Here is a 72,089-nt window from a genome sequence, read left to right on the forward strand (position 1 = left end):
TTTCCAACCTTGTGATTCTGTGATCCTATGTCACAGTTGTTCCCTTTGCATCCAATAAGGACTGAATATTCTCCCTTGTCCTCCTTTTATTGTTAATGTATTTATAGAAAGATTTTTTATTATTTTTCACCAGCAAAGTCGATCTGGACAAAGCTTTCTAGCACAGTCCCATCTGGTTTTCTCACAAATGGAGTTCGTTGCCCACTGCAGTCAGCTAATCTCACACACTGAGACGAGTGTTATGGTCTGAACTGAAGCAGAATCAGTTTCTAATTTTTCAGCTAAGCCTTGTCTGAGTAACTTCAGTTTCTAAGAGTGAACTGCATGTTTTCAGACAGCATTTCTCTCTAGAACTGATAACATGGGGTGCTGGTGGAGCCATAAGGGAAAAGGGGCAGAAAAAGGTGGCACCTGCAAGGAGGGTCAGACAGGAGAGATGACCCCAACCCAACCAACAGAGGATTCCATCCCATAGACGTCATAATCCGGATAAAACTGAGGGATCACGAGGGTGTCACTCTCTTCTGTGATGGCTGATGCTCAGTGAGGACCTCGTCTGTCTGTTTGCCCCCGATCCGTGTGTTCCCGAATCCAGTTCCTGAGCCCAGCTCCCTCCTGCCACTGAGTCCAGCCCAGGACCTTTCCCAGTGCCTGCTCTGCAGAGTCGGTGGTGATGTAGCCAATCAAATACCTTTTATTGTTTTATTATTAATAGTATTTCCTTCATTATTATCATTATTGTTTCATTAAAGTTGTTTTCATTTTAGTTTCCAACCCACAAGTCTCTTTCTCTCATTTTCCTTTCCCTGGTTGCGGGGGGGAAGGGAATTGGGGTTCACAACTGCTTGGGTTTGGCTGCTGATCAAATTCGGCTAGGGCTAAACCATGACTATGAAATATTGTTTATTGCACAGTGATGAGTGCTAGGTGGTAAATCCACAAAGCAGCACCCATCTCCGCACAGAAATGCAATAAACAATATCTTGTTTCAGTGTGCGAGACTGACTCATTGCACACCAAGTAATAAACTCTACTTGGGAGAAAACAATACTGTTGAGATATATGTTTACAGCTTGTAACGTGACCTTATTTTTATGCTATAAACAGTGTTTCTTTATACACTAAAGTTAATTAACATTTGGTATGTTTGAGTTCTCATGAGCATCAACAGACATGTCCATTATTGTGTTTGCCCTTAAAGAAGGCAGTAATCTAGAGTTTTCACTAAAATGTCTCCAAGTGCCGCAGGCAGTACTTCCACTAAATCTAAATTTTTGGAGGACAAGTGTAATATCCTTATGTGTCCTCAGTTTGTAGTATATTGCTTGATTACTATATTCTCTTTTTATTGCCATTGGGAACTAAGAATTTGGTTACTCTGTTGGTTTTTCTACTAGCCTTTTTTTGCAGAGGTTAACTAAGTGAAGGTGAAGTATTTTTATTCCTAACTTTTGCAGTTGCTAGCAGAGGGTTAACATTACCTTTGAGAGGTGCAGAAGTCTACCTATATCTTTAAGACAAAAGATTTAACTCACTTTTTGGAAATGTGTAGGCTGTGTAGATGAATGTAGTCAGCAATCTAAAATTGTTTTATTTTTCTTGAAAGAGTAAAAGCTAGTCTAAGCTTATTTCATAAATGCTTTTTGATCATCTGTTTTGAGGCCCTGCTGTATGCATGTTGTTGCCATTTAATATTCAGTATTGGCCTTCATATGCAGTTTAAGCAGGGATAAAGGTCTTGTTATGAAAGCTTCTCCTAAAGATATAAAATACAGTTTTAAAAATGTCTGTTGCTCATACTTCAGTGTTTTTTGTTCTGTTTAACAAATGTGGTATGAAAGTACAAACTAATAACAATAACATTAGCATTAAAATGATGCAAGATCAACATTACTGAAAAAGTGGAGTTCTTTTGGAGTCTGTAAAGATCAGCTATGCTAATTACCAGAATTCTTTAGTAGACCCAAACTTGGTCTTGCTTATTCTACCCATCTAGCTGTGGGGTTTTTTTCTATCCTGTAAGTGCTCAGAGGCAGGTAATAAAGCTTTTTGTTGGCCACTGAATTCAATTTTGTCATAACCTGGACACACAACTTGGTGTCTGAAAAGTATATTACTTATCAGTATTACTATGTTTATTTGGTTTGTGTGGCCAGGTTTTGGTAGCAGGGAGGCTACAGCGTTGGCTTCTGTGAGAAGCTGCCAAAAGCTTCCCCCATGTCTGATAGAGCCAATGCCAGCTGGCTCTAAAATGGACCCACTGCTGGCCAAGGCCAAGCCCATCACTGACAGTGGTAGCACCTCTGGGATAATGTGTTTAAGAGAGGGAAAAACTGCACAAGAGAATCATAGAATCATAGAATCACCAGGTTGGAAAGGACCCACTGGATCATCAAGTCCAACCATTCCTAAGACTCCCTTAAACCATGTCCCTAAGCACTTCATCAACCCATTCCTTAAACACCTCCAGGGAAGGTGACTCAACCACCTCCCTGGGCAGCCTGTTCCAGTGCCTGATGACTCATTCTGTGAAGAATTTTTTTCTGATATCCAGCCTGAACCTCCCCTGGTGGAGCTTGAGGCCATTCCCCCTTATCCTGCCCTCAGTTACTTGGGAGAAGAGACCAGCTCCCTCCTCTCCACAACCTCCTTTCAGGTAGCTGTAGAGAGCAATAAGGTCTCCCCTCAGCCTCCTCTTCTCCAGGCTAAACAACCCCAGCTCTCTCAGCCGCTCCTCATAAGACTTGTTCTTCAGCCCCTTCACCAGCTTCGTTGCTCTTCTCTGGACACGCTCCAGAGCCTCAACATCCTTCTTGTGGTGAGGGCTCCAGAACTGAACACAGTACTCAAGGTGCGGTCTCACCAGTGCCAAGTGCAGAGGGAGAATAACCTCCCTGGACCTGCTGGTCACACCGTTTCTGATACAAGCCAAGATTCCATTGGCCTTCTTGGCCACCTGGGCACACTGCTGGCTCATGTTCAGTCAGCTGTCAACCATTACCCCCAGGTCCTTCTCCTCCGTGCAGCTCTCCAGCCACTCTTCCCCCAGTCTGTAGCACTGCATAGGGTTGTTGTGCCCCAAGTGCAGGACCCGGCATTTGGCCTTGTTGAACCTCATGCCATTGGCCTCAGCCCAGTGGTCCAGCCTGTTAAGATCCCTTTGCAGAGCCTCCCTACCCTCCAGCAGATCCACACTTCCACCCAGCTTAGTGTCATCCACAAACTTGCTGAGGGTGCACTCAATGCCTTCATCCAGGTCATTGATAAAGACATTGAACAGGGCTGGACCCAGTACCGAGCTCTGAGGAACCCCACTTGTGACTGGCCTCCAGCTGGAGTTAACTCCATTGACCACCACTCTCTGGGCCCGGCCATCCAACCAGCTTTCAACCCAGGAGAGTGTGCACCTGTCCAGGCCAGAGGCAGACAGTTTCTGAAGTAGAATGCAGTGAGAAACTGTGTCAAAGGCTTTACTGAAGTCCAAGAAGACTTCATCCACAGCCTTTCCCCCATCCAGTAGTCGAATCATTTTGTCATAGAAGGTGATCAGGTTAGTTTGGCAAGATCTGCCTTTTGTAAACCCGTGTTGACTGGGCCTGATTACCCGATTCTCTTGCATGTGCTTCATGATAGCACTCAAGATCACCTGTTCCATGACTTTCCCTGGCACTGAGGTCAGACTGACAGGCCTGTAGTTCCCTGGATGCTCCCTGCAACCCTTCTTGTAGATGGGCACAACATTAGCCAGCCTCCAGTCTAGTGGAACTTCCCCAGTCAGCCAGGACTGCTGGAAGATGATGGAAAGGGGTTTGGAAAGGACATCTGCCAGCTCCTTCAATACTCTTGGGTGGATCCCATCTGGCCCCATAGACTTGTGGGTATCTAGCTGGGCAAGCAAGTCTCTAACTGCTTCCTCTTGTATCATGGGAGCCTCATTCTGCTCCTCTAACTCCTGGGTTTGTACACAGAGAGAACAACTTTCCTTGCTATTAAAGACTGAGGCAAAGAAGGCAGTAAATACCTCAGCCTTGTCCTTATCCCCTCTAAACTGCAGCTGGAGAGAGGAGTGTGAATATGTGAGAGGAACAACTCTACAGACACCAACTTCAGGGGAGGAGGTGCTCCAGGCACCTGAGCAGAGATTCCCCTGCAGCCTGTGGTGCAGCCTGTGGTGAGGCAGGCCGTGCCCCTGAAGCCCATGGAGGTCCACAGTGGAGCAAGTATCCCCCTGCAGTCTGTGGAGGTCCACAGTTGAATCCCCCTGCAGCCCGTGGAAGACCCCACACTGCAGCAAGTGGATGTGCCCAAAGGAAGCTGAGAGCCGACACTGGAGCAGGGTTTCTGGCAGGACCTGTGACCACATGCAGGACAACCCATGCTGGGGGCCATTCAGGGTGTAAAGGACTCATGCTGGAGCAGTTTGTGAAGAACTGCAGCCCATGGGAATGACCCATGTTTGAGCAGTTCATGGAGGACCGCCTCCCGTGGCAGGGACCCTACACTGGAGAAGGGGAAGAGTGTGAGGAGTTCTCCTCCTGAAGGGGAAGGAGCAGCAGAGACAATGTGTGATGAACTGACTGCAACCCCCATTCTGCATCCCCCTGCGCCACTGTGGGGAGGAGGTAGAGAAGTTGGGAGTGAAGTTGAGCCTGGGAAGAAGGGAGGAGTGGGGGGAGGGTGTTTTAAGATTTGTTTTTATTTCTTATTACCCTACTCTGATTTGATTGGCAATAAATTAAATTAATTTCCCCAGTCGAGTCTGGTTTGCCTGTGACGGTAACTTCCTCTCCCTAATGCAGTTTCTTGGTTTTATTTACAGTGTTGAAATGGCTCAGGAAACAAACCAGACCCCAGGGCCCATGCTGTGTGGTACAGGATGTGGATTTTATGGAAACCCTAGGACAAATGGGATGTGCTCCATTTGCTACAAAGAGCATCTTCAGCGACAGCAGAATAGTGGTGGAATCAGCCCAATAGGAAGAGGTTTGAGTCTTTCTATTTTTTTTGTCTTGAAAATATAATGTATAGGTGATGAGAAGAAGCGCAGAATTTATTTCGGGAGATCTTCCAATAGCTGCATACTAAAGCTATGAATATCAGAGGGAGTAATACTTTAATTCACAGTAAAATTAAAAATGCAATTTTGTGTAATATATTCTGGCCAATTTGGTGTTGAGCCTTAATTTGCATTTCTACTTACCCTCCAGTAAAAGTGTATTCTTTTACAATCCCTGTATTTTACACATTAACAATATAACGTGTCTTTAAGAAGATGCAGTAGAGTGAGGAATGATTTGAAACAGCTCGTAACTGTGTGCAAAACTACTTGATTAACTTATATTCTATACTTTGATTGTAATTAACTTCTCAAATTTCTGTTATATAGGAACAGTTAGTGGTTCAAACAGTCCTACCTCAGACTCTGCATCTGTACAGAGAACAGACACTAGCTTAAACAACTGTGAAGGTACTGCTAGTAGCACATCTAAAAAATCAAGGTAAGAAACAGAAGGAATAGAATTCTAGAATTGTTTAGGTTGAAAAGGACCCTTAAGATCATCAAGTCCACCTGTAAACCTCACACTGCCAAGCCCACCACTAAACCAAGCCCCAAAGCACCACATCTAGACCTCTTTTAAATCCCTCTGGGGGTGAGGACTCAACCACCTCCCTGTACAGCCTCTGCCAAGGCTTGACAACCCTTTCAGTGATGAAATTGTTCCTAATATCCAATCTAAACCTCCCCTGGCACAACTTGAGGCCATTCACTCTCATCCTATCACTTGTTCTTTGGGAGCAGAGCCCAACCCCTACCTTGCTCCAACCTCCTTTCCAGGACCTGCAGAGAGTGATGAGGTCTCCCCTCAGCCTCCTCTCCTCCAGGCTAAACAATCCCACTTCCCTCAGCTGCTCCTCATAACCCTTGTGCTCCAGTCCCTTCAACAGATGAAGGTGGTATTCTGAGGTCTGAATGAACTGGAAGTGTATAGCAAGTTACATTGCCCTATTACAATGAGTTTCTGCAGAGGAAAGAGGGACAGTGCACCTGATAGTGCTTATGAATCTTTGTAAATGAGAGCTAATTTGTGTTTGGTGTTGGACTACTGCATTTACAAGGACAATTCTGGCTTATCTGGGTAAATATTTGCTACAGATTATCTAGTTTCTTCTAGGGAAGAGAGAGAGAAGTACGGGTCAGGAACATGTATCAATAATAACTGATCAGGTAGTCTATTGATGGATTTTGACAATTTAAGCTCTTATCATGAACTCAAAACTAATGTAATTACCTATTTCACTGTGCATAAACAGAAATGTACCTGTTGCCACTTTGCCTGTAATGCAGCAAATGACAGAAATGAGTATTTTGAGAGAGGAAAAAGCATCACGGAAAACAGAGACCAAGCCAGGTATGTTTGCAGAGTAACACTGGGTGCAACTGACTTAACAAAAGCTAACAGTTTATTTTTGTTCTCTTCAGTAGGCATATCCCTTTGTGGTGAATATCTTGAGGAACTGTTAATTATGGATGTTTCTTGAGTAGCATTACCCTCAGAATCAAGAAAAATGAGTAGTACTGAAATATAGTTTTCAGACACATTCAGTTTTAGTAGATATTTTGACACTTGAGGAGTGTTGGTTATCTTGAGGAGTATTTTGGCTATCAATCCTTCATTTTAAAAAGTAAGACACTTAAACTGTTTCTTGACACAATATGTTCAATTTTGAAGTCAGTGTTGATTTCTCTATAAAATTTAGCAGTACAGTTTCTTCTGACTTGTGGCAAAATTCTATTCTATTCGTTTCGTTTCATTTCGTTTCGTTTGTTGCATTTGAAGAACAGAGTTTTTAAATTCAATTCTACAGAAGAAGGAGAGTGAGGGAGAAAGGAATACTTGATTTAAAATACTAACAAAGACTGCTAAATGTTCTTTGACTAATTGAGAAATCAGTAGATATAATGAAAACATTGTTCTGTGGATATAGAATACTTATGGCATTAATTGCTTAGTGAGAATGTTCAGTTTAAGTTTTACTCCTGTTCAGGCTATAGTATTTAAACTTTGAAGTGCAAAGTATTTCTTGATGGGAGGTGGGGAAGGACTGCTTCCTACCTACTAGTGAGTGACTGAATTCATGTTTTGTTATATAGCAGTTTATTCAAATGTATATCTTAATGTACTTGTTTGATATCTATAGATATTGACACTTGTTAATTTTAACAGTTCTGAAACAATCTTAAAATGTTAAAAACTGATGTTTGTAGTGAACAGATTTTAATTTCAACTGAAGATAAAATGATTGTTTTCTGTTTTGAAAGTCTGAGTTGAAAATTCCAGAAGGTACCACTCAGCACTATATAGATGCATCTTTGTCAGTAACACTGCTGTTACAGCTGATAGTTGATTACTCAGTGTATGTACACAGGATTTTACTATTTTAATTGTCATGTTAAGTTAAAATTGTGACATGAACTACATTACAATTGCTTTTACTGTATTTTTTGGTTGTGTACAGACTGAGGACATTTTTACATGTTTCAGCTTCTTGTAACTTATGTTATCTGAAGAGGCTTATTGTATGTAACAGAGAAATTTATGCTTTTTTACGGTATTTATAAACCTATATTGTCTTGTTATGAATTGCTACCTGAAAAAGTGACAGGCTGGAAAGAAATACATAAAATGGCTGCAGTGGTCAAGTAATAACTGAGTTTTGTCTTATGAAAACTGCCAGTAGGGATTTGTCATTTTACCAAGTGTAAAAGGTAATCTTCTGTTTCTGTTGACTCAATATCCATTTTCTCATAACAAGGCAACTAAATGACAGTATCACACAGCACCCTATTGATTAGAATAGGGGGGAGGAAAATATCCCTAAAAGCAACTCAAGATAATAACCTTGCAGGTTGAAAACAGTCAAAGTCTGTGTAGAGATCATAGGGAGTACTACCATAGAATTTAAATGTTTGGAAAAAAACTCATAACAAAACTGTCTTCCTCATTACATATCCATAAATTCTTGAAACAGTCTTCAGCTGCCCTAAAAGTAGAAGATCATCAAGTTGGGGGCAGACTTTAGGGAGTACAGAATAGCGTCCTCATACATGTCCTTATATATATTATTCTTAGGTTACAAAGAGTTTATTGGACACTTAAGATGTACTGAGTGCTGTATTAACTAGTACATCTATCCTGTAAGTGCCTTGCAGTCAAGAAAAGTTGGCCTCAGTTTTTTATAAATCCCTATTGTGTTTGGGCTAGTTCCATATTTTTATTTTTTCCAGCAGCATCCAATACATGTTGGTAGTCTTGAGAAGTTGTTGAAACAATAGTACAGTAGATTATTCGTGTCACATCATAACAAAAATGCTACTACTTTCTGAGATGTAATTCTCCAAGATAACACCTGTCATAATGTTGCTAATGAAAAAACTGTTTAATTTTATGTGTAGTCTCACCCTGGCAGTCAAATTTCATAACTATCTTTTTTTTTTTTCCTTGTCTTCAGCACTATGAAGGGTGATTCTCTTCTGCAAGCCAGGAAGTTCTAAATAGTTAGGTCTGGACAATTGTCTTTAAGTCTGTGGACTAAAAGTATACTTTCTTGCTGTTGGGATTTAAGCATCTGATTCTAGAAGGTTCTGAAGTTGATAAAAGTTAAGCTTAACAGACTTGGTTTTTCTTTTCTTTTTCCCAGGTTGAAGTTATAAACTGGATTCTCATTCAGAACAAATCATGTCTGAAGGCTATTAATCATATCTTAGTATTTGAAGGAAGAAAGGCATGATAGACTTAATTGACCTAGTTGATTGTAATTTAGATGTCTAACATGCTATATTTTGTTGTAACTTGTAATTTATTAGTTCAACTTGCTTGTTGTAGTTTTGTAATTGAATTGTGACAAGTGTTCAATCCAGTTGCTTACCTGATGAACTGTTCATAAGTCAGTGAAATATCGACCTTTATATCAAAACTCCAATTCATAATTGGGCATTTGGTAATACCATTACCAAGTTGGTGAGCCAGAGTAGAGGCTTTTAAGAAATCTGTTTTGCTTTAGCAGGTTTTTAAGTGGCAATAAAACATCCATGCAAGAGAGCTGACTTACATATTGAGCACTAAAACCGAACTGCTCTGAAAACAAATATGTTTAAATAATCATATTGTATCAAGTCATAGCATTATTTTAGCTTTTTTTGCCTTTGAGAGTCACTACCTTTCTGAAGCAGTCTTCCGTCAGGTCTGTCAGTGTTTCCAGACTTAATTAGTATCACTATGCATATCAAAACCCTTACTTTTCTTAACCCAGTAACAATAGACAGCTGAATAGACAGCTATCTTGAGAGATATTGAAGGTTCAAGATGACTAAAAATATTCAGTGTGCCTGTTAGTTGGGCATGTGGGAGATTAGTTAAGTGCTGCAGAACAGTTTTATCCCGGTTCAAATTAAATTGGCATCAAATTAAAAATGCAGTTTATTCTTTAGCCTTTTATCATGGGCACCTGGGTCAGTATAGCACTTGCAGTTTCTGAAGAATAAAATATTCATTCTCAAGCTTGAGAAAGCATAATAAATACTGTCCATCTTATTTTCAATAACTCAAACTTTATATACAAGCCAGTTGTGTTAATGTCTGATAAATTGTCCAAGTAGCCAGGGACCAGGTCAGGAAAGCCAAAGCCCAGATAGAATGAAATCTGGCCAGGGACATCAAGGACAACAAGAAAAGACTTCTATAGGTAAACAAGAAAAGACTTCTATAGGTACGGCAGTGACAAAAGGAAGACTAGGGAGAATGTGGGCTCTCTCCAGAAGGAAACAGGAGACCTGGTTGCCCAGGATACGGAGAAGGGTGAGGTACTTAGTGACTTTTGTGCCTCAGTCTTCACTGCCAAGGGCTCAAACCACACCACCCAAGGCACAGAAGGCAAAGGCAGGGACTGGGAGATGGAAGAACTGCCCACTGTAGGAGAGGATCAGGTGCGAGACCATCTAAGGAAGCTGAAGGTACACAAGTCCATGGGACCTGATGAGATGAATCTACGGGTCCTGAGGGAACTGGCAGATGAAGTTGCTCAGCCACTATCCATCATATTTGAGAAGTCATGGCAGTCCAGTGAAGTCCCTGCTGATTGGAAAAGGGGAAACATAACCCCCATTTTTGAAAAAGGAAAAGAGGAAGACCTGGAGAACTCCGGGCCGGTCAGTCTCACCACTGTGCTGGCAAGATCATGGAGCAGATCCTCCGGGAAACTCTGCTGAGGCACATGGAAAATAAGGTGATTGCTGACAGCCAACATGGTTTCACTGAGGGCAAATCCTGCCTGACAAATTGTGCCACAAAGAGTTGTGGTCAACAGTTCAATGTTCAAGTGGAGACAGGTGATGAGTGGTGTTCCTCAGGGGTCAGTATTGGCACCAGTGTTGTTTAACATCTTTGTCGCAGATATGGACAGTGGAATTGAGGGCACCCTCAGCAAATTTGCCAATGACACCAAGCTGTGTGGTGCGATCAACAGGCTGGAGGGAAGGGATGCCATCCAGAGGGACCTGGACAGGCTGGAGAGGTGGGGCATCCTGAAGTTCAACAAGGCCAAGTGCAAGGTCCTGCACCTAGGTCAGTGCAATCTCAAGCATAATTACAGGCTGGGTGGAGAACGGATTGAGAGCAACTCGATCCAGTGGGAGGTGTCCCTGCCCATGGCAGGGGGTTGGAACTGGATGATCTTTAAAGTCCCTTCCAACCCAAACTGTTCCATGATTCTATGATTCTAATGTGCAATGTAAGGATTGTGTAATCCATAGTATAGTTTTCAGTTTTGGTACCGCTGAAGTGCATTATATCTTTCTGATAACTTTTGGGTGCTCTTTGTCTATTAATTTTATTCCTTTTTTGGTTTTAATTTTCACAGCCCTTCCTTAGTGGGAGTTGGGCATTAGCTTCATGTAAAAGTACTTAGAATGCTTAAAACCATTTTTTAATACTCTCAAACATTTCACTCTTCAATGGTATGCTTACTGCTTCCTAGTACTGTGAAAGTCAATGCAATTTGTTTAACTGCTAGGATCCTGATTTGGATGATTTGTTAGGGTATAGAGGAAGTGTCTAAAAACCTTCTTGGTATTACTTCAGTAGCCCTTTCTGGTTGCTTTGAATATGGGGTTGACCTTGGCAGACTGTCAGATGCCCACACAGCTGTGTTCTCACCCCTCAGCAGGACAGGGAAAGAAAATAAGATGGAGGCGCTCATGGGTTGAGGTAAGGACAGGGAGATTGCTTACTATTTACAGTCACAGGTAAAACAGACTCAACCAGGGCAAAACTAATTTATGGCCAATTTAAAAACTGGAGTGAGATGATAAGAACAAAGACAAAACTGAAAATGCCTTCCCAGCACCCCCTTCTTCCCAGGTTCAACTTAACTCCTTTATTCCACAATCTTCTACCTCCATTCTGAATGATGCAGGGGGAATGGAGTGTTGCAGTCAGTTCATAAGTTCCTCTCTGCTGTTCCTTCCTCCTTGCACTTTTTGCCTGTTCCAGCATGGGTCCCTCCCACAGGATACTGTTGGGGGGGGAACCCCGGAGTCAATGAACGAGTCCTCATAGAGGTATGAAGCATTGCTCATTTATTGTAACATCTGAGGGTCTATTTATACAGATAATCAGAGTGCACGTTTCCATGGAATCAGAATATTTACAACATATTCTAATCGTAAAGTCACACTGTTGAACTACGCACCCGGTTCCCATGCCTGGTTCTGACTTTATCAAGCCAGCCTCTTCATTCTCATGAGATAGCAAAGCTCTCAGAAAACATCACAACCTTGAAGCCTTATACTTAGGCTTTGTATCTAAGAACTGACTATAGGCCTTTGTGTCTAAACATTGATACTTTAGCACATTCCTTTCTACTGATTGTCATAGGCAGGGTTGTGCAAGCAGGCTTCTAGGATTACAGCATGTCCAGTTTGTTCCAATATATTTCCTACACTAATCCCCTTCTTCATCTCACCTAGAACTGAAAACCCTATCATCTCATGATCACTTTGTCCCAGGCGTCCTCCGACGTTCACATCCCCCACAAGGACTTCTCTGTTCACAAACAGCAGGTTCAGTTTGTTCCAATATATTTTCTACAATTCCCCCTTGCACAACCCAAGCCCGACTGACTAGACGAGTTGCTATTCTTCTTAAACATGCGAACAAACAACAACCAAAGAACAACATTAAAATCAACAGTAAAAGCGACATCATTAACGACTTCATTCAGCTCTCGGAGTTTTCTATGAATGCTCTCAGAGTGATTGCTAAGATTAAAACAACACATTCCTTCAAACTCTTCACAGCCATGTCCTCGTGCTAATACTAAAAATCTATTGCAGCTCTATTTTGTAATGTAACATGCCTAACACTATTAACATCAGCTAACAAGCCACTCGAAGCCACTGAAGTAGCATTATTCTGCTTACTCAACCAACATCCCAAATTTGTCAGCTTTGTCAAGGCTGCTGCAGTTGCTACCCCAGGAGCTAATGCTGAGGCAGCTACAATTTCTCCAGGTTCCCAGAAAGGTGACTGTACTCTCACCGTCAGCCCCAAATTGATGGACAGATCGTTTATTTTGTTTACTTCATTTCTTGTTATAAATCATAGTGAGATTGGGAATTAGTAATGTAAGCCATCCAAGGCTACATAGCCTGCCATTAAATTTTGACAATATTCCTCCTCACACTTTACCTCCACTAATCAAAGAAAAAAATTTCTGCAGGCAAATCAACTGGAAAAGAAAAAGAACGTGATACTTTAGGAGAGATATAACTATACAAGGCTGTAGTGTTTCTATACACAGGTAAAGTAGCATTTACATTCAGACCTTTTTGAGTGATGTTATAGGTATAATTATACATTACACAAGCATCCATTATTACTGACCTATTTCGCTGGAACATATCTTGGACCGCTGTCTGTAATGACACAAACGTAACCTCTTCCTGTCATTTTTAGCTCAACAGGTCCTTTCCATTTGCCTGAGTCCCAGTCTTTGTATAGTACTTTGATACCTTGCTGGTCCTGGTTATTCAGTCCTGACTCTAGCGATCGGTGATGGATTACAATAGGAGGACTAGTTCTATTTCCAGTTAAACGTAAAAAGTTCAACACATAAGACGCTTTTGCAATTCTTTCACTAGGATGTAACATTTCTCCCCCCTTTTGTTTTTGCAAAAGTGACTTTAAGGTTGCATGAGAGTGTTCTACAATTGCTTGACCTGTTGGTGAATGTGGAATGCCAATAAGGTGTTGCACTCCCATCTATAAAAACTGTCAGCCCATTTACCAGTGTGGTACTACACTTAGATTTTTCCTCTAGACATTCTTGTTGCAAAAAGGTTATCAACCGATGGCCTGGATGATGAATTTTAATTTGTCCACTAAAGTTTGCCAAGGCCACTTGTAATTCTAAACTGTTCTGCATACTCCATTGTAAATATCGTTCTGTCATCGGAATGACTATTGTTTCAGGCTCTTTCCCATTCAATTCATGTATCCCATCTTGACCTTACAGCTATGTTGGGATATAAACTCTTCAGGCGGGACAGGAAGGGTAGGAAAGGAGGCGGGGTAGCCCTCTATGTCAAAGAGTGCTTTGAAACTCTCGAATTGGATTACGGTGAGGACGGGATCGAGTGCCTATGGGTTAAAATCAGAGGAGCCCACAAGAAAGGGGACTTTGTGATAGGAGTCTGTTACAGACCACCCAGCCAAGAAGAAGCTGCTGATGTACTCTTCTATAAACAGCTGGGGACAGTCTCTAAATCTCTGCCTCTTGTCCTTGTGGGAGACTTTAACTTTCCGGATGTCTGCTGGGAGTACAATACAGCAGAAAGGAAACAGTCTAGGAGGTTCCTGGAGTGCATCGAAGACAACTTCCTTGCACAACTGGTTAGCGAACCAACAAGGGAGGGTGCCTTCCTAGACCTGCTGTTTGTGAATAGAGAAGGTCTTGTTGGGGATTTGACGGTTGGAGGACGCCTGGGATTAAGTGATCATGAGATAATAGGGTTTTCAGTTCTAGGTAGGATTAAGAAGGGGGTTAGCAAAGCAGTCACATTAAACTTCCAGAGGGCAGACTTTGGCCTGTTCAGAAGGTTGATTAGCAAAGTCCCGTGGGAAACAGTCCTTCAGGGCAAGGGAGCCCATGAGGGTTGGGCGCTCTTGAAAAATGAAATCCTATCAGCTCAAGAGCAGGCCATCCCTGTGTTCCGGAAAAGGAGCCGGCGGGGGGAAAAGCCAGCTTGGTGGAGCAGGGAGATCTCAAGATGCGTCAATAAGAAGAAGAAGCTCTATGTGCTCTGGAGGAAAGGACAGGCATCTTGGGTGGACTACAGGGACGAAGTGAGATCGTGCAGGGAAAAAATCAGGAGGGCCAAGGCCCAACTAGAATTAAAACTCGCTAAGTCTGTGAAAGACAACAAAAAGTCTTTCTACAAGTACATTAACAGGAAAAGGAGGACGAGGGAGAATATCCAGTCTCTAGTGGATGCAGAAGGAATAACATTGACAGGGGATAAGGACAAGGCTGAGGTACTTAATGCCTTCTTCGCCTCAGTCTTTAATAGCAAAGGAAGTTGTTCCTTCTGTTTACAAATCCAAGAGTTAGAGGGGCAGATTGAGGCTCCCGTGATCCAAGAGGAGGCGGTTAGAGACTAGCTTGCCCAGCTAGACGTCCACAAGTCTATGGGGCCGGATGGGATCCACCCAAGAGTATTGAAGGAACTGGCGGATGTCCTTTCCAAACCCCTATCCATCATCTTCCAGAGGTCCTGGCTGACTGGGGAAGTCCCACTAGACTGGAGGCTGGCTGATGTTGTGCCCATCTACAAGAAGGGTTGCAGAGAGGATCCGGGGAACTCCAGGCCTGTCAGTCTGACCTCAGTGCCAGGGAAAGTCATGGAACAGGTAATCTTGAGTGCTATCATGAAGCACACGCAAGAGAACCGGGTGATCAGGCCCAGTCAACATGGGTTTACAAAAGGCAGATCTTGCCAAACTAACCTGATCACCTTCTATGACAAAATCACTCAACTACTGGATGGGGGAAAGGCTGTGGATGTAGTCTTCTTGGACTTCAGTAAGGCCTTTGACACAGTTTCTCACAGCATTCTGCTTCAGAAACTGTCAGCCTCTGGCCTGGACAGGCGCACACTCTCCTGGGTTGAAAACTGGTTGGATGGCCGGGCCCAGAGAGTGGTGGTCAATGGAGTTAACTCCAGCTGGAGGCCAGTCACAAGTGGAGTTCCTCAGGGCTCAGTACTGGGTCCAGCTCTGTTCAATGTCTTTATCAATGACCTGGATGAAGGCATCGAGTGCACCCTTAGCAAGTTTGCAGATGACACTAAGCTGGGAGGAAGTGTGGATCTGCTGGAGGGTAGGGAGGCTCTGCAAAGGGATCTGAACAGGCTGGACTGCTGGGCCGAGACCAATGGGATGAGGTTTAACAAGGCCAAATGCCGGGTCCTGCACTTGGGGCACAACAACCCTATGCAGCGCTACAGACTGGGGGAAGAATGGCTGGAGAGCTGCACAGAAGAGAAGGACCTGGGGGTGCTGGTTGACAGCCGACTGAACATGAGCCAGCAGTGTGCCCAGGTGGCCAAGAAGGCCAACGGCATCTTGGCTTGTATCAGAAATGGGGTCACCAGCAGGTCCAGGGAGGTTATTCTCCCTCTGTACTCAGCACTGGTGAGACCGCATCTCGAATACTGTGTTCAGTTCTGGGCCCCTCACCACAAGAAGGATGTTGAGGCTCTGGAGCGTGTCCAGAGAAGAGCAACAAAGCTGGTGAGGGGGCTGGAGAACAAGTCTTATGAGGAGCGGCTGAGAGAGCTGGGGTTGTTTAGCCTTGAGAAGAGGAGGCTGAGGGGAGACCTTATTACTCTCTACAACTACCTGAAAGGAGGTTGTGGAGAGGAGGGAGCTGGCCTCTTCTCCCAAGTGACAGGGGACAGGACTAGAGGGAATGGCCTGAAGCTCCGTCAGGGGAGGTTCAGGTTGGATATCAGAAAAAAATTCTTCACAGTAAGAGTCATTGGGTACTGGAACAGGCTGCCCAGGGAGGTGGTCGAGTCGCCTTCCCTGGAGGTGTTTAAGGAACGGGTGGATGAAGTACTTAGGGACATGGTTTAGGGAGTGTTAGGAATGGTTGGACTCGATGATCCAATGGGTCCTTTCCAACCTTGTGATTCTGTGATTCTGTGTGTGACCTTTCATGATTAACTGTGCAAACATTTCTACTCTTGTTACAATCGTCTTTGATGGCTGATTAGATAAGAACTGCCATTATATAATATTTTAATTTGTCCAATTTGGTTTCAACCCATTGCATTATTAACCCAACAGGCTGATAAGCGTTATCGATCATCAAAAAATTGACAGGCCACCTATATGCTACGCGATGTGCTTGTCTGTTGTTTACTGGATTTTCTCTTTTTTTTTTTTCTTCACAATTTGTTCTGCTTCCTTTGTTAGTTTCCTTGGTGCTAATATATCTGTATCTCCTTTTAACAACTCAAACAAAGGTAACAACTTTTGATTATCTACCCCTATCAAATTCCTGATCCAATAGATATTACCCAGCAAGATCTGCCCATTGTTAAGTGTTTGGATGTTAATTCAAAATTATACCCTTTGTGGTTTGATGGTTTTATCCAAAAATTTTCACCCCAAATACATCCATGGTGCAACACTCTGCACCTTTTCTGGTGCGATTTGCAACTGATGTTTTTGCATCATGTCACATAATTCCTGTTTATACCTTTCCAAATTATCTTTCCCTGCCACTAGTATATTAGATCTGAAGCCTCCACTTGCCCTTTCTTTGTTTTCAATTTGGGGATCTTCACTTTTAAAAGCTACTAAAACAAACATACATATTGGATGATCATCAAGTCGTCTATGGGCTTTTCTCTGAGTAATGGCTTTTTCAATTTGCCCAAAGTTTGTTGTGCATCACTCGTAAGAGTATGAGGTGCTGTTAAAGCCATGTCCCCCCTTAAGAAAATCAAATAATGGACTTAGTTCTGCATTAGTAATACCCAAATAAGGTTTAACTCGATTGATTGTTCCTAGGAGCTTTTGTAAATCGTTTTAACTACTATTTGCAATTTGACTTGCTGAGGTTCAATTGTGGCATTCAAAATTTTCCACTCAAGATATTTCCAGGTTTGAATTTTTTCAGGTGCGACTTGAAGGCCTATTTTCTCTAATACAGTCTTTGAAATGGTATTAATTGAGCAACACAACTGCTTTGGGTGATATACACAGGTGGGAAAGGAATATAAACCATAGCTTGTATTTGTCCAGTAAAATCAGAATTAATAACACAGAGTTACAAAAAAAGACTTTGCAAAGTGACACTCGAATGACCTACTAACCAAGCACTTAAACCATTACCAATAGGACCAAAAGCTTGGAGCAATACCTTGTGAACATTTCAATCCCTTATTATTGAGGAGGCTGTGGAGAAGATCACGGCGTTGATTTGTAAAGTGACAACCTCTTTGACATTTATGGTAATGGTCCAAGTGTTGTCGAATTCCTGGCTTCTTTTGTCTGCTTTTACCTGTATGGGAATTTTCAAGGCTGCAAATGCATTAACTTTTCTATTCCTTTGCAGTTTTTTAATCTCAGAGGATACTCCTTTTGGACTCTTAAATCATGCTCTCATTAGTGTTTGGCTAAAATCCCCTTTACGGTTGTCTGCACTAGGACCCAGCAGTTGCTGATCTGATGAGGGACACTGGAATGCAGAGTCTTCTTCATAAATTGTTACTCCCCTAGAGAGAGATAAGGACTCCCAAGCTGAAACAAAACAAAAAACCTTCACGTTCAAATAAAATCAGGAGTAAGAGGGGGGGGGGGGAACTCACACACAGCCACAGGGCTGGGTTTTTTTCCATTTTCATTTTCTATTTTCTATGTTCTTGTTTGTATTTTTCTAGTTTTTTCTTTTTTCCATTTTCTTTTGTTTTTCTTTCTGTATTTCCTATTTTCTTTCTTTTTTCTATTTTTTTCTTTTTTTTTTTCTCCCTCTCTCCCTTCTTTCTTTCTTTCTAGACATTTTAAAATATTGTCCTCTGCAGCCTTTCACTTCAAAGGACCCAGGTAAATCTACCTGTTTGCCAGCTTAGTGGACGTTTGAGATTGAAAGGTCTCAGAGTTGCATTTTTAAGATTAGTCAAAACAAACAGAGGTTCAAACTCCTATAACCAAAACCCAATTTGCAAATCTTACAAACATTTAAAGCACCTTAAACACACACACACAGAACCACTCTTTTGAGAGCTGGCTTAATATACCCATACAATATTGTTTACGACCAGTCAATAGGAATAGCACGATGGTATGAATATTTAAACTATACACGGTAACGAACACATACAACACTTAAAATATGCACATACAGTATAAAATAAGGTTTGTATCAATTGTTTAACAGGTAATAGTCTTTGGTTGTTACAGCATTTTCGTGGCAAAGGACTATCCTATGGCGGCTGTGAATTTTTCATGCATACGATGGAGCGCCCGTGTCTGCTTCAGGCACTGGGGCGGTGGGCAGCTTGGCGGCAAAACAGTCAGTACTTTCCCTTTTTACAGCTTTTCGAATTTCTTTTATCGCTTCATAACTAACTGATTCCCAGCGAAGATCTGCATCATGGGAAAAATCATGGGAAAAATTTGCAACAGTTCAACCTGTCCCTCAGCTGCACTTCCCTCCTTTATCACCTTTTTTATTTGCTGTAGAATTTTCCAGTCATGCTGCTCGAAATTAGGTTGTGGGTTATTTGCATTAAATACGATCGGCAAAGCAAGGGAGCCTGCTGGCTGCCAATCCCCATCTAAGAAAGCATCTCGAATAATTCCAGACCACCTGTTACCGGTCCTTGGCCGACATAAAGGCTCAGCATATGGTGGGGGATAAACTAAAGGTGCCGAGGGTGTCATTGGCACACAAGGCTTATCAATCATCTCTCTAATTGAGGAGGCAGGGACAGCGGACACTGGACCTTCTGGGTTTTTTATACGATCTTCTAACGAGCGAAGGGACTTTTCCATTCTTTCCTGAAGAGTTTGCATCGTTGATTCTACCTGTTGTTATAACTCTCTAAGTTCAGTGGAGTTACCTGCTGTTTCCTCTGCTACGCCATCTTCTTCCTCCTCTGACTCCATGCTACTGTTTTCTGGTAACACAACAGTCTCCGGAGGGGGAGGAAGAGGCGGGTATAATTTAGCCCAACAGCTTGGTCCACCCCGCACTTTATCAGTGCAGGCTACTGTGGACACTTCCGGTTCCTGTGTCATTGCACTTCCGCCCTCTGATGGGTGAACATCGGGCACCTCCGGCGCAGTGGGGTCGTCTATGTCCTCAGATGCATTCCACTTTTTTACAGCCGGATTTAAGAGCTCGCGGACGCTGGTACAAACTTTCCCAGTCATTCCTTTCATTGGGTAATTCTGCCTCACCCCAAAGAAAGCACTCATACGACTCGTCGTGGTAGGATGAGTTTCAGCCAGGGGATTGGGGGGGCTATGGCGCACACAGCGGCAGGAGCAGCCTTTGACTCCACCTTCGGCGCTTGTAAAGCATTAACGACAGTTTGCCAAGTTTCCCCGCAGCCCCCAAAAGGCTCTTTGCCCTTTTTCGTGATCGTGCAGTCCCATAATTCATCCCCACACAGCCCAGTCCAAAAGATGAAAAGGATTTGCAAGAAATCCTTTCTCCCTAGCCCATTGAACGAGCTTCACTAATGCCTTTTCGGCAACTGCTTCACCTTGCTTAGCGAGAATACCTAATAGCAGTTTTTGTGCTGCAGCATATGCAGATTCCATGTCTGCAAGCAAGAAAAGCAGAGGGAAGGTAGCGACCCTTCCTACCTCAGTCCGCAGTCGCTGACTCGTGGCCAAGATCTCTGCCGGCTCCCCACAGCCTTCGCTCCGAAGCCTGAAGCTAACAGCTCAGCTTTTCACTATCGGTTCTGCTTTTCGCTAGGGTTCCGCGTCGAAGATTCACCCTTGGGCAAGATTCACCCTTGGGTGATCAGGCCCAGTCAACATGGGTTTACAAAGGGCAGATCTTGCCAAACTAACCTGATCACCTTCTATGACAAAATTACTCGACTACTGGATGGGGGAAAGGCTGTGGATGTAGTCTTCTTGGACTTCAGTAAAGCCTTTGACACAGTTTCTCACAGCATTCTGCTTCAGAAACTGTCAGCCTCTGGCCTGGACAGGCGCACACTCTCCTGGGTTGAAAACTGGTTGGATGGCCGGGCCCAGAGAGTGGTAGTAAATGGAGTTAACTCCATCTGGAGGCCAGTTTCAAGTGGGGTTCCCCAGGGCTCAGTACTGGGTCCAGCTCTGTTCAATGTCTTTATCAATGACCTGGATGAGGGCATTGAGTGCACCCTCAGCAAGTTTGCAGATGACACTTAACTGGGAGGAAGTGTGGATCTGCTGGAGGGTAGGGAGGCTCTGCAGAGGGATCTGGACCGCTGGGCCGAGACCAATGGCATGAGGTTTAATAAGGCCAAATGCCAGGTCCTGCACTTGGGGCACAGCAACCCTATGCAGTGCCACAGACTGGGGGAAGAGTGGCTGGAGAGCTGCACGGAAGAGAAGGACCTGGGGGTGCTGGTTGACAGCTGTCTGAACATGAGCCAGCAGTGTGCCCAGGTGGCCAAGAAGGCCAATGGAATCTTGGCTTGTATCAGAAATGGGGTCACCAGCAGGTCCAGGGAGGTTATCCTCCCTCTGCACTTGGCACTGGTGAGTCCGCACCTCGAATACTGTGTTCAGTTCTGGAGCCCTCACCACAAGAAGGATGTTGAGGCTCTGGAGCGTGTCCAGAGAAGAGCAACGAAGCTGGTGAGGGGGCTGGAGAACAAGTCTTATGAGGAGCGGCTGAGAGAGCTGGGGTTGTTTAGCCTGGAGAAGAGGAGGCTGAGGGGAGACCTTATTGCTCTCTACAACTACCTAAAAGGAGGTTGTGGAGAGGAGGGAGCTGGCCTCTTCTCCCAAGTGACAGGGGACAGGACAAGAGGGAATGGCCTGAAGCTCCGCCAGGGGAGGTTCAGGTTGGATATCAGAAAAAAATTCTTCACAGAAAGAGTCATCGGGCACTGGAACAGGCTGCCCAGGGAGGTGGTCGAGTCGCCTTCCCTGGAGGTGTTTAAGGAATGGGTGGATGAAGTGCTTAGGGACATGGTTTAGGGAGTGTTAGGAATGGTTGGACTCGATGATCCAATAGGTCCTTTCCAACCTGGTGATTCTGTGATTCTTTCTGCTTTTCGCTAGGGTCTGGCACACTTTCCGCTTTTTGCGAAGATTCACCCTGTCCGCTTTTCGCTAGGGTCCCTGTTTTTCACGCTTTCCGCTTTTCGCTAGGGTCCGGCGTCGAAGATTCACCCTTTTCGCTAGGGTCCCTGTTCGGGCGCCACTTGTTGGGAGGGGAACCCCGGAGTCAATGAACGAGATTCATAGAGGTATGAATCGTTGCTCGTTTATTGTAACAGGATACAGTCCTTCATGAACTGCTGCAGCTGTATTGGTTTATGTAAGAAAAACCACTGCAACACTTGTATTTGTGCTTTTTTATGTTCCAGGCACTTCTTGTACTAGGATTATGTTGATCCTTATCCGAGCAGAATTATGATCATGGAATGGTTTGGGTTGGAAGGGGCCTCAAAGCCCATCCAGTTCCAACTCCCTGCCACAGGCAGGGACGCCTCCCACTGGATCAGGTTGCTCAAGGCCCCATTCAACCTGGTCTTGAACACCTCCAGGGATGGGGCAGCCACCACTTCTCTGGGCAACTCATGCCAAGGCCTCCCCGCCCTCACAGCAAAACATTTCTTCCTAATATTTAATATAAATCTCCTCTCTTTCAGCTTAAAACCATTCCCCCTTGTCCTATCCCTGCACTCCCTGATCAAGAACCCCTCCCCAGCTTTCCTGCAGCCCTTTTCAGTACTGGAAGCTGCTCTAAGGTCTCTCTGGAGCTTTCTCTTCTCCAGGCTGAACAACCCCAACTCTCTCAGCCTGGCCTCAGATGGGAGGTGTTCCAGCCCTCAGATCATCTTTGTGGCCTCCTCTGGACTCGCTCCAACATCTCCATGTCCTTCTTGTGCTGAGGACTCTGGGTGAGGTCTCTCAAGAGCAGAGCAGAGGGGCAGAAACCCCTCCCTCACCCTGCTGGTCACACTTCTTCTGATGCAGCCCAGAACATGGTTGGCTTTCTGGGCTGTGAGCATGCATTGCTGGCTCACGTTTTGCTTCTCATCCCTCAGCACTCTAAGCCCTTCTCTTCAGGACTGCTCTCAATCCATTCTCTGCCCAGCCTGTATTGTTACCAGGACTTGCCCCAAACTAGGTACAGAACCTTGCTCTTGGCCTTGTTGAACCACATGAGTTTCACATGGACCCACTTCTCAACCTGGTCAAGGTCAGTCTGGATGGCTTCCCCTGTGCCTGTTTTGTTGTTCCTGATGGTACTACATTTTGCAATGCCTGTGGTTAACTTACTTTTGCCTTACTTTATTATTAAAAAGAAAAAGTGATGCCCAGTTCTGAAAACTACTTTTGCTCCAGAGTTCTTAAACCTTGCCCATGGCGGGGGGTGGAACTGGATGGGTTTTAAGGTCCCTTCTGACCCAAATCATTCCATTGAGCCAGCAGTGTGCCCAGGTGGCCAAGAAGGCCAATGGCATCTTGGCTTGTATCAGAAACGGTGTGACCAGCAGGTCCAGGGAGGTGATTCTCCCTCTGTACTCAGCACTGGTGAGACTGCACCTTGAGTACTGTGTTCAGTTCTGGGCCCCTCACCGCAAGAAGGGTGTTGAGGCTCTGGAGTGTGTCCAGAGAAGAGCAACGAAGCTGGTGAGGGGGCTAGAGAACAAGTCTTACGAGGAGCGGCTGAGAGAGCTGGGGTTGTTTAAATGTGACTTAAATAGAAGATGTGTACCTATATACCATTAAAAAAAAATCTGTCTTTTCCTTCCCTGTCCAACTGAACTTATAAACTCAAAAATAGTGCAGTGCCTGCTCCAGCACAGATGTCCAGATTTGCAGTAGCTGTTACCACAGTATGGGTCTCTCACCAGCCTTAATAGACTCTGCAATGGACCTACAGTTTGAAGTTAATGAAATTTCTGTACTGTAAGTGTACTGTAAATAGTAGAGTCACTGCTGACACACAGATGACAATAAGAATCATTTGTCAATCCTTTTATTTAATGGTTCATATGTATGCTATTTTGCCATTGCTTAATGTTGTTATATAAATCATTCACTACTTCCCATTGATGGGCAGATGTTTAGTTATTTTCAGAAAAGCAGGGCTTTATTATGTGCAGCATTTACTTGGAAGATAGATGCCATAGCTCTGACTGCCCTCCACTTTCTACTTCATTCACTCAGCTTTTACTGCTGAGTATGACATCATACAGTATAGAATATTCCTCTGGTCAGTTAGGGCCCCAGCTGTGTCCCTGCTGTGAGTTGACCCTGGCTGGCCACCAGGTGCCCACCAAACCACACTATCACTCCCCCTTCTCAACTGGACAGGGGGAGAAAATATTAATATCTTGGTGGGTCGAGATAAGGGCAGGGAGAGGAGAGATCACTCACCAGTTACAAACATGGGCAAACCAGACTTGACTGGGGAAATGAATTTAATTTATTGCCAATCAAATCAGAGTAGGGTAATGAGAAATAAAACCAAATCTTAAAACACCTTCATAGAATCATTAGGTTGGAAAAGACCTTTGAGATCATCAAGTCAAACCGTCCCTGTCCACTATGGAATCATTTCCACAAGCACATCATCTACCTGCCTTTTAAACACCTCCAGGGATGGTGACTCAACCACCTCCCTGGGCAGCTGTTCCAGTGCTCGATAACACTTCTGTGAAGAAATTTTTCCTAATGTCCAACCAAAACTTCCCCTGGCGCAGCTTGATGCCATTCCCTCTTGTCGTATAACCTGTCACTTGGGAGAAGAGAACAACACTCACCTCTCTGCAACCTCCTTTCAGGCAGTTGTAGACAGTGATGAGGTCCCCACTCAGCCTCCTCTTCTCCAGGCTAAACAATCCCAGTTCCCTCAGCCGCTCCTCATAAGACTTGTTCTCCAACCCCTTCACCAGCTATGTTGCTCTTCTCTGGACACGCTCCAGCCCCTCAATGTCCTTCTTGTAGTGAGGGGCCCAAAACTGAACCCGGGACTTGAGGTGAAGCCTCACCAATGCCGAGTCCAGGGGCACAATCACTTCCCTGCTCCTGATGGCCACACCATTTCTGATACAGGCCAGGATGCTGTTTGCCTTCTCGGCCACCACCTGGGCCACTGCTGGCTCATGTTCAGCCGCTGTCAACCCAAGTCCTTCTCTGCCCAGCAGCTTTTCAGCCACTCTTCCCCAAGCCTGGTGTGCTCCATGGGGTTGTTGAATCCCAAGTGCAGGACTCTGCACTTGGCCTTATTGAAACTCACCCCGTTGCCCTCAGCCCATGGATCCAGCCTGTTCGGATACCTCTGCAGAGCCTCCCTACCCTCAAGCAGATCGACACTTTCTCCTAGTTTAGTGTCGTCCGCAAACTTGCTAAGGCTGCACTCAGTCCCTTCATCCAGGTCGTTGATAAAGATATTGAACAGAGGGTGCGCCTGTCCAGGCCAGTGGCTGCCAGTTTCTCAAGCAGAAAACTGTGAGAAACAGTGTCAAGGGCTTTACTGAAGTCCAGGTCTACTACATCCACAGCCTTTCCCTCATCCATCAAGCAGGTCACCTTGTCATAGAAGGTGATCAGGTTAGTCTGGCAGGACCTGCCTTTCATGAACCCACGCTGAGTGGGCCTGATCACCCGGTTGTCCTGTATGTGCTGTGTGATGGCACTCAAGATGACCTGGTCTATGACCTTCCCTGGCACTGAGGTCAGGCTGACAGGTCTGTAGTTTCCTGGATCCTCTCTCTGGCCCTTCCTGTAAATGGGAGTAACATCTGCCAGCCTCCAGTCCAATGGAACCTCCCCAGTCAGCTAGGACTGCTGGTAGATGATGCAGAGGGGTTTGGTGAGCACCTCCACCAGCTCCCTTAATACCCTCGGGTGGATCCCATCTGGCCCCATAGACTTGTGAATGTCTAATGGCCGAGCAGGTCTCTAACCATGTCCTCTTGGATCATGGGAGCTTTGTGCTGCTCTCCCTTCCTGTCTTCCGGTTCAGGGGGCTGAGTACCCAGAGAATATGTCACCTTACTATTAAAGACTGTGGCAAAGAAGGCATGAAGCACCTCAGCCTTATCCTCATCCTTTGTCACTATTGTTCCTCCTGCATACAGCAGAGGATGGAGATTCTCCTTGACCCTCCTTTTGTTGTTAATATCTTTGTAGAAACATTTTTTATTATCTTTGACAGAATTGGCCGATTTCATTTCTAGTTGGGCTTTAGCCCTTCTGATTTCTCCTCTGCATGACCTCACTTCATCCTTGTAGTGCTCCCGAGCCGCCTGCCCTTTCTTCCAAAGCTCATAGACTTGCCCCTTTTTGCTGAGATCCATCCAGATCTCTCTGCTCAGCCAGGCCAGTTTTCTTCCCCGCTGGCTCATTTTCCGGCACACAGGGATGGCTTGCTCTTGCGCCACCAGGATTTCCTTCTCGAAGAGCGTCTAGCCCTCTTGGGCTCCTTTGCTCTTAAGGACTGTCTCCCAAGGAACTTTATCAACAAGCCTTCTGAACAGACCAAAGCCTGCCCTCCGGAAGTCCCAGGTGGCCATTCTGCTGACCCTCCTCCTTACTTCTCCTAGAATTGAGAATTCTATCATCTCGTGGGTGCTGTGCCCCAGGCGTCCTCCAATCATCACATCTGGGAATGAACTCTATTCCCTTTATGAGGGCTGAAGGTTCGCCAGCCCAGCTGAAGTGCATTTACACTAATACACGCAGCATGGGCAATAAGAAGGAGGAGTTGGAAGCTGTTGCAGGGCAAGGTGACTACGATGTCGTTGTCATCACGGAAACATGGTGGGATGACTCGTGTAACTGGAGTGCAGCCATCGGGGGGTATAAACTCTTCAGGCGGGACAGGAAGGGCAGGAGACGAGTTGGGGTAGCCCTCTATGTTAGAGAGTGCTTTGATACCCTTGAGCTCAATTATGGTGAGGAAGGGACTGAGTGCCTATGGGTAAAAATCAGAGGAGCCCACAAGAAGGCAGATATTGTGATGGGAGTCTGTTACAGACCACACAGCCAAGAAGAAGCAGCTGATGAGCTCTTCTATAAACAGCTGGGGATGGTCTCTAGATCTCTACCTCTTGTCCTCGTGGGAGAATTCAATCTTCTGGATATCTGCTGGAAGTACAATACAGCAGAAAGGAAGCAGTCTAGGAGGTTCCTGGAGTGTGTGGAAGACAACTTCCTCACACAACTGGTGAGTGAGCCGACAAGGGAGGGTGCCCTCATCGACCTGCCGTTAGTGAAAAGAGAAGGCCTTGTGGGTGATGTGATGGCTGGAGGACACCTGGGGCAAAGCGATCATAAGATGATAGGGTTTTCAGTTCCAGGTGAGATGAAGAAGGGGATTAGCAAAACAGTCACATTAAACTTCCAGAGGGCAGACTTTGCGACGCTGTTGAGACACGACATGGTGATGTGGAAGAAAGTTTCTTTATTGAAGTTACATGGCTGGCCGGCACGCGCTTGATCTTACACGTGCCTCTTATACCCTTTATTAACACACGCGTCTCCGCATGATTGGATTAGCTTATACATAAACAATCTGTGAATGGATGGTACTACTTTTGTGCACGGTCCTATATTGTCTGCCCACCTCCCGTCCCATGATCGCCTTCCGGGTGCATTAAGCAGGGGTCCCCAGCCCGCTGTGGACCCCCACAATTCCCCCTTTTTGTATTTGTGCTAAAGAAAATTTCCCGTTAAAGATTGCCTGTGTCGTCTGCTGTGGGGCCCTTCGCAGCAGACACACAATGCAGGGCAGCATCGACAGCACAACTACAAACATCTTGAAACAGGCAAGTAAAGCAGCATCAACATTTGACCACGCTGAGTAGTATCATAGGTGCATCTGAGAAGTATACAAGCATTGACTTATACTCCATTTCTACTGATCCTAACAGCTCTAACTCGTAGTTCTAGTACATGACTTATACTCTATTTCTACTGATCCTAAAAACTCTAACTTGTGGTTCCGGTATATGATTTATACTCCAGTTGTTATGGCAGTTCTTTGATGTTAGCAAGAGCTATCCATCACACTCATCTCCGGCTGTTTGATTCTCCACACGTGGCCTCCGTGGCTTATCCACAGCAGGGCGAACACAACGAGCAGGGTACCACCGAGGTCCTTCATCTGTGGAAACACAAGCATACCCTCGACCCCAAGTTAATAGCTTGCACGGGCCTGGCCACTGACCACTGACCACTTTGAAGGTCCTTCACTTGAACCTTCACTCCATCAGAGATAGCTGTGGTAGACTTCAAGGATTCAAAATGTCGAATCATTGGGGGATTCTGATGTTCCTCATTAATAGTTAAGAAATTTAATACATACATCACCTTGTTCAGCCTTGCTTCAGGTGATTCCCCAGACATTCCCGCCTTTTGTTTTTGTAAAAGGCACTTAAGTGTACCATGGGCATGTTCTATGAGTGCCTGACTAGTGGGGGAGTGAGGAATACCTGTAGCATGGCTGACACCTCAAGACTGTAAAAATGCTTTCACTCGCCCAGAAACATAAGCGGGACCATTGTCAGTTTTAATGTGTCGAGGAACACCACAGGTGGCGAAGGCTTTTTGCCAATGCCTAATAGCATCTTTTGCTGTTTCTCCAGTATGTGCAGTAGCAATAATGACAGAAGAAAAGGTATCAATTGATACATGTACATACTTTTGTCGACCAAATTCCGTAATATGAGTTATATCAGTTTGCCAAATTTGTAGGGCCTGTAAGCCTCTAGGATTTACTCCATAAACTGTTGGAAAATGTTGGCCTTGACAATCGGGACATGAGGCAACGATAGATCAAGCTTCAGTAGTAGAAAGTTGAAACTGTCTCTTGAGTGCTCTGTGACCCTGGTGAAAAAATTGATGAGAAGCAATTGCTTGTTGCATAATGTTTGGTACTGGTCCTAATGCTACCGCAGATACTAATTGGTCAGCTCGGGCATTTCCTTCTGCTATAAAACCAGGTAAGTCAGTATGGCTTTTTATGTGTAGAATATAATAGGGTAGGCTGCGTTTTTGTACGGTTTCCCACAGGAGCTTCATAACTCCAAACAACAGGTGGTTTGTCACTTGTCCGAGAACTGTTTTATCCAATCTCTGCACTAGGCTTGCAACATAAGCAGAGTCGTGTCGGAGTGGGAGGCGGACCCGGAGTAACGATGGACTCTCAATATGAGTATGATCGTTCTCCTTTATTCATACACCTTACACTTCTTATATACTTATCCCAATAGTGCACGCGCTAACAAACAAATCCTAATTGGTTATGTCCCGCTGTTCACGCGCCTTATGCTGTCACGCAACTGGCCAGACGCCCTTGAGCACGCGAAAGGGGCAGATACAAGGTTCTCATCACAACTCTTCGGGACTTTCCCGCGCTGGATTCCACATTCTTGTATTCTACTCCCTTTTATCTTATCTCAAGGTCAGGCCTAGCTACAGAGGGCAAACCCTGGATTGTTCACTGCTATTAAATCATGAGCCATCCTTCCGCAATTCCCCCTTTTTGTTTTGAACAAGCCAGGGTTCATTTGTTGTTCGCGATAGCATTTTTCTTAGACATAACCTTACACAACTGAAAAGAACTATTTCTACAAGTATAACTATCAACAACATTAATCCCACTTTTAATACGCTCCTAAGCCAACCAGTCAATCCTAACCAGTTGGATAATCCATCCAAATCAAAGAAAAGAGAAAAAAAAGGAGAGACCTAGTTCAAAATCACCACAGCCATGACCATGCACCAATAATAAACAAAAAAAGAAGAAAAATTTTGTTGCTGCTGCCAGTTCAGACAAAATTCGACTTGTCATGTTGGCTTGCTTCACTACCGAACAAAATAATTCTTCTAAGTTTTTATGCGCTTTTATGGCTGCGACTCTTGATAGCAAAAGAAATGCAAAAAATCTTTCCCAAAAATTCCATAATTCAGGTCTCTTTTCCACCTTGTGGGATGAGTTTGATTTGAATGATGATATGGAACGCCCAAACTGGGCTGACCAATGGTACATGGTCCACCCTTTGGGTTAGAGGGCATGCCTGCCCACGCTCGATTACCACAGATCGAAAGGTATCCTGGTGGTAATCGTCTTGGTAATACAGTGCCAGGAGCGGAGTGAGTTTTATTTCGCATTGTAATGTTGCACCATTTCCGCTCCCAATCACTGCTGTTCCCCATGGGATTAATTATTGTTGGTGCTGCTTGGTCCGCTAGTCTTGTTTCCTTGTATACCTCAGACCACGATGCTAAACCTATAAAAACAAAAAAAACCACAAAAAACAATACGTAGTATTCAGTGAATCCACAAGTTCAAGTTTTTGTGGTTCGGATCCAATTGGAAGTTTGTTATCCCAATTATATTTATCGAATGCTTTGCTCTGGTTTTCCCATCGAAAGGGTGTTACTAGTGATGTTAAACTGTAACTTCAACTCTTGCATTGTTTGATTAAAGTTAAAAAAAAAAATTTTTTTTTTTCTTTTTTTATGGGGAGTCCTATAAGACAAGTCACAAATGGTCGCCAAACTGGCACAAAACTAGTAATGTTCAAGACTTGTGCAAGAGTAATCCATACATTTTTCGATACTGTTTCCATTTACAAGAATGCCTACAGTTTTCTTTTACTTTCTTCCAATTTTGATCTTTAATAGTCCATATTACAGGGTCACTGATTATTATCACAGTCACCACAGTTATGGAACACCCAGGGATCACAATTCCCACAATTACAGCTTTCTTCATTCATTCCTGTGCAGGATCTTCTTGTGTAGGCCATTGATCACATTCTGATGACGTCTGTAGATAGGGTCGAATGCTTTTTGCTGGTATCCACCTACGACCACCTTTTGTGGAAACACACATATATCCTCGACCATTAAATATTACAGCAACAGGTCCTTTCCATATTCCTGTTACTGGATCTCTATATAATACTCGAAAGCTGGGAATAATAGTCTTTTCATTCAACCTTATGCTTTGATGATGTATTATCACCAGTGGCTCTTCTCTATCACTCCTTATTCAATCTCATTTGCACGTCCATTTCAGTGTCTTTTTGTCTTTGTAAATAATCTTTCAACACGATGAGTTCGCTCCACCAAAGCCTGCCCAGTGGGAGAGTGTGGGATTCCTGTGATATGTTGTACTCCCCACTTGGACAAAAAGACCCTCGTCTTTTGACTAGTATAGGCAGGCCCATTATCTGTTTTTATGGTCTCAGGCACCCCCATTACAGCAAAGCAGGACAACAGGTGTTTACACACATGTTGTGCTTTCTCACCAGGTAATGCGGTTGCCCATACAAATTTTGAAAAGGTATCGATTGTCACGTGAACATATTTTAGTCTTCCAAATTCCCCAATGTGAGTGACATCCATTTGCCAAAGCTCTAAGGACTTTAGTCCTTTAGGGTTAACTCCGATCCCTATTCCTGGACCGTGATTTCCACATCTTGGACAGGCTTGTACAATACTACGGGCTTCATTCCCTGTTAAGCCATACTGTCGTTTTAATCCTTTGGCATTCTGGTGAAATTGGTCGTGACTCTGTCTTGCTACACAAAATTTATCCATAGGGGGCATATGCTGAGCTGGACTAACGAAGCTATCTGCTATCTGATTACCCCTTCCTAGTCCTACATCAAGTTGATGACTTCGCACATGAATAACACAACAAGGCTCTGTGCGTTGTTGAAGCGTGGAGCGTAATTGCACAAACAATGCTCCTAATCTTGGGTTAGTTGTCTGTCTTAGAAGAGCATCCTCTAATCTTGGGACTACTCCTGCTACATATAGTGAGTCCGTTACAACATTAAGAGGGGTGGTTAGCCAATTCAACAGGGCCCAACCAACAGCAGTTAACTCTAAGGTCTGTAAAGAATCTTGGGGCTGTCCCTCCAAAATATGCTTGAGCCATTCAGCACGTTCGTGCCATACACAAACAGCACGATGCAGTCGTTTTCCGGCATCAGTACATACAGTAAGGCCATCCACCAGTGGTTGCCTACTGACTTTCGTTCTTTCCAGCCACTGATTTCGTGTCAATATCTGCCACTTTTTCCCTTGCGGCTGCTGCGAATGTATTTGTCCTTCAAATCCTAATAGGGCTTCCTGAAGTGCTATTACATTTCGTAACCACCACTCTAGGTCTACAGCATTAACTGGAATGCTAATGTCTGCAGGTTCTTGACCGCTGATCTCAATAATTCGAGATCTGCCTTTTCATACTAGCTCTGCCACAGCTTTGGGTCTGGTTTGAATGCTTGTTTTTGGCTGCACACCCAGAAACACCCATTCCAATACCCAGAATGATTCAGCTTTATCAGTTCTCTTACTACTGGCAATGGCAGGGTCATTCAGGTCTCCATCCTTCCCAGATTCCCCTCTTTTGTTTTGCCATTGACAGATGACTGCATATGGGGATTCGCTATTCTTACAAACCAAAAGCGATATCGGTAAATTCAGTATCTTCCAAGATGACCAAGATATTTTGTAAGCGACAACTGATTTTTTGTAAAAGAGTCCTTTGATCTGCAGTAAGCTCAATTTTGGAGGCTGTGTCAGCATTGTGCAACAACACAGTCAAGGGAGCAATATCAAAGTTGGAAATGTCCACACAACGGTGGACTCATTGAATATTCCCTAACAATGTTTGAACATCTTTAACAGTTCGTAAACTGGTTGTCAGTTCGATTTTCTGCGGTCGGATTTGGGCACCAGAAATGCACCAGCCCAAATACTTCCACAGAGCTGACCTTTGTACTTTCTCAGGTGCAAGGACAAGTCCTTTATCTCTCAGCACATCCCTCAATGTCTGCAATGCTAGCTCATCAAACGGGTTTTCCTGACAACACAAAATATCATCCATATAATGGTATATGATGGTATGAGTCCATAGCTGGCGAAGTGGCTGCAGGACCCATGCTACATAAAGTTGACACAAAGTAGGGGAATTTTTCATTCCTTGTGGCAACACTGTCCATTCATAGCGTTCTGCAGGTGCCGCTTTGTTCACCGAAGGCACTGTAAAAGCGAATCTCTGAGTATCCTGTGGGTGCAGTGCGATCGTAAAAAAGCAGTCCTTCAGATCAACTATTAGTATGTGCCAGCCCACAGGCAGCATAGTGGGCGAGGGTAAACCTGGTTGTAACGCTCCCATGGGCAACATCTGATCATTAACTTTTCGAAGGTCATGTAACAAACGCCATTTATTCTTGTTCCTTTTTTGGATTACGAAAATAGGCGTATTCCATGGACTAGTTGAAGGCTTAATATGTCCGGCTGCTAATTGCTCAGCCACTAGCTGTCTTGCTTTCTGCAGCCGCTCCTCAGTCATAGGCCACTGGTCAACCCACACAGGCTCATCTGTTTTCCATGTTAATGGTGGGTTGGGCGGCTGCTCCCCAGCGGCCAGCTCTAAAAAGGGTGTGTTGTTAAGACTGCCCCGATTTGATTCAGAGCATCTCTTCCTACAAGTGCCTCTAGGCCCCCAGGTAATGCCATCACATATACTTTTAATACAGCCTTTTGTCCTTCAGGGAACTCTAGTTGAATCGGTTCCCGACTGATCTGTGGGAGAGAGTGTCCTCCTACTCCAGCTATAGCTGATAAAGGTTGCTCCACTGGCCAATGTCGAGGCCATGTTTCACAGCTGATTATCGTGATATCTGCACCAGTGTCTAACATGGCTCGAATCTGTCGATTCTCATTGTCACGGAGCAGTCCAATTGTTAATACAGGCCGTTGATGCAGTTTAGCGGTAAAGCAAACAGCAGGGCCTGTAGATCCAAAACCTCGGTCGCCCCTATAGAATTCCACTCGGGACTCTGAAGGTAAGATACTTTCAATGGCCACAATCTGTGCTATTTTACTACCTGCTGGTATAAAGATAGGTGGATAAAGTGTATACACCATAACTTGTATCGTCCCTGTATAATCTGCGTCGATCAATCCAGGTATTATAATTAATCCTTTTACACCAGCAGATGATCGACCTATTAAAAGGCCCCTGATTTTGCTGTTCTCATGGTAAAGTGGACCACGAGCTGTGGTAGGAACCTTTTGTACTGTAGAATCTATGAGGGTAACATCTACTGCGGCTTCCACATCGATTCCCAAGCTCCTTCGGGTTGCTGGCTGGTGTTGTTGCATAAAACCTGGCCTTTGGGTCGAAAGGTTTGTGGAGGATTCATTTGTGTCTGCGCGCGGCCTCTGCCCGCGCTCAGTTTCCCGTTTCCCATACATGCTTTTGTAGAGTGAGTTGGCTTCTGGCAGTTATCGCACCAAACTATCGCTCGGCAGTGGTATCTTGAATGCCCTTCATTCCCACATCGATAACACTTCCCGTGGAAGGGTTGGTTGGTTGATGACCTTCCTCCCTTTAGCACACAGCCCCTTCCTTTCTGGGCTGTGGTAGCAAGTGATTGCACAAGTTCACGTACAGCTCCCTGCACTGCGGCAGCAATAGAGCTACTTTGTTTATAAGAGTCAGCTCTTTCTACTCTTAAGAGCATCTCCTCCACTCTGGCTCCCTTTGGGAGCCCGGCTAGAATCTGTTTGGTAGCCTTGTTGGCATTATCGAAGGCCAATACTCGAATCATTTGCTCTTTACTTTCAGGAGAGAGATCAGGGTGGTTCATGACGTTATCCCAAAGTCGATCAACAAAGTGGGTATATTTCCCTGTTGCACCCTGCACCAGGTTACCAAACGATGGGGCACTAGGTCCTGGTAGGCTCAAAAAGGCTTCTAAAGCTAATTGGGCGGATAAGCGCAGCATATCCTCAGGAAAGGTGGTTTGCACTCTGGTATCAGCATATTGACCTTGACCGGTGAGCATATCTGGTGTTACCCCCCTAAGGGGATCCTGTGGATCCTGGCGACGTGCTGCTGCTGTAACTGCACGCTGCTGCCATGAGGATTGCCATAGCAAAAGTTGAGTCGGGGTCAAAAGTAGTCTCATTAAATTTTGACAATCATACGGACACATCAAATCTGCTGAGAAAATCCAGGTCACTATCTGTCGCGCAGCTTCGGAGTTTGGCCCATATGTGGTCATGGTGGCATGTGCCTGTTGTAAAATCTTCCAATCGTGAGGTTCCCACTTCCCCTGTCCATTTTCTTGGACGACAGGAAAGGCTAAGGGCATTAGCCCCTCACTATTGTTAGGTGACATCCACTGGCCTTGCACTATGGCATCTTTGATAATTCCCTTCCATCGCACTCCCCGTAATAAAGCCGGTCGAGTAGTGGATAAGCAGGGCGGTAAGGCTTGTTCGGCGACAATGAAGGATACAGAGGCGGAGGGGAAGGCGGCACCAGAGGAGTTAATTCCTCGATTGGGGGGGGCAGAAGCCTGTACCGAAGAAGGAGCACAGGAACGTGGGCGGCAACTAAAGCCACCCTTGGGTACTTCCTGCTTTTTCTCAGTGGGTTCCATGTCTCCCAACGCATCAACTTCCTCCTTCCCGAACCAGCGCTCCCCCTCCTTCTCCCCTGTTTCAGCTTTTCGCACTAACTCGCCAACATTCTTGCAAATAGTTCCTTTCATGCCTTTCACCGCAGGCAATCTGAATAAACGGGAAATCGAACCCGCCCCGGCTGGGGTTTTTTCAACATTAAGTAGAGGTCCCAGCATTTGGGCTGCTGCACAAGCCACCTCCCTCTCCGCTTTCATCTCTTTTGAAGTGTCCGAAACCAAATTCCAATCCCCGTGAACAGTTTTAATTTCCTTTTCCTCTTTGTCTGTTCCTGATATAGTCTTTTGCCACAACGTTTCTCCATAATCTCGCCACTCCGTAACAAAAAACATCATGTGCAGATCAGTAAAGTGTCCCCATTTTCTACCTAAATGTAGAAGTTTTATCAGCAGTTTTGCGGGCAGTTCATGCCCTCTCTTAGAGAGGATTCCCACAAGTAGCGTTGCTGCAGCTTCTGTTTCCAGCAGTTTTGCGGGCAGTTCATGCCCTCTCTTAGAGAGGATTCCCACAAGTAGCGTTGCTGCAGCTTCTGTTTCCATAATTATCCCTAAGGGGTGAGGAGCGACCTCACACCAGCGTCTACCTTGACTATGCACAGGCAGCGCTTCCCTTAGCCGCAGTTTCCCACTCCCCTCCCTCTAGCTGCTTACCGCGGTCTCAGAGAAGTCAAAGGTGTCCTGTAACCATCCTCTGCTACCAGATGTCGGAGTGGGAGGCGGACCCGGAGTAACGATGGAATCTCAATATGAGTATGATCGTTCTCATTTATTCATACACCTTACACTTCTTATATACTTATCCCAATAGTGCACGCGCTAACAAACAAATCCTAATTGGTTATGTCCCGCTGTTCACGCGCCTTATGCTGTCACGCAACTGGCCAGATGCCCTTGAGCACGCGAAAGGGGCAGATACAAGGTTCTCATCACAACTCTTCGGGACTTTCCCGCGCTGGATTCCACATTCTTGTATTCTACTCCCTTTTGTCTTATCTCAAGGTCAGGCCTAGCTACAGACAGCAAACCCTGGATTGTTCACTGCTATTAAATCATGAGCCATCCTTCTGCAGAGTCGGTTACCATATTTATGGCTTGTGGGAACTGTTGAAATGCCAATGTGACTGCTCGTAATTCCACCACTTGTGGGGAGCCTTGTTGATGCTCAATTAAATGTTGCCAATTTTGTCCATCAAACCATGTAACAGCAGCTTTTCCCGTTTTCCCAGACCCATCTGTAAAAACTGGGTCCATCAACAGGTGCTGTTTGGCTTAACAATTTCTGTGTGATAGAGATTTGAGTTCCCAGTTTACAAAGTGGATGGGAAGGAAAATGATACGATATCTGGCCTGTAAAATTGAGTAGCGCAGCTTGAAGTGCAGAACTATTGGCAAGACACCATTCAAAATATTGAACTTGTAGAGGAATAACAATACATTCCAGATCTCATGCCAATAGTTCCACACATCGTGTTCGAATTTTTATAATGAATTGAGCTAATAGCTCATATAATCCTGGAGCAGCCTTTTTTGTTCGAAATGGTAAGAAGATCCACTCCAATATATGGAGGGGGTCTTCCCACCCCTGATCCCACTGCACAAGCGCAGCATAGGGCATTGAGCCTTCCACAAAGACCAATGCCTGCACAATTACAGTCAGGTCAATGCGCCAGACATGCTTTTCCTGAATGGCTTGCTCTACAAGTGTCAGAACATTTCTGGCTTCCTTATTTAGAATCCTGGGTGCTGCAATATCTGTGTCCCCTTTTAACAGATCAACTAGGGGTTGTATTTGTGATGATGTAAGGCCCAAATAGGGTCTCAGCCAATTTATAATTCCAACTATTTTTTGAACATCATTTAAAGTCTTGATTTCAGTTACTGTCTCAATTGCCTGATGTTGGACTGTTTTGGCCGGCACTTTCATGCCCAAATACAACCACGGTTGAACACGTTGTACCTTTTCAGGGGCAATGACCAGGCCATAACATTCCAACATTTGTCTAGTGTCCCTTTCCAATTCTCCTAGTTGTTCTGACATTGCAGCAGCCAATAAGATGTCATCCATATAATGATAGCAATAGCATTCAGGATATCTCTGCCGCACAACACTCAGTGCCTGGGCTACAAACCATTGACAGATGGTAGGCGAGTTTTTCATCCCTTGGGGTAAAACCTTCCAATGATATCTTTTTGTGGGTTCTGCATGATTAGTCGAAGGAACTGTAAAAGCAAATTTTTCGACATCATTTTCATCTAAAGGAATTGTAAAGAAACAATCTTTTAAGTCCATGACCAATATGTCCCATTGCATTGGAATCATTGTTGGGGAAGGTAGTCCCGGCTGTAGTGCCCCCATGGTTGCAAGCACTTCATTGATTTTTCGCAGGTCATGTAATAATCGCCATTTTCCTGATTTCTTTTTGATTACAAAAACCAGTGTGTTAAGTAAGGCACTGAGTCCATAACCGATGGGCCCCCACGCTTTCAGAGGGACCTTGTGTACTCCCTGTGTATTAATAGTTACTGTGTGGGCGGTGGATACATCCATCCCTGCTGCTCCGCTGGTTTTTACTTATAACAGGTCACAAAGGCCTGGGGCTGCATTGCAGGAGACCAAGCGTTCTTCATGGGCACGGGTATTTGTGTCTGGGCGCGCCCCACCCCGCGCTCTGTCTCCCATTTCCCGGCTGTAGCAACTCTCCATTTATGTGATATTTGGACTGGCATTGCTTAGCAAAGTGTTCAGCTTTCCCACACCTGAGACATCTGCTAACAGCTGATGTGATCGCTGATCTAGCAGTGCCATTATTCTTTTTTCGTCTATTTGAACAGGCAGTTTTGAGATGCCCAGTCTGGTTACATTTACAACATCCTTTGTCAGGTGTTCCCATGGCTGCCATAGCAACAGCAAGAGCAGCCATTTTTTGGTCAGCCGACCCCATCTGGGCACAAGCCATGATCATAGTTTCAAGAGTTGGTTCACCTGGCAAGGCACGTATTATTTTTTGACAATCTGCATTAGCATTATCTCACGCCAGTTGTGTGATCAACAGTGTTTTGACATAGTCATCAAAAACTTGGCGTTCTACAGCAGCCCGCAGCCTCTCTACAAATTGTAAAAATGGCTCTCGAACTCCCTGTCTAATTGTTGTATATTTATCCTTTGGTTCAGCGATCTCGGCTGTTCTCATCAGTGCTTCAAGCCCTACTGCTTTTACCTGTTCAAGCACTGAAGGGTGCCACTGAGCTTGATGCTGCGGATTACTAAACTGCCCAGTTCCTGTTAAAACATCTACACCGTTCCCATGTCGGGGAACTGGGGGAGCTGCAGGTTCCGTATCGCCTGTGCTTCTGCCCTTTGAGTTCAAATATTTTGAAAAACTGTGCACTGAACAGGCTGAAACATAATTTGTGCAATTTGGGCAAAGTCATATGGTGTCATTTCTTCCATAGTTAATAATTGAAGCAATTGCATTGTTGCAGGGGAGCTGGGACCATACTGTGTAACAGTTTTTTGAAGTTCCTGTATTACTTTCCAGGTGTATGGTCTGTGCTCATCCATAATCCATAATTCCCTGTCCTGGATGCCCCCGGACCACCGGGAATGCCATAGCTGTCACAGGACTCGGGTCACGTTCCTTTAAGGGTGTAGTTATTGCCTCGGACAATGTCCAATGTCCTTCTAGCATAGCCTGTTGTTTTACCTTTTGTCAAAATACACGGGGATCATACGGTCTCACAGTAAGCTGTGCCAAGGGTGAATCCCACGCCCGAGGGGTTTGAGGTTTACTGGAGGAACCCCCAAAGGTTGGCTCGGCGTTAGCCTCGATCTTTCTGGTTTTTGAAGCAGCCGCCTCAGTGCCCCAGCCCCCTGCCACAGGATTGTCCCAATCACCCGGCTCATCTGGCAAAGGCGGGAGTACCAAGGGATTGTACGCTTCGGGTGCCCCTCGCTCTTCAGGGGGCAGTGGAGGGGCAGACGGCGTTATGAGGTTAACCCACTGTCGGCTTTGTTTATATATCGGACAAGCCGAGTCTGTTTCATTGTCTGACTCATCAACAAGAAAACTTTTTTGTGCTAACTGAGACGGTTTATTCTTTGGGTGCGTTAGCGGATTTCTTGAATTTAGGTGTTGAAACTCAGATAGAGATGCAGAGTCTGGGTCGGCAGTTAATATAGAAAATTCCTCTTGCTCTGTTAACAGATCCTCAGCAGATGGAGGCTCGTCTCGGGAGGCAAGGGGTGAAAGATCTTGCTCTGCCCGATCCCTCTGTTTTTAAAAGTCTTTCAAAGTATCAAACAAAAGGCACCCTGTGGTTAACAAAGATACTGACTCTTAGTCTCTGTGTGAAGCGCTATCAAACAGCCTGTTCCCTATTTCTTTCCAATTTGAAACAGTAAATGATGTCATTATACCTGGAGTATAACCCTGTCTCTTACTCCATAAAAGCATCTTTTGCAACATTGATTCCCCCTTCTTTTCTAGTATTTGCTTCCACATACTTATAATCGTTTCCTCCTCTTTTGTTAGTGAGGCTCCCATCTTTTTCCCCAGCAGCTCACCTGCACTCGGTGGCTTCTTAAAAGTCCCAGATCCGGAATTAAGCAGCTTCTCTCACCGTTCCTCTTGGCTTTTCTTGCTGAAAACTCTTTTTTAGTGGCTGTGCCACCCCGGGGAACCCCAAAATTAAAACTCTCAGAAAATCGCTTGCTATATCACGTCGGGGTCACCAGATGTCGCTGTTGAGACACGACACGGTGATGTGGAAGCAAGTTTCTTTATTGAAGTTACATGGCTGGCGGGCCTGCGCTTGATCTTACACGCGCCTCTTATACCCTTTATTAACACACGCGTCTCCGCATGATTGGATTAGCTTATACATAAACAATCTGTGAATGGATGGTACTACTTTCGTGCACAGTCCTATATTGTCTGCCCACCTCCTGTCCCATGATCTCCTTCTGGGTGCATTAAGCAGGGGTCCCCAGCCCGCTGTGGACCCCCACAACTTTGGACTGTTCAGAAGGTTGGTTGGCAAAGTCCCATGGGAGACAGTCCTTAAGGGCAAGAGAGCCCATGAGGGCTGGGCGCTCTTCAAAACTGAAATCCTAGCAGCTCAGGAGCAAGCCATCCCCATGTTCCAGAGAAGGAGCCGGCGGGGGAAAAAAACAGCTTGGTTGAGTAGGGAAATCTTGAAAGATATCAAAAAGAAGAGGAATGCCTATGAGCTTTGGAAGAAGGGACAGGCATCTTGGGTGGACTACAGGGAGGAAGTGAGATCGTGCAGGGAAAAAATCAGGAGGGCTAAGGCCCAACTAGAAATCAAACTGGCTAAGTCTGTGAAAGATAATAAAAAAATCTTTCTACAAATACATTAACAAGAAAAGGAGGACTAGGGAGAATATTCAGTCCCTATTGGATGCAGAAGGAACAACAGTGACCAGGGATGAGGACAAGGCTGAGGTACTTAATGCCTTCTTTGCCTCAGTCTTTAATAGTAAGGGAAGTTGTACCCCCTGTGTACAAACCCAGGAGTCAGAGGAGCAGAATGAGGCTCCCATGATCCAAGAGGAGGCGGTTAGAGACTTGCTTGCCCAGCTAGACACCCACAAGTCTATGGGGCCGGATGGGATCCACCCAAGATTATTAAAGGAGCTGGCGGATGTCCTTTCCAAACCCCTTTCCATCATCTTCCAGCGGTCCCGGCTGACTGGGGAAGTTCTACTGGACTGGAGGCTGGCTGATATTACACTCATCTTCAAGAAGGGTTGCAGGGAGGATCCAGGGAACTACAGGCCTGTCAGTCTGATCTCAGTGCCAGGGAAAGTCATGGAACAGGTGATCTTGAGTGCTATCATGAAGCACATGCAAGAGAACTGGGTGATCAGGCCCAGTCAATATGGATTCATAAAAACCCATGTTTATTTCAGTAAAGCCTTTGACACAGTTTCTCACAGCATTCTGCTTCAGAAACTGTCTGCCTCTGGCCTGGACAGGCGCACACTCTCCTGGGTGGAAAACTGGTTGGATAGCCGGGCCCAGAGAGTGGTGGCAAATGGAGTTATCTCCAGCTGGAGGACAGTTACAAGTGGGCTTCCCCAGGGCTCGGTACTGGGTCCAGCCCTGTTCAATGTCTTTATCAATGACCTGGATGAAGGCATTGAAGGCATTGAGTGCACCCTAAGTAAGTTTGCAGATGACACTAAGCTGGGTGGAAGCGTGGATCTGATGGAGGGTAGGGAGGCTCTGCAAAGGGATCTTAACAGGCTGGACTGATGGGCTGAGACCAATGGCATGAGGTTCAACAAGGACAAATGCTGGGTCCTGCACTTGGGGCACAACAACCCTGTGCAGTGCTACAGACTAGGAGAAGAGTGGCTAGAAGGCTGCCTGGAGGAGGAAGACCCGGGGGTGTTGATTGACAGCTGTCTGAACATGAGCCAGCAGTGTGCCCAGGTGGCCAAGAAGGCCAAGGCTTGTATCAGAAACGGCGTGACCAGCAGGTCCAGGGAGGTTATTCTCCCTCTGCACTCGGCACTGGTGAGACCGCACCTTGAGTACTGTGTTCACTTCTGGGCCCCTCACCACAAGAAGCTTGTTGAGGCTCTGGGGCATGTCAAGAGAAGAGCAACGAAGCTGGTGAGGGGGCTGGAGAACAAGTCTTACGAGGAGCGGCTGAGAGAGCTGGGGTTGTTTAGCCTGGAGAAGAGGAAGCTGAGGGGAGACCTTATTGCTCTCTACAACTACCTGGAAGGAGGGAGCTGGCATCTTCTCCCAAGTGACAGGGACAGGACAAGAGGGAATGGCCTCAAGCTCCACCAGGGGAGGTTCAGGCTGGACATCAGGAAAACATTTTTCACGGAAAAGGTCATTGGGCACTGGAACAGGCTGCCCAGGGAAGTGCTTGAATCACCTTCCCTGGAGGTGTTTAAGGGACGGGTGGATGAGGTGCTGAGGGGCACGGTTTAGGGATTGTTAGGAATGGTTGGACTCGATGATCCAGTGGGTCCTTTCCAACCTAGTGATTCTATGATCTCCCACAAGGTCTTCTCTGCTCACAAACAACAGGTCCAGGGGGGCACCTTCCCTAGCTGTCTCGCTTAAACCCTTGTGTCACGAAATTGTCCTCCACGCACTCCAGGAACCTCCTAGACCGTTTCCTCTCTGCTGTACTGTACTTCCAGCAGACACCTGGTAGGTTGAAGTCTCCCACAAGGACAAGGGCTAGTGCTCGTGAGACTTCTCCCACTTGCTTGTAGAATATCTCGTCAGCCTCCTCATCCTAGCTGGGTGGTCTATAGCAGACTCCCACCACAAGATCTGCCTTGTTAGGTGCTCCACTGATTTTTACCCATAGACACTCAACCCTACCATCACTGAGCTCCAGGCTATCAAACCACTCTCTAACATAGAGGGCTACCCCATTGCCTCTCCTTCCTCGCCAATCCCGCCTGAAGAATTTATAGCCAGCCGTGGCAGCACTCCAGTTATGCGAGCCATCCCACCACGTTTCGGTGATGGCGATTATATCATAGTTTTCTTGCCATACAATGGCTCCCAGCTCCTCCTGTTTGTTGCCCATGCTGCGTGCATTGGTGTAGGTGCACTTCAGTTGGGCTGTTGATCCCGCCACGCTCCTGAGGGGAATAATCTCAGTTCCTAAGTGACTCCTCGCTGTCATTTCTAATCCATCAATAACTTCTGCATCTTTGCTGCCACTTGGAGTGCTGTCCCCCACTTCCTCTGAGGTGTCAGAGCAAAGGGCCTCGCTGGCACACCATTCCCCAGACACTGGAGTGCCATCCCCAGGCTTTTTTTGATCAAGCCTGGTTTCATCCCCCTCCCCCTTCAGATCTAGTTTAAAGCTCTGTGGATGAGCCCTGCCATCATCTCGGTGAGTATCCTTTTGCCCCTTGGGGACAGGTGTACCCCATCATTTGCCAGCAGGTCTGCTTTTGTGCAGGCCAACGCACGGTCAAAGAACCCAAAGTTCTGCTCCTCACAGCAGGTTCAGAGCCAGGTATTTATTTCCTGGCTCTTCCTACTCCTTCCCTCATCGTTCCCTGGAATAGGAATGGCAGGGGAGAACACTACCTGTGTCCCCGATACCTTCAGGATTCGTCCCAAGGCCCTGCAGTCCCTCTTAATTGCCCTCAGGTTTCCTGTTGGGGTTTCATTGCTGCCTACTTGGAAACTCAACAGTGGATGATAATCTGTGGGCCTAACCAGAGTTGGAAGCTTTCTTTGCACATCTCTAACTGAGGCCCCAGACTTCCCTATGAAATGGGTCCCATCTGCAGATCGGGCCTTCCGTTCCCTTCAGAAGAGAGTCTCCTGTGGCAATGACCAGTCTTTTCTTCGTTACAGAGGCCGTTTTGATGGAGGGCTTAGGGTGTCTTAACCTAGGGAATGGTTTGAGGCTGTGAGACCCATCATCCACATTAAGGTTGGGTTCCACTTCATATCTATTGTGCAAGGGAACCTGGGAGGCTGAGGTTGTCACAGGGCAGACACGGCTGTGCGCCAGGCAGGAACCTGCTGCCATTCCCCTCCATCTCCTACATTTCTCTGTTCAGCTGGATGGAGAGAGGATGGGGCGTCCTCTGTCACACGAGGCATGCCTGCCTGTTGGGTCTGAGACAGGGAGCATAGGGTGTTGCTCCAGTGGTCAATCTCCCTCCCACACTCCCTGATGGTCCTTGGCCTGCTCACCTTCTCCCTGAGCTCTGTCACCAAGCAGAGGGGTTCCTCCCACAGGTGAATTCCCCATCGCTGTCTGATACCGGTGCAAGAGGAGGGTGCGCCATGCAGCCCAGCATCTGGGTGAAAGCGTGCATGCACTGGGGCTCTGTCTGGGAGGCTGCATCAGTCATGGCCAGTGCAGAGCTTTGAGAGGTCTTCATTTTCTGCCGAGTGGCCATCATGGTTCTCTGGTCATTCTGGCCAAGCTCCAGCGCCCTCCCCGCTCGCCCTTTCTGCACAAATTTCCCGCGCAAACTGCTGCACCCTACTTTTCTGCCGCGCCACGCACCTAGTTGCTGGCGCTCCCACGGGGCCGTTTAACTCTTCCGTGGTTGCTGCCGGGACCGCCCCCCCCCGCGTCAGCCACCACAGAGGAGCTGCCGCTTCCGGGAGTCAGGAGCTGCTCGTCTCTCGCTCCTTCCGGGGTTCCTAGGCTTCCCTCACTCAGGCAACTGCCCCTTTGCCTCGATCTAGCGCCCGGCTGCGGCACTTACCGTGTCTGCTGCCGATGCACGCCGACTGAGCGTTGGTCATTTCTTCCTCTGACCCCTCCCTTCTTCCCAGGCTCAACTTCACTTCCGATTTCTCTACCTCCTTCCCCCGAGTGGCACACGGGGACGGGGAATAGGGGTTGTGGTCAGTTCATCACACGTTGTCTCTGCCACTCTTTCTTCCTCACGCTTCTTCCCTGCTTCAGTGTGTGCTCTCCTATGGGGTCATAGCTTCCTTCAGCACGCATCCACGGGGTCCAGCATGGAGTCCTCCACGGGCTGCAGAAGGACAACCTGCATCACCATAGTCTTCACCATGTACTGCAGGGGAATCTCTGCTTCAGCACCTGGAGAACCTCCTCCCCTGACCTTGGTACCTGCATAGGTGGTTTTTTTCACATTTTCCTCACTCCTCTATCACACAGATGTTACGCCATGTATTTCCCCCCTTTCTTAAAGATGTTATAGAATCATAGAACGGTCATATTATCACAGAATGGTTTGAGTTGGAAGGGACCTTAAAGCCCATCCAGTTCCACCCCTCTGCCATGGGCAGGGACACCTCCCACTGGACCAGGCTGCTCAAAGACCCATCCAACCCAGCCTTAAACACTTACAGGGATGGGACAGCCACCACTTCTCTGGGCAACCTTGGCCAGGGCCTCACCACCCTCATTGTGAAGAATTTCTTTCCAATGTCTGGTCTAAATCTTCCCCTTTCCAATTTAAAGCCATTCCCCCTCGTCCTATCACTCCAGGCCCTTGTAAAAAGCCCCTCCCCAGCTTTCTAGAGCCCCTTTCAGTACTGGAAGCTGCTCTAAGGTCTCCTCAGAGCTTTCTCTTCTCCAGGCTGAACAACCTCAGCCTGTCCTCATAGTAGAGGTGCTCCACCTCCTGATCATCTTCATGACCCTCCCCTGGACTTGCTCCAGCAGTTCCATATCCTTCTTATGTTGAGGGCCCCAGAGCTGGATGCAGTACTGCAGGTGGAGTCTCATGAGAGTAGAGGAGGAGAATCCCCTCACTCGACCTGCTGGCTGTGCTGCTTTTGATGCAGCTGAGGATACAGTTGGCTTTCTTTTTTATCGCAGAGGTGCTACCAATATCACTGATTGGCTCAGCTTTAGCCAGTGGCAGATCTACCTCTGAGCTGGCTGGAACTGGCTCCATCCAACATGGGGACAGCTCGTGGCATCTTACAGAAGCCACCCCTTCAGTCCCCTCTGGTCCCGAAACCCCAGTTTTACCCGGTTTAGCCCCAGCTGATAATTAAGGAGCACACAGTGGGATGTGGAAGACAATTGGAAGGGTAAAAATGACAAAACTGTGGGTCGAGATAAAGACAGTTTAATAGGGAAAGCAAAAGCCACACACGCAAGCAAAGCAAAATAAGGAATTCTTTCACTGCTTCCCATCAGCAGGCAGGTGTTCAGCCATGACGGAGACCAGCTCACAGGGACGCCTTAAATTGACAGACGGACTACCGCTCTGGTGGCAAGTAGCAATATTTTATTCTCCAAACGGAGTTTTTATACTCTTCTGGTTCCTCTTCGGACAATGATTAAGTGCTTCTAGTTAAGATAACATTGTGCTTGCATGCACTATTTACATAGTTTATTACTATTCTTGTCGTGAGAAAGCAGGCTCTATAAGTTCTACAAACAAGGGTCTACGTGTCTGGCCAGAGTTCACATAACATCCTTAACTAAATCTGCAGGTGTTCCTGGAGTGTATACATTTAACTTGGGCCCTGGAATGGGGAGAAACCCATTATATTGCCAAGAACCTCTGTGTCCACATCCTCCCTTCCAGGAGGAGCGGCTTTTGATCTCAGCACAGTGTTCTGTTATTGACCCTTCCAGGCCCTACAGAACACTGCTCTCAAGGCCTCTGGCTTCATCATTCTGCTTTTGACCCTTTCAGGCCCTCAGAATGTATAATGGTTCTCCTCATTTCACCCTTTCTTTTTAAATTGAAAGTGGAATCGGCTTATCTTTAATGTGTTCCAATTTCATTTTTCTCATGTCCACGACTATTTGTCGAAACTGTTTTATGATAAGCCTTAAGATGTATGGACAGACAAGTAGTCCCAAAAGAATTACAATAGCAATTATTATTAAGCAGCGATTAGGGCCGCAATTCCCGCTATTATTAGCCCGATCATTCTCTTATGCCGGTACATCTCTCATCACTCCTCACAGCCATCCCCAGGAAAGCAGGGCTCCATCACATGTAACAGTGACTTGGGAAGACAAACACCATCACTCCGAATGTCCCCCTTCCTCCTTCTTCCCTCAGCTTTTATTGCTGAGCACGACATCCTATGGTGTGGAATATCCCTTTGGTCAGTTGGGGTCAGCTGTCCCAGCTGTGTCCCCTCCCAACTCCTTGTGCACCCCAGCCTGCTCGCTGGTGGAGTGGGGTGAGGAGCAAAACAGGCCTTGGCTCTGTGTGAGCACTGCTCAGCGAGAGCTGAAACATCCCTGTGTTATCAACACTGTTCCCAGGACAAATCCAAACCAGCCCCGTACCAGCTACCACGGAGAAAATTCACTGTCTTCCAGCCAAAACTAGCACATTCTCCACCCCTTATTCCATACCATTTATGTCATGCTCAGGTCCCGTACTATCCAATACATTTTCACTAACCATCATCCCTCCCCTTCCCATCCTTAGATCCTTCCCTTAGTCTATGGACCACCCCCATGAAATGTCTGTAAAATGTCCACAAATGTCCACTGAGCTCACTTAATCCATGACTCTGAGTTCCATCTGTTACGGTGCTTGCTCAGGACAGGAGAACTGGTGTGTTGTGTAGAGTTACTGGGCACCAAAGCCAGCTCAGGTCAGGTCACTGCTGCCCTTGCACTATTTCTTGTGAGGTTCATCCTCCATTGCTTTGGGTGGTTCCTGCTACAGTAATCCCTATAACGTGCAACTCAAACCCTGGGTTACAACAATTTAAAGGTATATCCATTACATTCCCCTGCCCTGGACCCTTTGGAACAGACCATAGGGTTTAACATCACAATGAACTTCTCTTGCCACTGCTGTCTTGGACTTATTCATGGACCACAGTCCCTTAGGGGCATACCTGCACTGAGCGGAGCCTTATCTATGAGCCACAGTCTTTTTTAGGGGTATACCTGCTGTGGCATAGACTTCTCCACAGTCGCAGTTGCTTTGAGGTGCACCTGTTTCAACATGGCCTTACCCACAGCCTCTTCAAAAGTAAACCTGCTCCAACATGACTTTACCCATGACCGCAGTCCCTCCAGGGGTGTACCTGCTCTGTCATGGGCTTATCCATGATCCCATGCTTTTAGGTACTGCAACATGACCTCGTGCACATCCACTGATGCTTCCAGGTGTACCTGCTGCAGCATGGACTTATACTTGGGCCACCACATAGGAGCTGCTGCTTCTGGGAGTCAGGATCTTCCCACCCCACTTCCTCTGGGGTTCCTGGGCTTCCCCCACTCAGGCAACTGCCCCTTTGCCTCTATCTAGTGCCCGGCTGCAGCACTTACCATGTCTGCTGCCGATGCATGCTGACTGAACCTATTCAATTCTCACCAATTTGGTCCAAAGGACCATATACTGCTGTCCAGCAAGCACCAGGTTCATCCTTTTAAAATATTAAACCCCAGAATATTTTCAAGGTGATCTTTAACCAGAAAGTGACAACATACGTTTCTCACTCTGGAGCCATAAATTAACTTTTGTGGTTTGGCATGTAATTCATGCTCCATTCACTCCAGTAATTTTAACTCTCTGTCGTTCAAGACAAATACCCAGCTTATCAACATTTTGTGTTAGTAATGAAATTTGTGCTCCCATATTTACTAGAAATTTCACCAGGTGTTGTTGAGGACCAAGTGGAATCAGAATGCATTCTGCTTTAATGATGTGTTCAAGTCTCATATTCAGAGAACTCTGAGGGGAACAAGGGGCCATAATTTCCCTTATCATAGCCATCAGAATCGCTTCAAATATCACCATCCCAATTCTTAGGAGACAGTAGCAGTTTTCTAATTTGAACTGTATCAGGGGGGTTGGAGCTTGTATTAATATAATTTCAACCTTTTCTTCAAACTTTTGCATTTTTTTCCTTTTTTTTTTCCTGCAAGCATTTCTGCAGCTGCTCAATTTTCAAAGATAGTAATAACTCAGATGCTTTCCTGTCTTATACTTTTTTTTTAGGTCCTGTGTGTCTCATGCTTTTTCTTATCCTGACATGCAGCTTCTAAGCACGTTCCTAACATTTTACAAATTATATCTTTATCTTTCTCATCCTTAGTTGAACCCTTCACAGCATTTAGTTGCTTCTCTACAGCTTCCCAGTCATACCAATTATTACAAGCCCATTCTTCTGGGAAGGTTGGGTTTGGATAAATACAGTGCTTTTGTAAGTAATCAGTGACACTACTTGCCATCCTGCCTTCAAGAGAATGGGGTTGCACCACCACACACGTGAAGGTCCACGTAGTCAGTATACTGGCTGTATTAAAGCAGATCCACTGGAAATAACTTTTGTAGGCAAAATTAAAAGAAAAATAACTCACAAAACACAACAAAGCACAAACATTTAAAGTTCACTGCTAATATTTCCTTCATTCTCTTTAAGCACGTTGTTGTTGGTTGACATCTTTGACTGGTCATCAAGTAGTTACCTGTATTGCAGCTGTTCATGCTTCTCTGACCTCAACAAGCCATCTTAAACAAGTCGGTATGTCAAAATAAGAAATAAGGAGGTTAGACAGACAGGTTTAAGCAAAAAGACGTCTATACAAACCTAGTACTAGCTTTGTACCCCAACCTCCACAGGGCCGCTTTCAAATTACAGCAGTAACTAAAAACAATTAACTACAACAAAAAAGTATTTTCTTCTGTATATGATTTTTATTATTTACATAAGACAGAGCATTGATGCTGGATAGTGTGATCATGTGCAATACTTAAGTATGAACTATCTGTATGTGTTTGCATATCCAACAACTAAATTGAAAGAACAAAGTTAAAGCAAAAGCCTGATGCTTTCAATAGTGAACTGAAAAGCTAAGACTGAACTCTGCAATAAAAGTTAGAAGTAGCATGTTGTCCAGATACACATCTATTTACAGACGAAAAGAGACATTACTGCAACACTAGTCTACACCGTCCTTGATTATATTAAAAACCCCACAAGTTTCATACATCACAACCCCCACTTCCATTATAACACAGAAGTGATATTGCCAGACAAGCATCAGCGAACTATATTGCCCTTTCTAGTTATTAGACAAAGCTGTAGATAATGGAACCCATGCAATACTCTCAAGAACACTACAGTCCTACACCCAAGTACAATTAAAAATTATAAAGCAGCCCCCCAAGAGTGGTTCCAGCTCCCACTTAAGTCTACAGCAGTCATATTGGTTATGGTTTTCCATACCCAACAATTGTTGCATGTGCAATTGTTACATTTAAAACGTTTTTTTTTTTTTTTAATTTAAAAAAGCTCCTGATATTCTTTTGAACCCAGAACACAGTGAATTTAAGTACATGAATAATAAACATTCTGCAGCTTGCACAGATGCATGTGTTGCTTGATAGAGCTGCTGTGGTATGTCTAATAAGCCTCCCACATATGTAGCTTTCATTTTGCAAGCCAATCTTAGCACAATATTGTGCTACACATCATTTTCAGACAATTGATGCAGGCCAGTTCTTATGTTTCTAACAGGAGACTTCCTTTGGAAAACTATTTTCATGATTCTAAAGTTAATGAAAACTATTTTGGAACAGATCACTTCTCACACATCTGGGTTTTTTTACATTTTTTTCATTGCAATTGCTAAATGACTTTTTATTAAATATGACACCAACACTCATCTTACTGGGAAGTCGAGCCCTCTACACCACTAACATTCTGCTGGAAAACAGTGAAGTGTGGAAACTAAAAGTATAACAAGATTTTAAATGATAGAAGTAAACTGTCAACCTTTTCTGTCATATCCTTCTCCCAAACAGGCACATAGTCTTTGGCTAGTGTTATGCACCTTAAACATAACAAAAGGCAGATCTGCTGCAGACATGGAGATAGCAATACACATTTGGCACATGTGAACTAGAGCCTGTCCTCCGTGCATGTGTATTCCTGTGCAGGTTCTGATCATCCTATCATATTCTGAGGAGAGTGTGTATACATTTTCAAGGATTGAAATGTTCTGCCTGTAACAAACACTTAAACATTCAGAAATATCTTAAAGACAGATAAGGCTAAAATTAAAACTTTGGAGAACAAAGGGAAGATGGACACGCATCTGCTCTTTAATGCTTTCCTAGGGTATATTAAAATAAAATAAATAAGCCAGTCTTTTTGTAAGTAGGCTAGTTTATATTCTCTGGATTTTTTCAGCCACCACAACTGGATTTTCTTTCCTGATTTTTGCTGCAGCTTCTGCTTTGTAATCATATGGGCAGTTTTGCTTGTCAGAATAACGGTGAAGTCCACAAAATAATTTTCCACATCGGCAATCAAATCCTGTACGAAGAAAATGAAAAGCAAAATCACTAGGAATCTTCAGACTTAAGCAAGATATAAATTAAGGGCTTAGTCAGTAAAAAGGGGATATGCACATTAACAAACACAATAAGTGAAATGAATATTTCCAAATATTAGCTCTGTTAAGGGACCTAACATTATGGATTTTGAAACAGTAAGGAAATTTAACGGATACAGATATTTCAACACATTTAATCTAGTAAGAGGCAACTAATCATATAGATCTGTTCTATATTCATAGACTCATAGAATAGTTTGGGTTGGAAGAGACCTTAAAGATCATCTAGTTCCAACCTCCCTGCTATGGGCAGGGACACATCCCACTAGATCAGGCTGCCCAAGGTCCCATCCAACCTGACCTTGAACACTTCCAGGGATGGGACATCCATAACTTCCTTGGGCAACCTGGGCCAGTGCCTCACCACTCTCATAGTGAAGAAATTCTTCCTTCTGTCTAGTCTAAATCTGCCCCTCTCCAGTTTATGCCCTTTCCCCCTCGTCCTATCACTACAAGCCTTTGTGAACAGTCCCTCTCCAGCTTTCCTGTAGGCCCCTTTCAGGTACTGGAGTGTTGCTATAAGATCTCCTCAGAGCCTTCTCTTCTCTTCTCCAGGCTGAACAAGCCCAACTGTCTCAGCCTGTCCTCATAGTGGAGGTGCTCCAGCCCTCTGATCATCTTTGTAGCCCTCCTCTAGACCCATTCCAATGCCTCCATATCCTTCTTATGTTGAGGATTCCAGAACTGGACACAATACTCCAGGTGGGGTCTCACACGCTGCATTCCAGTGTCCCTTATCATATCAGCAGCTGCTGGGTCCTAGTGCAGACAGCCATAAAGGAAATTTTAGCCAGACACTAATGAAGACATGATTTAAGACCCCAAAAGGAGTATCCTCTGAGAGTAAAAAACTGCAAAGGAACAGAAAAGTTAATGCATTTGCAGCCTTGAGAATTCCCATACAGGTAAAAACAGACAAAAGAAGCCGGGGGTAAACCGTTAACATCAAAGAACCAAGGAAACCAGCAACCCAGCATGCAGCGGAGACGTGTGACAACAGTAAATGCTCCTGCTTGGATCTTCTCTACAGCCTCCTCAATAATAAGGGATTGAAGGTTTCGCTTTAAGCTTTTGGTCCTATTGGTAACGGTTTAAGTGTTTTGGTTAGTAGGTCATTCGAGTGTCACTTTGCAAAGTCTTTTTGTGTAACCTGGTGTTATTAATTCTGATTTTACTGGACAAATACAAGCTATGGTTTATATTCCTTTCCCACCTGTGTATATCACCCAAAGCAGTTGTATTACTCAATTAATACCATTTCAAAGATTGTATTAGAGAAAATAGGCCTTCAAGTCGCACCTGGAAAAAATTCAAACCTGGAAATATTTTGAGTAGGAAAAGTTTGAATGCCACAATTGAACCCCAGCAAGCCAAATTGCAAATAGTAGTTAAAACAATTTACAAAAGCTCCTAGGAACAATCAATCGAGTTAAACCTTATTTGGGTATATCTAATGCAGAACTAAGTCCATTATTTGATCTTCTTAAGGGAGGACGTGGCTTTAACAGCACCTCGTACTTTTAGGAGTGATGCACAACAAACTTTGGGCGAAATTGAAAAAACCATTGCTCAAAAAGAAAAAAGCCCATAGAAGACTTGATGGTCATCCAATATGTATGTTTTTGTTATTCTGTGTCAGGCATTTGCTGATCATAGACTTAAAGGACAATCAATCGAACAAGCAATGGCAGTGATGAGAGGGGGACAAAAGCTGAGAGTACCAGGTCCTCCAGGGAGTTGTTATACCTGCGGACAAAAGGGACATATAGCAAAAGATTGTAAAAATAAAAGACGTTTGTATCGTCCATCCATGACAAAGGAACCAGGGCTATGTCCAAGGTGTCGTAGAGGAAAGCATTGGGTTAACAAATGTCATTCAAAAAGAGATAAAGATGGTAATGCCTTAACAAATAATACCTCCCCATTTTCGGGAAACGGCCAGAAGGGCTTGCCCCGGGCCCAGAAAAGAATACAGGGGACATACCCAGTGCAGGGAAAAAATCCATTTCATCCCTCATTAGAGCAACAGCCGGTAGTGCAGCATTGGACCTCTGTACCGCCTCCCACATCGTATTAACACCTGAAATGGGAATTCAGGCTGTACCCACTGGAGTTTATGGACCTATGCCCCCAGAGATATGTGGATTAGTAATGGGAAGAAGTGGGTTAACTATGAAAGGCCTGAAGGTCTCTGTCTCTCCAGGTCTAATTGACCCAGATTACGAGGGAGAAATCAAAGTCATGATATATACGGAAACCAGTATTTTCAACTTCCCCCAGAATACAAAAAACTTCAGAGCTTAGCCCTTTGTTTAAAATATTGGAAGGAAAACCTGATCCTAATTCTCCTCGTAAATTGACGAAAGAAGCCTCTCAAGCCTTGGCAAAAGTTGAGAAGGCCATGGCAGATGCGAAATTGACTTATGCTGATTTAACTAAACCTTGGGAATTACTTATTCTTCCCACTAAGTTGTCTCCCACCGGGGTATTGTATCAAGACGGAATCCTCTGTTGGATTCATGGCCGTCACAGTCAAAATGTTGCCCTAAAATCATATCCCCATAAAATTGCAGAGTGTGTACAACAAGGGCGAAAATTAAGTATAACTTATCTTGGAAAAGAACCAGCTAAAATAGTCCTGCCTTATAAACCAGATCAAATTACATGGCTGCTCAATATGATGGATGAGTTTGCTTTATCCCTTGCAAATTTTCCAGGGGAAATATCTAGTAAATATCCATTGAACAAATTACTTAGCTTCGCCACATACCATTCTGTCGTTTTCCCAACGATTGTAAAACAAGCACTTCTAAAAAACGCTTTGACTGTGTATACTGATGGTTCTTCAAATGGTCGCGCTGTGTTATTAGCACCACCTAATCATTATGTTTGGATGTTACAGGATGTATCTGCACAAATGGCTGAATTATATGCTGTCTATCAAGCCTTACTAAAATATGCTCAGCCTTTGAATATCATCACGGATAGTCTATACATTGTGCAAGCTTTGTATATGCTTGAAACAGTACCAGTCATAAATTCTAAAGTGACTTTTATCCAACAGCATTTGAGCCTTATACAATCCCTATTGTTACAAAGGGATTGTCCAGTTTTTGTGGGACACATTCGTAGTCATTCTAACCTGCCTGGTCCTATGGCACAAGGTAATCAAGCAGCTGATAATTTGACGAAACCACAAGTATATAACATATCCCAAGCCACACACCTACATGAATTACATCATTTATCAGCTCGAACTTTAAGGAAAATGTGTAATATTACTCGAGAACAAGCGCGATCAATAGTTAAGAACTGTCCCTCCTGTGCTCCATTATTACCTGCCCCTCAATATGGTATCAACCCTAGGGGCTTATTACCTAATGATTTATGGCAAATGGATGTCACTCATATTCCAGCCTTTGGAAAACTTTCATATGTTCATGTCACCATAGATACTTTCTCACATTTTTCCGTGGCATCTGCCCTGTCAGGAGAAAAATTATCACATGTATGCACTCATTTACTCCATTGTTTTAGTGTCCTGGGAATCCCAAAAACGATTAAAACTGATAATGGCCCTGCCTACACCAGTCAAGGATTCAGAACCTTTTGTCAGCAATTTTCCATCCAACACAAGACGGGTATTCCATATAATCCACAAGGGCAAGGAATTGTTGAAAAGTATAATCATCTTTTGAAAACTCAAATTAATAAAATAAAAAGGGGGACATGGGGGGTAAAGGATACCCCATTTTCTTTATTATCGCATGCCCTATTCGTCCTCAATTTTTTAACGTTGGACGAAGATAGTCAATCTGCTGCTGACAGACAGTGGAATCATAAAATTAATATTAAGCCTGAGGTATACTGGAAAGACCCAATGGATGGAAAAATGCGTGGTCCTGATCCAGTACTGATCTGGGGCAGAGGGTATGTTTGTGTTTTTCCTACAGACGAAACTTCGCCACGGTGGATTCCGGAAAGGTGCATCCGACATGCCAAAAACAAGAATGGGGAAACTACGGCGACGAATGCAGAGGCTGTCGTTGAGTAGAGAATGGGAGATGGGGATTCGATTGTTAGCAACGTTGCTGAGCACCCTATGGCTATTATAACGCGGATGTAAGGCAGAAACATATTGGGCATTTGTTCCCAACCCTCCTGTTATCCATCCAGTTACATGGGAAGAGCCGACAGATATTCTCGTATATAATAATCAGACTATGTTTATGGGACAATATTCTGATAAACATATTGTGATCTTTTCAGCAAGTTTTAACTTTTCTGGAAGGTTAGATGGCAATCCAATGTGTTTTCAAATCAATCGTACCGAATCATCATGCGAGGAAGTGATTATCCAACATGACTGGGACACTAATGTGTCGGCAGGAATTCATTGGGCCTTAGATTTTTATTATCCAAATCTTAAGAATGGAAACAAAGGTCCTGGAACACCCCCACCGCATATTTCCCCATGCCGAAGTATATCTCCTCCAAGGATGGACTTTGCACCATCTTGGAGAATGTGTTATGCCAATGAAACAAAATGTTCTAATACGTCCCTATGTGACTGGAACATGATTAATAGGCAATCGCGGCCAATAATTCTAGTCTCTGGAATATGGACAAAAAATAATCGAACATTTTATTCCAACTTATGGAAGGCTGTTGCTGCCTTGGGAAAAATTAAAGCAAAAAAACTGGACATCTCATGGATCCAAATGGGATCAGTATGGGCAATGGAAGAAACACAAAATGTCACTGAATTCTATATGCGGGCTTGTGTTCCAGAACCTTATGCGTTCTTAAGCGGAATGTTGATCATTGTTAACGATACAGTTAATTGTACCAACTGTCAAATCTCTAATTGTATAAACAGTACTAGTGATTCCTTTTTATTGGTAAAACAACCTGATTATGTATATTTACCTGTCAATTTATCACAAAATTGATACGCTGATAGAGGATCGGAAATATTAGAAAAAGCGATGCAGCAGCTAATGTACCGGCATAAGAGAATGATCGGGCTAATAATAGCGGGAATTGCGGCCCTAATCGCTGCTTAATAATAATTGCTATTGTAATTCTTTTGGGACTACTTGTCTGTCCATACATCTTAAGGCTTATCATAAAACAGTTTCGACAAATAGTCGTGGACATGAGAAAAATGAAATTGGAACACATTAAAGATAAGCCGATTCCACTTTCAATTTAAAAAGAAAGGGTGAAATGAGGAGAACCATTATACATTCTGAGGGCCTGAAAGGGTCAAAAGCAGAATGATGAAGCCAGAGGCCTTGAGAGCAGTGTTCTGTAGGGCCTGGAAGGGTCAATAACAGAACACTGTGCTGAGATCAAAAGCCGCTCCTCCTGGAAGGGAGGATGTGGACACAGAGGTTCTTGGCAATATAATGGGTTTCTCCCCATTCCAGGGCCCAAGTTAAATGTATACACTCCAGGAACACCTGCAGATTTAGTTAAGGATGTTATGTGAACTCTGGCCAGACACGTAGACCCTTGTTTGTAGAACTTATAGAGCCTGCTTTCTCACGACAAGAATAGTAATAAACTATGTAAATAGTGCATGCAAGCACAATGTTATCTTAACTAGAAGCACTTAATCATTGTCCGAAGAGGAACCAGAAGAGTATAAAAACTCCGTTTGGAGAATAAAATATTGCTACTTGCCACCAGAGCGGTAGTCCGTCTGTCAATTTAAGGCGTCCCTGTGAGCTGGTCTCCGTCATGGCTGAACACCTGCCTGCTGATGGGAAGCAGTGAAAGAATTCCTTATTTTGCTTTGCTTGCGTGTGTGGCTTTTGCTTTCCCTATTAAACTGTCTTTATCTCGACCCACAGTTTTGTCATTTTTACCCTTCCAATTGTCTTCCACATCCCACTGTGTGCTCCTTAATTATCAGCTGGGGCTAAACCGGGTAAAACTGGGGTTTCGGGACCAGAGGGGACTGAAGGGGTGGCTTCTGTAAGATGCCACGAGCTGTCCCCATGTTGGATGGAGCCAGTTCCAGCCAGCTCAGAGGTAGATCTGCCACTGGCTAAAGCTGAGCCAATCAGTGATATTGGTAGCACCTCTGCGATAAAAAAGAAAGCCAACTGTATCCTCAGCTGCATCAAAAGCAGCACAGCCAGCAGGTCGAGTGAGGGGATTCTCCTCCTCTACTCTCATGAGACTCCACCTGCAGTACTGCATCCAGCTCTGGGGCCCTCAACATAAGAAGGATATGGAACTGCTGGAGCAAGTCCAGGGGAGGGTCATGAAGATGATCAGGAGGTGGAGCACCTCTACTATGAGGACAGGCTGAGGTTGTTCAGCCTGGAGAAGAGAAAGCTCTGAGGAGACCTTAGAGCAGCTTCCAGTACTGAAAGGGGCTCTAGAAAGCTGGGGAGGGGCTTTTTACAAGGGCCTGGAGTGATAGGACGAGGGGGAATGGCTTTAAATTGGAAAGGGGAAGATTTAGACCAGACATTGGAAAGAAATTCTTCACAATGAGGGTGGTGAGGCCCTGGCCAAGGTTGCCCAGAGAAGTGGTGGCTGTCCCATCCCTGTAAGTGTTTAAGGCTGGGTTGGATGGGTCTTTGAGCAGCCTGGTCCAGTGGGAGGTGTCCCTGCCCATGGCAGAGGGGTGGAACTGGATGGGCTTTAAGGTCCCTTCCAACTCAAACCATTCTGTGATAATATGACCGTTCTATGATTCTATAACATCTTTAAGAAAGGGGGGAAATACATGGCGTAACATCTGTGTGATAGAGGAGTGAGGAAAATGTGAAAAAAACCACCTATGCAGGTACCAAGGTCAGGGGAGGAGGTTCTCCAGGTGCTGAAGCAGAGATTCCCCTGCAGTACATGGTGAAGACTATGGTGATGCAGGTTGTCCTTCTGCAGCCCGTGGAGGACTCCATGCTGGACCCCGTGGATGCGTGCTGAAGGAAGCTATGACCCCATAGGAGAGCACACACTGAAGCAGGGAAGAAGCGTGAGGAAGAAAGAGTGGCAGAGACAACGTGTGATGAACTGACCACAACCCCTATTCCCCGTCCCCGTGTGCCACTCGGGGGAAGGAGGTAGAGAAATCGGAAGTGAAGTTGAGCCTGGGAAGAAGGGAGGGGTCAGAGGAAGAAATGACCAACGCTCAGTCGGCGTGCATCGGCAGCAGACACGGTAAGTGCCGCAGCCGGGCGCTAGATCGAGGCAAAGGGGCAGTTGCCTGAGTGAGGGAAGCCTAGGAACCCCGGAAGGAGCGAGAGACGAGCAGCTCCTGACTCCCGGAAGCGGCAGCTCCTCTGTGGTGGCTGACGCGGGGGGGGGCGGTCCCGGCAGCAACCACGGAAGAGTTAAACGGCCCCGTGGGAGCGCCAGCAACTAGGTGCGTGGCGCGGCAGAAAAGTAGGGTGCAGCAGTTTGCGCGGGAAATTTGTGCAGAAAGGGCGAGCGGGGAGGGCGCTGGAGCTTGGCCAGAATGACCAGAGAACCATGATGGCCACTCGGCAGAAAATGAAGACCTCTCAAAGCTCTGCACTGGCCATGACTGATGCAGCCTCCCAGACAGAGCCCCAGTGCATGCACGCTTTCACCCAGATGCTGGGCTGCATGGCGCACCCTCCTCTTGCACCGGTATCAGACAGCGATGGGGAATTCACCTGTGGGAGGAACCCCTCTGCTTGGTGACAGAGCTCAGGGAGAAGGTGAGCAGGCCAAGGACCATCAGGGAGTGTGGGAGGGAGATTGACCACTGGAGCAACACCCTATGCTCCCTGTCTCAGACCCAACAGGCAGGCATGCCTCGTGTGACAGAGGACGCCCCATCCTCTCTCCATCCAGCTGAACAGAGAAATGTAGGAGATGGAGGGGAATGGCAGCAGGTTCCTGCCTGGCGCACAGCCGTGTCTGCCCTGTGACAACCTCAGCCTCCCAGGTTCCCTTGCACAATAGATATGAAGTGGAACCCAACCTTAATGTGGATGATGGGTCTCACAGCCTCAAACCATTCCCTAGGTTAAGACACCCTAAGCCCTCCATCAAAACGGCCTCTGTAACGAAGAAAAGACTGGTCATTGCCACAGGAGACTCTCTTCTGAAGGGAACGGAAGGCCCGATCTGCAGATGGGACCCATTTCATAGGGAAGTCTGGGGCCTCAGTTAGAGATGTGCAAAGAAAGCTTCCAACTCTGGTTAGGCCCACAGATTATCATCCACTGTTGAGTTTCCAAGTAGGCAGCAATGAAACCCCAACAGGAAACCTGAGGGCAATTAAGAGGGACTGCAGGGCCTTGGGACGAATCCTGAAGGTATCGGGGACACAGGTAGTGTTCTCCCCTGCCATTCCTATTCCAGGGAACGATGAGGGAAGGAGTAGGAAGAGCCAGGAAATAAATACCTGGCTCTGAACCTGCTGTGAGGAGCAGAACTTTGGGTTCTTTGACCGTGCGTTGGCCTGCACAAAAGCAGACCTGCTGGCAAATGATGGGGTACACCTGTCCCCAAGGGGCAAAAGGATACTCACCGAGATGATGGCAGGGCTCATCCACAGAGCTTTAAACTAGATCTGAAGGGGGAGGGGGATGAAACCAGGCTTGATCAAAAAAAGCCTGGGGATGGCACTCCAGTGTCTGGGGAATGGTGTGCCAGCGAGGCCCTTTGCTCTGACACCTCAGAGGAAGTGGGGGACAGCACTCCAAGTGGCAGCAAAGATGCAGAAGTTATTGATGGATTAGAAATGACAGCGAGGAGTCACTTAGGAACTGAGATTATTCCCCTCAGGAGCGTGGCGGGATCAACAGCCCAACTGAAGTGCACCTACACCAATGCACGCAGCATGGGCAACAAACAGGAGGAGCTGGGAGCCATTGTATGGCAAGAAAACTATGATATAATCGCCATCACCGAAACGTGGTGGGATGGCTCGCATAACTGGAGTGCTGCCACGGCTGGCTATAAATTCTTCAGGCGGGATTGGCGAGGAAGGAGAGGCAATGGGGTAGCCCTCTATGTTAGAGAGTGGTTTGATAGCCTGGAGCTCAGTGATGGTAGGGTTGAGTGTCTATGGGTAAAAATCAGTGGAGCACCTAACAAGGCAGATCTTGTGGTGGGAGTCTGCTATAGACCACCCAGCTAGGATGAGGAGGCTGACGAGATATTCTACAAGCAAGTGGGAGAAGTCTCACGAGCACTAGCCCTTGTCCTTGTGGGAGACTTCAACCTACCAGGTGTCTGCTGGAAGTACAGTACAGCAGAGAGGAAACGGTCTAGGAGGTTCCTGGAGTGCGTGGAGGACAATTTCGTGACACAAGGGTTTAAGCGAGACAGCTAGGGAAGGTGCCCCCCTGGACCTGTTGTTTGTGAGCAGAGAAGACCTTGTGGGAGATCATAGAATCACTAGGTTGGAAAGGACCCACTGGATCATCGAGTCCAACCATTCCTAACAATCCCTAAACCGTGCCCCTCAGCACCTCATCCACCCGTCCCTTAAACACCTCCAGGGAAGGTGATTCAAGCACTTCCCTGGGCAGCCTGTTCCAGTGCCCAATGACCTTTTCCGTGAAAAATGTTTTCCTGATGTCCAGCCTGAACCTCCCCTGGTGGAGCTTGAGGCCATTCCCTCTTGTCCTGTCCCTGTCACTTGGGAGAAGATGCCAGCTCCCTCCTTCCAGGTAGTTGTAGAGAGCAATAAGGTCTCCCCTCAGCTTCCTCTTCTCCAGGCTAAACAACCCCAGCTCTCTCAGCCGCTCCTCGTAAGACTTGTTCTCCAGCCCCCTCACCAGCTTCGTTGCTCTTCTCTTGACATGCCCCAGAGCCTCAACAAGCTTCTTGTGGTGAGGGGCCCAGAAGTGAACACAGTACTCAAGGTGCGGTCTCACCAGTGCCGAGTGCAGAGGGAGAATAACCTCCCTGGACCTGCTGGTCACGCCGTTTCTGATACAAGCCTTGGCCTTCTTGGCCACCTGGGCACACTGCTGGCTCATGTTCAGACAGCTGTCAATCAACACCCCCGGGTCTTCCTCCTCCAGGCAGCCTTCTAGCCACTCTTCTCCTAGTCTGTAGCACTGCACAGGGTTGTTGTGCCCCAAGTGCAGGACCCAGCATTTGTCCTTGTTGAACCTCATGCCATTGGTCTCAGCCCATCAGTCCAGCCTGTTAAGATCCCTTTGCAGAGCCTCCCTACCCTCCATCAGATCCACGCTTCCACCCAGCTTAGTGTCATCTGCAAACTTACTTAGGGTGCACTCAATGCCTTCAATGCCTTCATCCAGGTCATTGATAAAGACATTGAACAGGGCTGGACCCAGTACCGAGCCCTGGGGAAGCCCACTTGTAACTGTCCTCCAGCTGGAGATAACTCCATTTGCCACCACTCTCTGGGCCCGGCTATCCAACCAGTTTTCCACCCAGGAGAGTGTGCGCCTGTCCAGGCCAGAGGCAGACAGTTTCTGAAGCAGAATGCTGTGAGAAACTGTGTCAAAGGCTTTACTGAAATAAACATGGGTTTTTATGAATCCATATTGACTGGGCCTGATCACCCAGTTCTCTTGCATGTGCTTCATGATAGCACTCAAGATCACCTGTTCCATGACTTTCCCTGGCACTGAGATCAGACTGACAGGCCTGTAGTTCCCTGGATCCTCCCTGCAACCCTTCTTGAAGATGAGTGTAATATCAGCCAGCCTCCAGTCCAGTAGAACTTCCCCAGTCAGCCGGGACCGCTGGAAGATGATGGAAAGGGGTTTGGAAAGGACATCCGCCAGCTCCTTTAATAATCTTGGGTGGATCCCATCCGGCCCCATAGACTTGTGGGTGTCTAGCTGGGCAAGCAAGTCTCTAACCGCCTCCTCTTGGATCATGGGAGCCTCATTCTGCTCCTCTGACTCCTGGGTTTGTACACAGGGGGTACAACTTCCCTTACTATTAAAGACTGAGGCAAAGAAGGCATTAAGTACCTCAGCCTTGTCCTCATCCCTGGTCACTGTTGTTCCTTCTGCATCCAATAGGGACTGAATATTCTCCCTAGTCCTCCTTTTCTTGTTAATGTATTTGTAGAAAGATTTTTTTATTATCTTTCACAGACTTAGCCAGTTTGATTTCTAGTTGGGCCTTAGCCCTCCTGATTTTTTCCCTGCACGATCTCACTTCCTCCCTGTAGTCCACCCAAGATGCCTGTCCCTTCTTCCAAAGCTCATAGGCATTCCTCTTCTTTTTGATATCTTTCAAGATTTCCCTACTCAACCAAGCTGTTTTTTTCCCCCGCCGGCTCCTTCTCTGGAACATGGGGATGGCTTGCTCCTGAGCTGCTAGGATTTCAGTTTTGAAGAGCGCCCAGCCCTCATGGGCTCTCTTGCCCTTAAGGACTGTCTCCCATGGGACTTTGCCAACCAACCTTCTGAACAGTCCAAAGTTGTGGGGGTCCACAGCGGGCTGGGGACCCCTGCTTAATGCACCCAGAAGGAGATCATGGGACAGGAGGTGGGCAGACAATATAGGACTGTGCACGAAAGTAGTACCATCCATTCACAGATTGTTTATGTATAAGCTAATCCAATCATGCGGAGACGCGTGTGTTAATAAAGGGTATAAGAGGCGCGTGTAAGATCAAGCGCAGGCCCGCCAGCCATGTAACTTCAATAAAGAAACTTGCTTCCACATCACCGTGTCGTGTCTCAACAGCGACATCTGGTGACCCCGACGTGATATAGCAAGCGATTTTCTGAGAGTTTTAATTTTGGGGTTCCCCGGGGTGGCACAGCCACTAAAAAAGAGTTTTCAGCAAGAAAAGCCAAGAGGAACGGTGAGAGAAGCTGCTTAATTCCGGATCTGGGACTTTTAAGAAGCCACCGAGTGCAGGTGAGCTGCTGGGGAAAAAGATGGGAGCCTCACTAACAAAAGAGGAGGAAACGATTATAAGTATGTGGAAGCAAATACTAGAAAAGAAGGGGGAATCAATGTTGCAAAAGATGCTTTTATGGAGTAAGAGACAGGGTTATACTCCAGGTATAATGACATCATTTACTGTTTCAAATTGGAAAGAAATAGGGAACAGGCTGTTTGATAGCGCTTCACACAGAGACTAAGAGTCAGTATCTTTGTTAACCACAGGGTGCCTTTTGTTTGATACTTTGAAAGACTTTTAAAAACAGAGGGATCGGGCAGAGCAAGATCTTTCACCCCTTGCCTCCCGAGACGAGCCTCCATCTGCTGAGGATCTGTTAACAGAGCAAGAGGAATTTTCTATATTAACTGCCGACCCAGACTCTGCATCTCTATCTGAGTTTCAACACCTAAATTCAAGAAATCCGCTAACGCACCCAAAGAATAAACCGTCTCAGTTAGCACAAAAAAGTTTTCTTGTTGATGAGTCAGACAATGAAACAGACTCGGCTTGTCCGATATATAAACAAAGCCGACAGTGGGTTAACCTCATAACGCCGTCTGCCCCTCCACTGCCCCCTGAAGAGCGAGGGGCACCCGAAGCGTACAATCCCTTGGTACTCCCGCCTTTGCCAGATGAGCCGGGTGATTGGGACAATCCTGTGGCAGGGGGCTGGGGCACTGAGGCGGCTGCTTCAAAAACCAGAAAGATCGAGGCTAACGCCGAGCCAACCTTTGGGGGTTCCTCCAGTAAACCTCAAACCCCTCGGGCGTGGGATTCACCCTTGGCACAGCTTACTGTGAGACCGTATGATCCCCGTGTATTTTGACAAAAGGTAAAACAACAGGCTATGCTAGAAGGACATTGGACATTGTCCGAGGCAATAACTACACCCTTAAAGGAACGTGACCCGAGTCCTGTGACAGCTATGGCATTCCCGGTGGTCCGGGGGCATCCAGGACAGGGAATTATGGATTATGGATGAGCACAGACCATACACCTGGAAAGTAATACAGGAACTTCAAAAAACTGTTACACAGTATGGTCCCAGCTCCCCTGCAACAATGCAATTGCTTCAATTATTAACTATGGAAGAAATGACACCATATGACTTTGCCCAAATTGCACAAATTATGTTTCAGCCTGTTCAGTGCACAGTTTTTCAAAATATTTGAACTCAAAGGGCAGAAGCACAGGCGATACGGAACCTGCAGCTCCCCCAGTTCCCCGACATGGGAACGGTGTAGATGTTTTAACAGGAACTGGGCAGTTTAGTAATCCGCAGCATCAAGCTCAGTGGCACCCTTCAGTGCTTGAACAGGTAAAAGCAGTAGGGCTTGAAGCACTGATGAGAACAGCCGAGATCGCTGAACCAAAGGATAAATATACAACAATTAGACAGGGAGTTCGAGAGCCATTTTTACAATTTGTAGAGAGGCTGCGGGCTGCTGTAGAACGCCAAGTTTTTGATGACTATGTCAAAACACTGTTGATCACACAACTGGCGTGAGATAATGCTAATGCAGATTGTCAAAAAATAATACGTGCCTTGCCAGGTGAACCAACTCTTGAAACTATGATCATGGCTTGTGCCCAGATGGGGTCGGCTGACCAAAAAATGGCTGCTCTTGCTGTTGCTATGGCAGCCATGGGAACACCTGACAAAGGATGTTGTAAATGTAACCAGACTGGGCATCTCAAAACTGCCTGTTCAAATAGACGAAAAAAGAATAATGGCACTGCTAGATCAGCGATCACATCAGCTGTTAGCAGATGTCTCAGGTGTGGGAAAGCTGAACACTTTGCTAAGCAATGCCAGTCCAAATATCACATAAATGGAGAGTTGCTACAGCCGGGAAATGGGAGACAGAGCGCGGGGTGGGGCGCGCCCAGACACAAATACCCGTGCCCATGAAGAACGCTTGGTCTCCTGCAATGCAGCCCCAGGCCTTTGTGACCTGTTATAAGTAAAAACCAGCGGAGCAGCAGGGATGGATGTATCCACCGCCCACACAGTAACTATTAATACACAGGGAGTACACAAGGTCCCTCTGAAAGCGTGGGGGCCCATCGGTTATGGACTCAGTGCCTTACTTAACACACTGGTTTTTGTAATCAAAAAGAAATCAGGAAAATGGCGATTATTACATGACCTGCGAAAAATCAATGAAGTGCTTGCAACCATGGGGGCACTACAGCCGGGACTACCTTCCCCAACAATGATTCCAATGCAATGGGACATATTGGTCATGGACTTAAAAGATTGTTTCTTTACAATTCCTTTAGATGAAAATGATGTCGAAAAATTTGCTTTTACAGTTCCTTCGACTAATCATGCAGAACCCACAAAAAGATATCATTGGAAGGTTTTACCCCAAGGGATGAAAAACTCGCCTACCATCTGTCAATGGTTTGTAGCCCAGGCACTGAGTGTTGTGCGGCAGAGATATCCTGAATGCTATTGCTATCATTATATGGATGACATCTTATTGGCTGCTGCAATGTCAGAACAACTAGGAGAATTGGAAAGGGACACTAGACAAATGTTGGAATGTTATGGCCTGGTCATTGCCCCTGAAAAGGTACAACGTGTTCAACCGTGGTTGTATTTGGGCATGAAAGTGCCGGCCAAAACAGTCCAACATCAGGCAATTGAGACAGTAACTGAAATCAAGACTTTAAATGATGTTCAAAAAATAGTTGGAATTATAAATTGGCTGAGACCCTATTTGGGCCTTACATCATCACAAATACAACCCCTAGTTGATCTGTTAAAAGGGGACACAGATATTGCAGCACCCAGGATTCTAAATAAGGAAGCCAGAAATGTTCTGACACTTGTAGAGCAAGCCATTCAGGAAAAGCATGTCTGGCGCATTGACCTGACTGTAATTGTGCAGGCATTGGTCTTTGTGGAAGGCTCAATGCCCTATGCTGCGCTTGTGCAGTGGGATCAGGGGTGGGAAGACCCCCTCCATATATTGGAGTGGATCTTCTTACCATTTCGAACAAAAAAGGCTGCTCCAGGATTATATGAGCTATTAGCTCAATTCATTATAAAAATTCGAACACGATGTGTGGAACTATTGGCATGAGATCTGGAATGTATTGTTATTCCTCTACAAGTTCAATATTTTGAATGGTGTCTTGCCAATAGTTCTGCACTTCAAGCTGCGCTACTCAATTTTACAGGCCAGATATCGTATCATTTTCCTTCCCATCCACTTTGTAAACTGGGAACTCAAATCTCTATCACACAGAAATTGTTAAGCCAAACAGCACCTGTTGATGGACCCAGTTTTTACAGATGGGTCTGGGAAAACGGGAAAAGCTGCTGTTACATGGTTTGATGGACAAAATTGGCAACATTTAATTGAGCATCAACAAGGCTCCCCACAAGTGGTGGAATTACGAGCAGTCACATTGGCATTTCAACAGTTCCCACAAGCCATAAATATGGTAACCGACTCTGCAGAAGGATGGCTCATGATTTAATAGCAGTGAACAATCCAGGGTTTGCTGTCTGTAGCTAGGCCTGACCTTGAGATAAGACAAAAGGGAGTAGAATACAAGAATGTGGAATCCAGCGCGGGAAAGTCCCGAAGAGTTGTGATGAGAACCTTGTATCTGCCCCTTTCGCGTGCTCAAGGGCATCTGGCCAGTTGCGTGACAGCATAAGGCGCGTGAACAGCGGGACATAACCAATTAGGATTTGTTTGTTAGCGCGTGCACTATTGGGATAAGTATATAAGAAGTGTAAGGTGTATGAATAAATGAGAACGATCATACTCATATTGAGATTCCATCGTTACTCCGGGTCCGCCTCCCACTCCGACATCTGGTAGCAGAGGATGGTTACAGGACACCTTTGACTTCTCTGAGACCGCGGTAAGCAGCTAGAGGGAGGGGAGTGGGAAACTGCGGCTAAGGGAAGCGCTGCCTGTGCATAGTCAAGGTAGACGCTGGTGTGAGGTCGCTCCTCACCCCTTAGGGATAATTATGGAAACAGAAGCTGCAGCAACGCTACTTGTGGGAATCCTCTCTAAGAGAGGGCATGAACTGCCCGCAAAACTGCTGGAAACAGAAGCTGCAGCAACGCTACTTGTGGGAATCCTCTCTAAGAGAGGGCATGAACTGCCCGCAAAACTGCTGATAAAACTTCTACATTTAGGTAGAAAATGGGGACACTTTACTGATCTGCACATGATGTTTTTTGTTACGGAGTGGCGAGATTATGGAGAAACGTTGTGGCAAAAGACTATATCAGGAACAGACAAAGAGGAAAAGGAAATTAAAACTGTTCACGGGGATTGGAATTTGGTTTCGGACACTTCAAAAGAGATGAAAGCGGAGAGGGAGGTGGCTTGTGCAGCAGCCCAAATGCTGGGACCTCTACTTAATGTTGAAAAAACCCCAGCCGGGGCGGGTTCGATTTCCCGTTTATTCAGATTGCCTGCGGTGAAAGGCATGAAAGGAACTATTTGCAAGAATGTTGGCGAGTTAGTGCGAAAAGCTGAAACAGGGGAGAAGGAGGGGGAGCGCTGGTTCGGGAAGGAGGAAGTTGATGCGTTGGGAGACATGGAACCCACTGAGAAAAAGCAGGAAGTACCCAAGGGTGGCTTTAGTTGCCGCCCACGTTCCTGTGCTCCTTCTTCGGTACAGGCTTCTGCCCCCCCCAATCGAGGAATTAACTCCTCTGGTGCCGCCTTCCCCTCCGCCTCTGTATCCTTCATTGTCGCCGAACAAGCCTTACCGCCCTGCTTATCCACTACTCGACCGGCTTTATTACGGGGAGTGCGATGGAAGGGAATTATCAAAGATGCCATAGTGCAAGGCCAGTGGATGTCACCTAACAATAGTGAGGGGCTAATGCCCTTAGCCTTTCCTGTCGTCCAAGAAAATGGACAGGGGAAGTGGGAACCTCACGATTGGAAGATTTTACAACAGGCACATGCCACCATGACCACATATGGGCCAAACTCCGAAGCTGCGCGACAGATAGTGACCTGGATTTTCTCAGCAGATTTGATGTGTCCGTATGATTGTCAAAATTTAATGAGACTACTTTTGACCCCGACTCAACTTTTGCTATGGCAATCCTCATGGCAGCAGCGTGCAGTTACAGCAGCAGCACGTCGCCAGGATCCACAGGATCCCCTTAGGGGGGTAACACCAGATATGCTCACCGGTCAAGGTCAATATGCTGATACCAGAGTGCAAACCACCTTTCCTGAGGATATGCTGCGCTTATCCGCCCAATTAGCTTTAGAAGCCTTTTGAGCCTACCAGGACCTAGTGCCCCATCGTTTGGTAACCTGGTGCAGGGTGCAACAGGGAAATATACCCACTTTGTTGATCGACTTTGGGATAACGTCATGAACCACCCTGATCTCTCTCCTGAAAGTAAAGAGCAAATGATTCGAGTATTGGCCTTCGATAATGCCAACAAGGCTACCAAACAGATTCTAGCCGGGCTCCCAAAGGGAGCCAGAGTGGAGGAGATGCTCTTAAGAGTAGAAAGAGCTGACTCTTATAAACAAAGTAGCTCTATTGCTGCCGCAGTGCAGGGAGCTGTACGTGAACTTGTGCAATCACTTGCTACCACAGCCCAGAAAGGAAGGGGCTGTGTGCTAAAGGGAGGAAGGTCATCAACCAACCAACCCTTCCACGGGAAGTGTTATCGATGTGGGAATGAAGGGCATTCAAGATACCACTGCCGAGCGATAGTTTGGTGCGATAACTGCCAGAAGCCAACTCACTCTACAAAAGCATGTATGGGAAACGGGAAACTGAGCGCGGGCAGAGGCCGCGCGCAGACACAAATGAATCCTCCACAAACCTTTCGACCCAAAGGCCAGGTTTTATGCAACAACACCAGCCAGCAACCCGAAGGAGCTTGGGAATCGATGTGGAAGCCGCAGTAGATGTTACCCTCATAGATTCTACAGTACAAAAGGTTCCTACCACAGCTCGTGGTCCACTTTACCATGAGAACAGCAAAATCAGGGGCCTTTTAATAGGTCGATCATCTGCTGGTGTAAAAGGATTAATTATAATACCTGGATTGATCGACGCAGATTATACAGGGACGATACAAGTTATGGTGTATACACTTTATCCACCTATCTTTATACCAGCAGGTAGTAAAATAGCACAGATTGTGGCCATTGAAAGTATCTTACCTTCAGAGTCCCGAGTGGAATTCTATAGGGGCGACCGAGGTTTTGGATCTACAGGCCCTGCTGTTTGCTTTACCGCTAAACTGCATCAACGGCCTGTATTAACAATTGGACTGCTCCGTGACAATGAGAATCGACAGATTCGAGCCATGTTAGACACTGGTGCAGATATCACGATAATCAGCTGTGAAACATGGCCTCGACATTGGCCAGTGGAGCAACCTTTATCAGCTATAGCTGGAGTAGGAGGACACTCTCTCCCACAGATCAGTCGGGAACCGATTCAACTAGAGTTCCCTGAAGGACAAAAGGCTGTATTAAAAGTATATGTGATGGCATTACCTGGGGGCCTAGAGGCACTTGTAGGAAGAGATGCTCTGAATCAAATCGGGGCAGTCTTAACAACACACCCTTTTTAGAGCTGGCCGCTGGGGAGCAGCCGCCCAACCCACCATTAACATGGAAAACAGATGAGCCTGTGTGGGTTGACCAGTGGCCTATGACTGAGGAGCGGCTGCAGAAAGCAAGACAGCTAGTGGCTGAGCAATTAGCAGCCGGACATATTAAGCCTTCAACTAGTCCATGGAATACGCCTATTTTCGTAATCCAAAAAAGGAACAAGAATAAATGGCGTTTGTTACATGACCTTCGAAAAGTTAATGATCAGATGTTGCCCATGGGAGCGTTACAACCAGGTTTACCCTCGCCCACTATGCTGCCTGTGGGCTGGCACATACTAATAGTTGATCTGAAGGACTGCTTTTTTACGATCGCACTGCACCCACAGGATACTCAGAGATTCGCTTTTACAGTGCCTTCGGTGAACAAAGCGGCACCTGCAGAACGCTATGAATGGACAGTGTTGCCACAAGGAATGAAAAATTCCCCTACTTTGTGTCAACTTTATGTAGCATGGGTCCTGCAGCCACTTCGCCAGCTATGGACTCATACCATCATATACCATTATATGGATGATATTTTGTGTTGTCAGGAAAACCCGTTTGATGAGCTAGCATTGCAGACATTGAGGGATGTGCTGAGAGATAAAGGACTTGTCCTTGCACCTGAGAAAGTACAAAGGTCAGCTCTGTGGAAGTATTTGGGCTGGTGCATTTCTGGTGCCCAAATCCGACCGCAGAAAATCGAACTGACAACCAGTTTACGAACTGTTAAAGATGTTCAAACATTGTTAGGGAATATTCAATGAGTCCACCGTTGTGTGGACATTTCCAACTTTGATATTGCTCCCTTGACTGTGTTGTTGCACAATGCTGACACAGCCTCCAAAATTGAGCTTACTGCAGATCAAAGGACTCTTTTACAAAAAATCAGTTGTCGCTTACAAAATATCTTGGTCATCTTGGAAGATACTGAATTTACCGATATCGCTTTTGGTTTGTAAGAATAGCGAATCCCCATATGCAGTCATCTGTCAATGGCAAAACAAAAGAGGGGAATCTGGGAAGGATGGAGACCTGAATGACCCTGCCATTGCCAGTAGTAAGAGAACTGATAAAGCTGAATCATTCTGGGTATTGGAATGGGTGTTTCTGGGTGTGCAGCCAAAAACAAGCATTCAAACCAGACCCAAAGCTGTGGCAGAGCTAGTATGAAAAGGCAGATCTCGAATTATTGAGATCAGCGGTCAAGAACCTGCAGACATTAGCATTCCAGTTAATGCTGTAGACCTAGAGTGGTGGTTACGAAATGTAATAGCACTTCAGGAAGCCCTATTAGGATTTGAAGGACAAATACATTCGCAGCAGCCGCAAGGGAAAAAGTGGCAGATATTGACACGAAATCAGTGGCTGGAAAGAACGAAAGTCAGTAGGCAACCACTGGTGGATGGCCTTACTGTATGTACTGATGCCGGAAAACGACTGCATCGTGCTGTTTGTGTATGGCACGAACGTGCTGAATGGCTCAAGCATATTTTGGAGGGACAGCCCCAAGATTCTTTACAGACCTTAGAGTTAACTGCTGTTGGTTGGGCCCTGTTGAATTGGCTAACCACCCCTCTTAATGTTGTAACGGACTCACTATATGTAGCAGGAGTAGTCCCAAGATTAGAGGATGCTCTTCTAAGACAGACAACTAACCCAAGATTAGGAGCATTGTTTGTGCAATTACGCTCCACGCTTCAACAACGCACAGAGCCTTGTTGTGTTATTCATGTGCGAAGTCATCAACTTGATGTAGGACTAGGAAGGGGTAATCAGATAGCAGATAGCTTCGTTAGTCCAGCTCAGCATATGCCCCCTATGGATAAATTTTGTGTAGCAAGACAGAGTCACGACCAATTTCACCAGAATGCCAAAGGATTAAAACGACAGTATGGCTTAACAGGGAATGAAGCCCGTAGTATTGTACAAGCCTGTCCAAGATGTGGAAATCACGGTCCAGGAATAGGGATCGGAGTTAACCCTAAAGGACTAAAGTCCTTAGAGCTTTGGCAAATGGATGTCACTCACATTGGGGAATTTGGAAGACTAAAATATGTTCACGTGACAATCGATACCTTTTCAAAATTTGTATGGGCAACCGCATTACCTGGTGAGAAAGCACAACATGTGTGTAAACACCTGTTGTCCTGCTTTGCTGTAATGGGGGTGCCTGAGACCATAAAAACAGATAATGGGCCTGCCTATACTAGTCAAAAGACGAGGGTCTTTTTGTCCAAGTGGGGAGTACAACATATCACAGGAATCCCACACTCTCCCACTGGGCAGGCTTTGGTGGAGCGAACTCATCGTGTTGAAAGATTATTTACAAAGACAAAAAGACACTGAAATGGACGTGCAAATGAGATTGAATAAGGAGTGATAGAGAAGAGCCACTGGTGATAATACATCATCAAAGCATAAGGTTGAATGAAAAGACTATTATTCCCAGCTTTCGAGTATTATATAGAGATCCAGTAACAGGAATATGGAAAGGACCTGTTGCTGTAATATTTAATGGTCGAGGATATATGTGTGTTTCCACAAAAGGTGGTCGTAGGTGGATACCAGCAAAAAGCATTCGACCCTATCTACAGACGTCATCAGAATGTGATCAATGGCCTACACAAGAAGATCCTGCACAGGAATGAATGAAGAAAGCTGTAATTGTGGGAATTGTGATCCCTGGGTGTTCCATAACTGTGGTGACTGTGATAATAATCAGTGACCCTGTAATATGGACTATTAAAGATCAAAATTGGAAGAAAGTAAAAGAAAACTGTAGGCATTCTTGTAAATGGAAACAGTATCGAAAAATGTATGGATTACTCTTGCACAAGTCTTGAACATTACTAGTTTTGTGCCAGTTTGGCGACCATTTGTGACTTGTCTTATAGGACTCCCCATAAAAAAAGAAAAAAAAAAATTTTTTTTTTTAACTTTAATCAAACAATGCAAGAGTTGAAGTTACAGTTTAACAT

The 72,089-nt window shown here is 45.7% G+C and overlaps 1 protein-coding gene across 1 annotated transcript; it reads left to right on the forward strand.

Annotated features, from left to right (window-relative positions):
* The first annotated feature begins 4,826 nt into the window (after window positions 1-4,826).
* Window positions 4,827-21,532, forward strand: LOC128850182 (AN1-type zinc finger protein 5-like). The gene is made up of 4 exons (XM_054053170.1): window positions 4,827-4,983; window positions 5,393-5,498; window positions 6,313-6,410; window positions 21,450-21,532. The coding sequence occupies exons 1-4, from the start codon at window positions 4,827-4,829 to the stop codon at window positions 21,530-21,532; spliced, it is 444 nt and encodes a 147-aa protein (XP_053909145.1).
* The last annotated feature ends 50,557 nt before the right edge of the window (window positions 21,533-72,089 follow it).

Source organism: Cuculus canorus, chromosome W (assembly GCF_017976375.1).
Source record: "Cuculus canorus isolate bCucCan1 chromosome W, bCucCan1.pri, whole genome shotgun sequence".
In the NCBI taxonomy this organism is placed as follows: domain Eukaryota; kingdom Metazoa; phylum Chordata; class Aves; order Cuculiformes; family Cuculidae; genus Cuculus; species Cuculus canorus.

Coding starts and splice junctions, on each gene's coding strand:
- LOC128850182 (XM_054053170.1), top strand. CDS start 4,827: ATGGCTCAGGAAACAAACCAGACCCCAGGGCCCATGCTGTGTGGTACA. Junction 4,984..5,392: donor AATCAGCCCAATAGGAAGAG/GTTTGAGTCTTT, acceptor ATATAGGAACAG/TTAGTGGTTCAAACAGTCCT. Junction 6,411..21,449: donor GAAAACAGAGACCAAGCCAG/GTATGTTTGCAG, acceptor GCTTTTCGCTAG/GGTCCGGCGTCGAAGATTCA.